The sequence below is a fragment of the Cervus elaphus genome, chromosome 5 (genome assembly GCF_910594005.1).
Source record: "Cervus elaphus chromosome 5, mCerEla1.1, whole genome shotgun sequence".
NCBI lineage: Eukaryota > Metazoa > Chordata > Mammalia > Artiodactyla > Cervidae > Cervus > Cervus elaphus.
Genome location: NC_057819.1, coordinates 109,349,229 through 109,410,176, shown reverse-complemented (window position 1 = coordinate 109,410,176; position 60,948 = coordinate 109,349,229). Strand labels below are relative to the sequence as shown.

The 60,948-nt window shown below is 48.0% G+C and overlaps 1 protein-coding gene and 2 non-coding genes across 4 annotated transcripts; 1 reads left to right on the top strand and 2 right to left on the bottom strand.

The window, feature by feature from the left end:
* Positions 1 to 4,412: 4,412 nt before the first annotated feature.
* On the bottom strand, positions 4,413 to 14,870 carry PHB (prohibitin). 2 transcript variants are annotated; one of them, XM_043904244.1, is made up of 7 exons: positions 14,791 to 14,870; positions 13,437 to 13,551; positions 11,821 to 11,982; positions 9,403 to 9,545; positions 9,151 to 9,267; positions 6,887 to 6,982; positions 4,413 to 5,550 (listed from the first exon to the last, which is right to left on the bottom strand). In XM_043904244.1, exons 2-7 carry the CDS (start codon positions 13,522 to 13,524, stop codon positions 5,338 to 5,340), a joined length of 819 nt encoding a protein of 272 aa, XP_043760179.1. In that variant the 5' UTR covers positions 13,525 to 13,551; positions 14,791 to 14,870; the 3' UTR covers positions 4,413 to 5,337. The 2 variants fall into 2 exon arrangements, with proteins under 2 accessions (XP_043760179.1, XP_043760180.1); XM_043904245.1 differs by lacking the exon at positions 14,791 to 14,870 and adding an exon at positions 13,984 to 14,067.
* Positions 14,871 to 19,671: 4,801 nt separating this feature from the next.
* Positions 19,672 to 19,778, bottom strand: LOC122695717. Its single transcript, XR_006341475.1, has one exon. It is a non-coding gene; the product is annotated as a U6 spliceosomal RNA (small nuclear RNA).
* Positions 19,779 to 24,473: 4,695 nt separating this feature from the next.
* LOC122695786 lies at positions 24,474 to 24,580 on the top strand. The gene has a single exon (XR_006341539.1). It is a non-coding gene; the product is annotated as a U6 spliceosomal RNA (small nuclear RNA).
* The last annotated feature ends 36,368 nt before the right edge of the window (positions 24,581 to 60,948 follow it).

Below are 60,948 nucleotides of genomic sequence, written 5' to 3'. Positions count from 1 at the left end.
CTCTTCACTCCTTTTTTTTGTTCAATCCTCAACCCCTCTGTTGCCAGAGTTCCAGAGCTAAAGTCTTTTGAATAAAAGGAGACCTTATGTGTAAAGAAAGGTGGGAAGAGGCAAATTCCTGGAGAAGAAGGATTTTAAGTTGGGCTTGAGACAAAAAGGGACTGGGATTGAAAGAGGGAGGTGAGAGAGGAGAGGTGCTCCAGAGAGAAGCAAGGGAGGGCAGAGGAGAGCGAGAGGAGAGTCCGCACACGCAGGCCGCAGGAAGTGAGAGGGTGGTGGGACCTTTGTGGATGGGTCGGTCTGCAGGACTGTGAGCCCTGCTTCAGAGCAGCCTGAGGCCACTTAACATAACGGCGAGGGGAAAAGCCCTCACCTCACCTCCAGCCTCAGTCCTGTATGTCTATTCTTCATCTCTTTATCTGACTAACATTCAGTAACTGCCACCAAGAGCCAGGCATGTTTGACTTGGGGGAAAAGGTCATGGGGGTTGGGGGGAAGAAGAGGAAGGGGAAATGTTGACTCGCATAAGGGTCCTGCCCTCCTTAAATGTAGGGCTGGAGGGAGAACACACACCTGCAACCCAAACGAGCACAAAGTGCTTCACAGGATGCGGATCAGAGAAGGTGTGTGCGTGTTAGAGAAAGAATCTGAGCTGGCATGCAGGGTGTGGAGGAGGAAACAGAACAGACTCCATCTTGGGCTGGACTCTGGGCTTTGAGCTCTGTGCCCGGTATCTATGGCAACGACATACCAACTGGAAAACCAGACCCCCGGATGGAAGAGCCCCAGGGCTCCTACCTAGACTCTCCACATCCTAAAAGAATACCCTAATTATCTGTGTAACCGAACAGAATCATAAATTCTATTATACTTATTGAGGTGTGACCATGGGCCTATTGATAATTGTCCACTGTTAACTACCTAGGCTTAAGTTAGGCATATGAATCACGGGTTAACGTTGATTGTATCTTTCTTTTCCTTTGTTCAGGCTAGTTTCAGGGAATTTGGGGAGGTGGGTTTGGGCACGTACACTTAGGGTATATAAGGTTTTCACAAAAACTGGTTGGGGTCCTTGGCTAAGAGGAGACTCTGCTTCGGGCCCCTAATAAACTGCACTCCACTATCTGCATTGTCCTTCTGGGTGAGTTTGTCTTCCGAACGCGTGGCTACAACAGATGGGGGACATCTGGACTCGTGAAATGTGGGGCAAGGGCTGACTGGAGAAGTGGCAGTGTGAGCAGAGGGGTGCAGCGAAAGGGGGGGGTATGCCGACAGGGGCAGTTTGGTGTGTGTTTTCAAAGGGGGGTTTCAGCATTCCATTTGGGACTCGTGCGTGTCGCGTGAGTCTGTCCCGAACGAAGTAGGCCTCGTGGTGCCCCTGCCACCTGCACGCCCCGTCACCTAGTGCTACTAGCAGCTGCCCCTTTCCACTTGCATTTTCCAATAGCACTCCCCACCCCCTGGGGCCATGAGGTAGGTAAGTGACAGTAGGCAGTCAAGAATGTTGGACTAGAAAGGAAGTGAGGGGAGGGCCGCGAATGCCCGAACAAGGTATTTGCACTTTATTAACCAAGGGAGGCTTCCCTGGTAGCTCAGCTGGTAAAAGAATCCACCTGCAATGCAGGAGATCCCGGTTCGATTCCTGGGTCAGGAAGGTCCACTGGAGAAGGGATGATAGGCTACCCTACCCACTCCAGTATTCTTGGGCTTCCCTTGTGGCTCAGCAGGTAAAGAATCCACCTGCAATGTGGGAGACCTGGGTTCGATCCCTGGGTTGGGAAGATCGCCTGGAGAAGGGAAAGGCTACCCATTTCAGTATTCTGGCCTGGAGAATTCCATGGACTGTGTAGTCCATGGGTCACAAAGAGTCGGACACGGCTGAGCAACTTTCATTTCACTTCAACCAAGGAAGGAGTGGCTGCTGAAGGTTTTTAAGGAGAAAGGGGAAGAGAGCTACTTAGAAAAATGAAGTTTGTTGACATATATTCATTACTATGTATAAAATAGAAAACTAACGAGAACCTACAGTATAGCACAGGGAACTCTATTCAATGCTCTGTGGTGACCTAAACGGGAAGGAAATCCAAAAAAGAGGGGATGTATATATATATGTATGTGTACTAAGTCACTTCAGTCATGTTCGACTGTTTGTGACCTTAAGGACTGTAGCCCGCCAGGCTCCTCTGTCCATAGGATTCTCCAAACAAGAATACTGGAGGGGGTTGCCAGGCCCCCCTCCAGAGATCTTCCCGACCCAGGGATTGAACCCATGTCTCATTATGTCTCCTGCATTGCAGGAGGGTTCTTTACCACTAGCGCCACCTGGGATATGTATACATATAGCTGATTCATTTTGCTATACAGCAGAAACTAATACAACATTGTAAAGCAACTATACTCCAATAAAAATAAAGAAAAATGAAGTTTGGAACAGTGTGCAGGATGCAGGAGGCCAAGGAAAGGCATCAATTACAGCTTCCTGTGACTGTCTCACCAAGGTTATTATCAGTCAGAATGGGCTGCTTTGCCCACAGTATTGGCAGATGGCAAAGGTCAAGGGAGGGCCTAAACACTTTCCTGCTGACGGCTGGACCACTGGCTCATTGGAAGAGCATTTGCTACACCACGCTTGGACAATGTTCCATTGTCTCTCTCTTTCAAACTGACCCACCTGGGGATGACAGCACAGCTCTGCCCACTTTGGTCCACACCAGCAGAACTTGCATAAAATGCAGCAACCTTCGAGGGTCTCCTTTCCCTGGTTCCCCCAGTTCAGGGCCCAAACAAGGGAGCTATTCAGCCTGACCAAAGGAGGCAGGGACGAAGACCCTCCCTGCTTGGCCCCCTCCCTGGCCAGGACAGGACAGGGCTTTTGATCCAAGGCCAAGAGAATCCTGAGCTGATAAAAGCCCATTGTGGCAGTGTCTGGAGAAACCCGGAGGCCTTCAGGGGACTCTGGGGCTGAGCAGTCAGTTAACAGCCCTTGAACATTTGTGAAAAGAATTACTTGGCGGAAGTCAAGGCAGAATGAGGCCCTGGGCTACCACTGGCACCATCCATGGCAGGGAGGCTACAGACAAAATCAGCAGGAACTGGCCTGCCTGCTGCTGAAGGGCTGACCTGGAGGCAGAAAGAACTCAGAAGCTAGGGAGGGCTCCCTCACACACCTGGGTGGGAAATCCAATCTCCTGCCAAATGCGGGAAACAAACTGCTCTTTTAAAAAGGGCCTGGGGCAGAGAGGCGCCTCCTGCACCACTTCTCCCCTCCTCCACCCCCAGGGTGTCCGGAGCAATAAACGGCAGGAAAGGAGGAAGGCCGCCGAGTGGAAGCAGGTCTGGAACCTATTTAGCAGTCAAGCTCTTTCTGCTCCAGTCTTCCACACGTTTTGAGTTCCGGAACCTCACCCCTTGCAGGCGTCGCTACTCTTACAGCAAAAAAACACAAGTAGGAAGAGTTATCCTGAGATGACCGATGCCAGGGAGGTGGTGAGGTGATGGGCTGAAAAAGGCTCGCTCAGCATCAGAATGAAGCTTTGGTGGGAAGTTCAGCTGAGGGTCCCGAGCCCGTCACACGCCTGTCGGCATGCTCACAGTGGTGGGAAGGGATGTGATCCCCGTGTAGGGGCCCTGAATGGGGAGCGGGGTGTGGTGCTGGGAGAACTCCGTCCCTGGCCCAGCCCCGCATCGGTGCATCTGTCCCCTTTCCCAGCTGACAGCTGGCCCTACCACTCTGGGAGAGGAAATGCAGAATCCAGGTCACAGACCAGCCTGCAGAGGCCTCTTAAGAGGCCGCTCTCCTTGGCCAGGTGGTGAGCCTGGGATTAAGCCGAGAGCAGAGGTGAAAGCACAATCAGTGTGGGTGCTGACTGCACACTTGTTTCCGTTTTGTTCCTGAAAGGATCTGAGGTGGGTGACCCGCACAGCTCATTTCTCAATCCTGCCCCCCCTCCCCCCGCCCTTCAAAGACCAAGGCCTTTCCACATCAAAGTAAAGCAGAATAAGCAATACAATCCCATGACAGGCAAGGCACCTGAAGCCATCTACTGTGTGTCAGTCCAACCAGAGCGCACTGAGGGCTTGGCACAGTGTATTTTATGTCAATCCCTCTTTCAGCAAATGTGCCTACAGCTCCCAACTCAAAGATAACAAAGGAAGTTAACAAACCTCCATCCGACCTTACCTTCTAAGTACCCATGTCATGATAAACCTCACTTGACACCACTGATTAATTTCAGGCTGGGGATGGATCTGGAACACGGCAACCCAGTGTTTTCTGAAACTAAAGCATTTCCTGCCCTGCTGGAGAGTCTGTCCTCTCTGGTGATACAAATGTGCACACGAAGACTGCTGGAATGTTCTGTCCTGAGCCCATGGTTCCCACAAACAAACAAAACAAACCCATAAGACTGAGCTAGGTCTGGGTGTCATTTATTGATAGTAGTTTACACACATTTGTCTTCTTCCCATGGTCATTTCCTTCAAGGCACAGGCACAGAGCCCTCTAGAAGGGCAGTCTCTGAACCAAGGAGCCAGGAACACTGGATGCACACGTCTTTGGCAGGCCCGTACAGCTCTGGCCGGATGCAATCCTTCAAGCTGGAAATCCGCCGGGTATTTGAGACACAAAGGTGGGAGGTGGAGAGGAAGGCCACAGGACTCTCATCTCAGTCCAGGCCTGCTCTCTCTATTCAAATCCATTCCAGGACTCTGGGGTGGGGGGAGAGCAAATCAAATCAGGCCCACCCACCTTCACGGAGGCAGATTCTTCGATCTGTGCCGTTTGTACACACCTGCTTCCGCTGGTCCCGCAGTTATAGAGCATCAGATTTATGGTAAGAGATGGATCACTTCCTCTCTGACCCTCCCCAGCACCTCTCTTCAGCTGGGTCTGTGCAGGAACTGAGGCCTGTGTTCACCATTCATCTGCGTGTGCCATCTTCCTCAAATCCTGAATGAAGGGTTGGTTGGAGGCTACAAGTTTACTCAGGCCTCCCACTGACTCCCAGCTCATTACACACAAGGCCCTGCCTTTCTTCTGCCAATTGTCAGTGCCTGGGCAGGAGTGCCAGCCGGCCCCAAAGACAGGGGCCAAGCTGGTCTGTGTAGGCACTTAGCAATTTTGGGTAAGAAGGTAAATTAAAAAAAAGGGGGATGGAAATGAGAAAAATCAGAGAGTTTCATCTGATTGAGTAATTAAGAGATCTGAAGTGATTTTACTTTTATTTCCTTCACTTTAAGCCAATCATGAAGTTTCACAGTGATTTCTGGGGCAGGAGAAGGAAGGTGGTGCTGAGCAACTTCGGGGCTGTGGTCCAGATGGCCCAGGAGGCGTGGGCCTCACTGGGGCAGCTGGAGGAGCACCGACTGCCCGGCGGGCAGGTAGGTGATGTTCCGCGAGCGTGACAGCTGGTACGCGATGTCTTCCGCGGCCTCCAGCTTGCGCAGCTCGATCAGGCCGTCGCCTGCAGTGGCGAGTGAGTTGGCGATCAACTCCGCCGCCTTGGAGTCGCCCTCCGCAGAGATGATGGCTGCCTTCTTCTGCTGCTCAGCCTGCAAGGGTGGAGGCAGAGACCAAAATGACACCCTGGGGCATGGATGGTGGGTTACACCCTCAAAAGGACTGCATTAGGCACCCTCTCTGGGTCCTGAATGAGCTCTGGGATTTTACCTCCCCCTTCAGAAGGGCTCAACAAACACTGTTCACCCAATCCTCTGTCCCCCATCATGCCCACTGCTCACTACTATAGGGACACATTTCACTTGGCTGTATAGAGAGCTGTCTGATTATTTCAAAGTCCTCAATAACATTAACAGCAACTGAAGCCAGCCACCTACTATGAGCCTAGAGGATCCCAGGCCACGGAAAGCAAGAAAGAAAGGTAGACTCAATCCTCATCTTTCCCTCCAGGCCCAAGTCAAAGTGACTTTCATCAAAACCAGTGCAGCCAAGTAGGAGCAGCAGGCACAGGATGCTCCTTAGAGTGTGGGCTCAAGGGTTTCCCGACCAGGAACTTGGGCACCCAGTACAAGACCTCCTGGCTTTCCCAGCTCTTATCAACAGGAAGATGTCTCTCTACAACGCATGACCTTCAGAAGGGTGGGAGGAGAGTTACCGTGCAGAGCCTTTCTGAGATTAACACACAGCTGCTTAACTGAGGCTCTGGGGCTGTTCACTCAACAAATGTTTATGGATACCTAGTGTCTACCTCAGGCATGGTTCTGGACATGTTCTAAAAGCTGGAGAGAGGCAGAAAAAAGAAAAAAAAAAAAAAAAAATCTCCACCCACATGGAGTCTATCTTCTCTGAAGTAAAACGTCTACCCATGTATCTCTCTTTGCTTGATTCTAAGGACTAAGGCATCTTAGATTAGGAATAAAAATCCAAGTGTATTAGTGGTGGGGAGAAGGAGATACATGAAATAAATACACCACCAGGCCCTGTGCAAATCCACTGCATCCCAGCACACTCTGACACATCTGGATGGATTTAGTGCTTGAAAAAAATCCAGCAACAATAGTATATCTGGTGCAACGTTTGATCCTTTAGGCTGTCAGCTTTCACTGTGTAACCAAGGTTAAAAACAACTTCTCAGTAAAGCTGAAAATATTCCAGAAGAAACATTTTTATTTGTGGGAGAGTGTTTTTGATCTTAGGGACGTGGAAAAGAAATTACTCTTCAATGATTTAGGAACATAACCTCACATATCCCTGACTAGACCCTAAAGACTCTGGAACCAATTGCAGGAGCACAGTCCTTTCAATCCCCTTCCGATGATCCCGGAAGAAGAGATGACAGATGATGAATTTCCAGGCCACCCAGCAAACGGGGCGGCTGAGCACAGGAGAAAGGGGAGAGAGGCTCCTGCCATCTGGTTGAGCACTCACCTTTTCCACCACAAATCTGGCCCTCTCTGCTTCCTGCTGAGCCACCTGTTTGGCTTCCACCGCTTCTGTGAACTCCTTCCCAAAGGTCAGATGCGTCTAGCGGGAGAGAGTGAGAGCAAGATGAGGCATTGTAATTGCTTCGACAGGGCTGCTGCAGAGCCCCCATGGCGGCTGGAGGAAGAGGCCAGGAATGGCTCTAGCAGCTGGAGATAACATGAGGCCAGAACACCCTTCCACCTCCACATCCGTGTCCAAACTGAGTTCACAGCCCAGAATCCTCAGCTGCCCAAAGTGCTCCTGTCCATCACTGTCCTCAGGTAGGAAACAGCCCATGGGCACCAGGTGTCTACTCAATGGACCACCTCCCTAGGGGAGGAGAACTGTGGGCTCCAGGACCCCCACCACCGACAAGCACTCTTCCAAGGCCCTTTGATGGTCTGTTCAAAGCCCTCAGAGACCAGACGGAAAACTGAGCCCCTGAGAGTGAGGCACGCAGCTGGTTCTCAGGGATTCAAGAGTGTGAGGCTCTCTGCTTATAGATTAACCAGTCCACTGCTTTCTCACAGCATCTCCACCACAAAACAGGAAGAGGATGAGTGAGACTTCCAAATCATGATTTTGCAAATCACAGTATTCCTTATGAGCAAGTGCTTCTGGTAAAGGGTTTAAAAGAAAGAGAAAACAGGTAAAGATTACTGTTAGAGTGAAGGTTTAAAATTCTGATTATAAAAAATAAATAAATAAATAAAATTCTGATTATGCATAGGCCTTCCCTAGTGACCAAGTGCAAACAATGGGAACAGAGCTCAGCACTCCTAAAGTCTAATTTATTTATTTATCTAACTTTTTATTAAATGGGAAGAATAAAGGGGAGAATAGTATGGGTTTTGCTATCAAATTCTACTTGTTTCATTCCACCCCCACACTCCCAACCTCTGCTTTAAAAAAAAAAATAAGCAGCTCAAAACCTCTTCTGGAGAGTAAATTACAGTCCATTGTCTTTCCAGAATTTTTAACACTTCTAACTCTTATACTGCAGCTGTTCTACCTTGCTTGCTCCATTTCTGGACTCCTGTTCAAAGTTTGGGGAAGAAAATACGACCCTGAGAAATGAAAATGAAATGCGCATATTAAGGAATAAAATTTTTTTCCAGAAGGGCCAGCTGAAGGCAGCAAATGCCCCATGAAACCTAATTTTCTCCTCACACCTCTTCGACACTGTTTCTTGTGGTCAACCCGCATTTCCCGAGAATGGACTATGTGGTTAAAATTTAGCAAAATGCCAAGGTTCTCCTTAGGTTTTTACTTACTATGTTCTCATGGCCGAGGTGTTTAGATTAGCACTAAGTGTGAGGGCCTGAGAAACTGCTCTGGTCACAAGGGCCAAGTGGCTGCAGTCTGGCGTCTTGCCAGTAGAGGGAACCCAAAAGCCTTCCACGGAGGCAGTGCCCTGGGGTGAGCAACGGGCGTGCGCAGGGTGACTGTTTAAACAGCTGCGCAGATGCTGAGTGGGAAACGCTGCCTTCCCCAGCGATGCACAGGAGAACGGAACAGGAAACACTCTACTCCACTAACCGAACAAATCACTCCAAGTGATTTTTCCCAGAGAATCAGAAACACGACCCCTTTCCCTCACCCTCCCTGATCTGAAACGCTATCTTGCCTGTATTGCTTTCTGTCTGCACTGCGGCATTCAATGTCGTATAAATACACAGACCACACAGTCTCAAGAGGGTAACTCATGCCTCAGAGATGCCCCCATACCAGGCTTTGGGGGACGGAACCATTCATTTACACTCTATCAGCTTTCGTGGGGAGTTCCCAGAGTTCCTGTCATGGCACTTCAAACCCTAGGTGTTAGGAAATTCCCAAGGGTCAGGCTGGGAGGTCTGGGCAAGGGAGAAAAGACTATCCAAGCTGCTCCCTGGTCTCTTCCAGGTAGTTTCTGTCTGTGTCAAACGAGGTAAACATGACAACACTTCCCGGGGAACTGTGAGGAACACTCAGTCTGGGGAAGGTAAAAAATCAAGTGGCTAGGGACCACCTGGGGAGGACCAATAGTCAAAATAGGAATGTCTGCGGCACAGGGGAGGCAGAAGAATCCTCATCTGAAAATAAACCCAAGGAGACTGTCTCATACCACTAAGAAGGTTCCACCTTTTCAAGTCTTCATCAAGGAAAGTGGAAGGTAGGACCTCACAGTATCTACCCAGAAATGGAGCCAGGCACCCCACCCCACCCCCCAGGCTCCCCAAGACCCTTACCAAGGATACGTCATCCAAGATGAGCCCAAAGGTCGCTGCTCGCTCTGTGAGGTCATCGCTCACCTGTCTGGAGACCAGCTCTCTCTGGGTGATCAGTTCTCCAGCATCAAAGCGAGCCTGGTTCCAAGGGAAGGCAGAGGAGCCAGTCATGATTGCAAAGAAGCAGAATCCCAATCAGCCATCACCAAGCTCTTCCTGCCAGTGAGTGCGCTCTTGGGGGCTGGGCTTGAGGCCGAGGCCCTGCTCACTCACCACCACGGACTTGAGGATCTCTGTAGTGATGGACGGCAGCACGCGCTCATCGTAGTCCTCGCCAATGCTGGTGAAGATGCGAGGAAGCTGACTAGCAACCGGCCGGAAGAGGATGCGCAGGGTGATGTTGACATTCTGTAAATCTGAGGGCAGGACACAAATGCTGGAGTTAAAATCTGGTGATGACAGCTTTTCCGTGTCCTGAATGCCCTCTGACACGAGCAAATTCTGATTATAGGTCTAGTAGGTGCCGTGGAATCTCTGGAATAATGAATATTTTAAGCAAAGAAATAGGCCAATGCCAAGAATTCTAGGATAAGGCCTCTCCAAGGCCGGGTTAAACGTGGCTCAAGGCAGGAGTATGCTTCGGAGAGGTGATTGTGGGTCCAGTGGACTAGCGGCCCAGGGCCTGGCTGTGCCTTAACTCTGATGTTTACTTATTACACGGACCCACTAAGCCTTAGCCTCTCTCAGCTTATTTCCTCATCTGTACGAATGGGGATGATATCATCTGCCTTCCAGGCATGTTGGGAGAAACTGAAGGAGGAAACAGGTACAAAAGCACTCCGTCAAATATGCAACAGAGGTGAGGGGTTATCAGACTCATCGAGAGGCTGCTTCTCATTACCAGTCAAAGGACCCAGGGAATTACAACTTCCCCTGACAATCCAGCTGTGCTTGGAGCTGAGGCACTGCTTGCAGTCATCAACAATATGGACCAAGTGCCCATGAGATGAGTTCTGAACCAGGCACCAGAGTGGGAAATGGTTACACACGTGCTCCTTAAGGCCTTTAAGTTAAGATAAGATGTTTCTTAATGAACCCCACCCCACTGTTGATCTCCTCTGAAGTAGCAGGCAGGCCAGACCCTTTACAGGAGGCTCGTCCTCTCCCTCGCTGGGAGAAACAGGATAGATTAGACAATACCCTGTCCCCTCCCCTGTCCAACACACTTCTCATTCTCAAGCATCAGCACAGACGCCTGTTCCTCACAGTTCCCCTCTGCTCTCCTATACGCTGCATTCACCATACCCCAATTCTCAACACCTGTCCACGTCTGTCTCCCTTGCTAGATCGATCTCCTAAAGGCTCCTGCTTTACTCATCAATGAACTACCGCACCCTCCGACCCAGCACAAAGCCTGACACGACTGTAGAAAGCAAACATCTGCCAAGGACCAGGAACATCCACGCGACCCTCTCCTCTCGCACAGAACAGTCACAGCCGAGCCAGCATCTGCCGCTCCATTTACTGCAGTGCACCTCTGTGTGTACGATGTGGGGGAAGAACAGTGATAGCAATTCATTTCAGGCTCCAACTAGGGAGTCAGTGGCCTGTCAGACACCAGATTGCTCTCAGGGACGTGTGCCTTGGCCCAGAAGGTAACAGTGTGAGAGCAGCACTGCTGGAAACATAGGCCTTGGAAAGCAAGGCAAAGGGTAAGTCAGCTGTGAAGGCAAACACAACGGCCGGAGATCAGTTTACAGTCACCGTGGGGGAACAAGAACTGATGGGAAGGGTCAACCAAGAGAGAGCGCAAAGGCACATTCAGATTTCTTTAAAACTGGATCGCTATGCAACTACTGAAATATATCTGTTCATTTCTCTAAATTCATACAGTTGTGTATGTATCTTGAACATACAGGCACACCTCATTTAATTGTGCTTCGCATACACCATATTTCCTACAAATTGAAGGTCTGGGGCAACACTGTATCAAGCAAGTTTATCACCACCCTTTTTCTAACAGCACCTGCTCACTTCATGTCTGTGTCACATTTTAAAAAATATTTATTTGGCTGATTTGGGTCTTAGTTGTGGCACACGGGATCTTTTGCTGCAATACGGGGACTCTCTAGTTGTGGCTCGTGTGCACCCCCTTAGTTGTGGGATCTTAGTTCACTGACTGGGGATCGAACCAGTATCCCCTGCATTACAAGGAAGATTCTTAACTACCAAGAAAGTCTCTGAGTCACATTTTGGTAACCCCCTCAATATTCCAAACTTTCCCAATATTATTACATTCATTATGGTAATCTGTGATGCTACTACTATAATTCACTGAAGGCTCAGATGATGGTTAGCAATTTTTAGCCATCAAGTATTTTTTAATCACGGTATGTACACTGTTTCTTTAGAGATAAAGCTATTGCACCTGTAATAGGATACAGTATGGGATAAACATCTATATGCACTGGGAAACGAAAATATTTGTGTGACTCGCTTTACTACAACATTTGCTTTGTTGCAGGTGTCTGGGACTGAACTTATATGTCTTGAGGCATGCTTGTATATTTCTTTCTCGGTAGCCACATAAAACTCTTGAGGAAAAGTATTTAGGGAAGTTCAACCCATTCTGGATCCCACAGCACCCGTTCCACACACTCTACTTCTACCTGACCCACAGATGAGACTCACCTTTGCTACCAGTGATTACTGGCACGTTACGTGGTCGAGAGCGGCAGTCAAATATGATTGGCTTCTGTACCCAAGGGATGAGGAAGTGAGTCCCTTCTCCTACGACAATGTCCTGCACTCCCCGGAACCGGTCAAAGATGACAGCTCTGTGCCCAGCATCCACTGGGAATGAAGGATAACAACAGGTCAGAAAAACCCCCTCACCCTTTAACCAAAAGGATCATGTCTGAAAGACCCCTGGTGTTTTCTGTTCATATAGTAGGTCTCTCGCTCTGTCTTCCCACACTTCAGGACTCCAGAGGCTTCTTAACAGCTACAAAACAAAGCAATCACTTTCTGTCCGGTGTCCTCTCAAGGACGTCAGTAACAGGATCTATTCTCAGCCTTCTTCCTCCTTGAAACTGGCTGCTGATTTTCTGATTAACCACTCCACCCGTGAACTCCCACCAACACATTCCTAGGAACCAGCTCCCAAAACTTCCTTCTAAAACTCACAGTCCATCCTGGTTCCAATTTAACCCAGTGTTCCCAGAAGTAGCACCCTTCCTATGGCAATCCTAAAATTTGGAAGTCCTCATTTTTTTCTTTCCAACAGCTTGGTTTCTCTAAAGTCTGAAGGGGTTATAGAACTGTCTTGCTAATTTCAGAGAGAAATTAATGATGGTGATTATAGTCTAGCCATGCAGGGTGGCCAAAGAGATCAGAGTATAAAGCTGGGCCACAGAAGCTGAGCAGGCTTTTCTATCAGCCACTTTCTGTCTCTGCCTTTTTGGACTTTACAGTTGGTCCAGTATCCTCACTCTGAAAGTAATCCTCCTGTTGTCAGAGTCTCAAGTGAGGTGGGTCAATCTACTGCTGCTTTCCAACAGTAAAAAGTTAAGAGAATATCAAAGCAGGAGGGGTCTTAGACACAAACTAGTTCAGTCCTGCTGCTTGACCAACGAGAAAGCTAAGTCCTATGGAGCGGAAGGTGACTTGCCTAAGGTCACCCAGAAAAGTAGAAGAAAACCTAGCTAGTTTTATTTTTTAAATTTTTGGCCACACCGCTCCACCTGCAGGATCTTAATTCGCCAACCAGGGACCAAACCTGCGCCCCCTGCAGAGTCTTAACCACTGGACTGACAGGGAAGTCCCCAAAAGATAGCTTCAAGTCTGGTTACACTGTTAAAAGCTGGGCAATGTATCTCAAAGATATTTTCTCGGGAACAACTCAACTAGAGCAGAGCAAAAGTTTCTGCTCAGATCAAGGTCACCAAAGGTCTAATGACCTTGCTGAGTTACTTCCCACACAAGCAGAAGAGAACGCACTCTCCATTTCAACTGGCCAGCAAAATTCCGACATATTGCTACAGCATCACTTTAACAAGAGAAGGTGGAAACACCCAACTAGCTTGGGAGGCTCTCTGTAAATAAAGGCTCTGAGAGAACCTATGGCTACAAGGACAGAGGTTCTGATGACAAGTCCATCATATGGTGCAGGATGGCAGCAGGTGAGCCTTCTTGGTCACAAATATATTCACAGCAAGCGCTTGCCAACAGGAGTGTCACACGGGCTAGGCAGACCAATGAAAATCCTCTGGCAAAGGTCAGTGACCCACCACCCCTCAGAGCCTCACCATTATACAAGGCAGAGTTCACCACGCCTCCTGCAACGGCTAAGGCAAGACCAAACTTGCCAATGGACTCAAACACTTTGGCAGCCATGTCTCCTTTGGCTGGACCCACTCACACCTAAGGGGGTAAAAACAAAACAAACAAAACAACTCAATCCCCAATCCTCAGAGGAAGCCCTCTCTGAGGCATCACATGCATTTCTCAAGCTAGCTATTTATTTCCCCACTCCTGAGAGCTCTAAATCTTCAACTGAAAGGCATTTCATGAATAACACTATGCAGCTTGTAAAAGTGTATAATCAATTCCTCTGATCTTCTTTTCCCGCTGCTTTCTTCTTTTTCTACTAAAGAAATGGCGACTCGGGTATTGGTTCAAAATGGGAAGGAGACATGGGCTGGATTACCCATAGAAAACTTAGCAACATACCAAAACTGCCTCTCATCTCCTGGACCTGCAGGCCCCAGAAGAGAGCCTCTAGAAGTGGGGTTGGTTCTGTGCGATTTTGATTCAGAAAAGAACGTGATTCCAACAACAACAGTAGCAGCTAACCTTTACAATAGGCAGTCTTCTAACAGCAATTTGTGTATTTAATCTTCACATCAACGCCTATGAAGTAGAGGACTACACAGATGAGGAAACTGAAGCACAAAGAGAGGTTTAAGTTACAAGAGAAGCCTAAGATCAGGCAGCTGTGAAGGAGGCAACCAGGATTGGAACTTGGAGGTCTAATTCTAGAAGACCGACCACGGTTAACTCCTCACCACGGTTTCTCAACATCAGGTATTAAGAATGAATGACCTGTTATTATGGAAGCAGGCCCTGGCTGACGTTCTGGGGCCAACAAATCACGAGAAATAACAGGGCCAAAAAGGTACTAAACAGCTGCACCGCGAGCAACAGCCCTGGAACAGGTCGGGGTGGGGGCAGAGGCGAGGTGGGCGGGAGCGCGCCTGACCGCTCTACAATCTGCTCTTGCACTTAAACTTTGTCTTTTCCCCGCCCCATCGTCGTCGGCCACTTCAGCCTCTCCCACTCCTTCTCAGGCCTCAACTTCTAAGTATCTTCATCTCTATCCGTGCACTTAACTATTCCATTTCCGTGATCAGGACGCCCAGTCCTGACCCCTCGGCCTTTCCATTCCTAATAGCTTCTGGATTATTCCTCGCCCTGCCCCCATACACACCTACCTCACTCTACGCAACTCCTGGCTCCTCCCAGGCTCACCCCCTTCCCCTCTGACACGAGGCGGACCCAGGCACACACCCTGCCCGCCCCAACTTGAGAAGAATGGGAACGCAGAGGGATAACTGCAGAGACGCCAGGACGCGGACCACAGCCGCTCCTCAACATTCTTACCTGCTTCCACTCTGACCTCCACATGAATTCCCCAGCCACAGACTGCGCGTGCGCCGGACAGCTCCTCCACGTCCCCGCCCTACTTCCAAGGTCCGCGCTTCGGATTGGTGAGCACGAGCGCTATGCATTCTGGGAACGGTGGCTTGCTGCCTTACTGTTGTTCCCAGGCTCTTCGCAGATGAACTACAATTCCCCAAAAGCCATGCAGGGGCTGACCTGCGCTGAAAAACCTTTTGTCTTTGGTGGTACTGAAGGCCCAGAGGTTGCCGCAAAGCATTTAGGGGGCTGTAGTTTCTTGGGGGCTAAATGCACGTGCCTGTTGTGAACTGAAGCTGGAGGCTACCAGAAGATGAGCCCTAAGGCCCTCAGAAAGAGTAGCTGGGCCTTCTGGCTGATGGACGAGATGGGCAAGGGCAAGTTTATGGCTGATGAAAGAGGGCGGGTGTGCACGCGGGATAAAGTTGTGAAGTAACTGGTGGACTGAGAGACAGAGGAGCTATCTTTACAAAGCCCTGTCTAGAAGCGACCTGAGTTGTGGAACATTGATTGCCAGAGTCAGAGAGAACCTTAGAAACCATCCGGACTAGAAAGTGAGGTCCAGAGAGAGGAAGGGAGTCATTCAGGGTCATGCAACAATTTAAAAAAGGGATTGGGCTTAAAGTCTGGGTTCGGTGGACACATTTTTTAAAAAGTCTTATTTGTCGGGAAGGGGAACACATGTAAATCCATGGCTGATTCATGTCAGTGTATGGCAAAAGCCACTACAATATTAAAAAAAAAAAGTCTTAATTGGAGAATTTGCAAAGATAGTACAGGGAAGATGTGTAATCTTTACTCAAATTCACCTACCGCTAACAATTTGCTCCATTTACTTTTTTGATCTAAAGCAATAAAATAGCCAGTTATTTTATCAGCAAATTGGTTTTACTTAAGAACAGCAAAGAATTGCAATTCTTGGTGAGCAATTTATGGCAACTCACAGGCAAGTCTGCAGAACAAGGAAGAGGACTTTTTTTTAGTGGAGAAGGGTGACTTGGAAGGGACTGTCATAAACAAAGAGTTAGAGGAAACTGGGAATTTGAAAGTGTGGCTTTTCGTTGTCTCAATTGTGACAGTCTCTTATTGGCTGGGCTGTTTCTGAGCAAGGAGAAAATTTTCTTTCCTTCTGCTGGAAACTAAAGTAGTAACCTTCTTATTGGGGATGCAAAGCTGTCTCTTCCTGTTGAGTCTCTACCTGTTGGTAGGTTGTGAGAGTTCCCCTTTCTGTACTCCTGACTCAATTTAAAATGAGGTTTCTGCTTATTAATTTTCACATCTTATCATTTGTTCCCTCCTTCTCTCCCTGCCTCCTTTCTTCTCTTTCTTTGTATCTTCGAAGAATAAGGGTATCCTCTTACATAACTTGAATAAATTTAATCTAACTTCTGCATTCCATTTTTTCCATTGACCCAATAATGAACTTTATAGCTGTCTTCTCCCCTCACCCTCCAATACAGGAGCCAGTCAAGATTAGGTACTATATTTATTTTTCATGTCGGTTTAGTCTTCTTAATTTGTCCTCAGGCTTCCTTGCCTTTTGTTATATTAAAATAGAAAAAAAGAATGTTCTGGTATTGGGTTTCTCTGATGTTTCCACATAATTAGATTTGTTGTTTTGCATTCTTAACTGAGGTAGCTAAGTGGTGTATGGACACTTAATTTGAATGAAACCAGGCCCATTTCTGGATTCTAGTATGATTGGATTCTTTCAGCTTCTTTTTCCTGCATTCCTCTCCTCTCTGTCTTTCTCCTTTGTCCCCACTTGGCACCCGTGGGGTAACAAAGGGCCAGAGATATGCATGGCAGCATTCTCCAGGTAGTATGTATTTACCCTCAGTGCCCACAGGCTTTTCCTCTGCCTACCGGAATGCACACTCTATGAGAGCTGAATATTTAGTCTACTACCTTCATTGTTCTGTTCCCAGAACGTACGACAGTGCTTGGCACACGGTGGGCACTCAGTAAGTATTTATTGAATGAATGAATAATGAAGAGCATTGAAGTGGCTGGTTAGGCAGACTGTGGCCAGGAAGCGCAAGGCAGTATGCTCCAGAATCCTGCAAGAACAGCCATAGTATTGTCCGCTTCCGTTCTCCTCTCACCAGCAGGATGCTGAAAATATGAAAAAAAAAAAAACAAAAAAAACCCAATTTTTGTATGTTTTATAACTTTCAAGTCTGTGTATCTACAACATCCCACATGAGCATCATCACAACCCCTTATGTTCTACAGATAAAGAAGTCAAAGTTCAGAGGTTAAATCACTTGTTTGGGGTCACTCATCTAGTCAGAGCCAGACTGGACCGGATCACATTTCTTCTAGGTCTAAGCCCTGTTTCCACTTCCCCTCTGTGTCCTGGGAAGCAAAGGCAACAGGAAAACTCATGTGACATGAGGGCACTGTGTGGACCTGGGCTAGTTGTAGGTGGAGAGATGGGAAGGATAAAGGATAATCATACTGAGGGGGGTATCTGGGAAGAATTTAATTGGGCTGAGGCAAAAATTAAGGAAGAGCAGCATTGGGGCAGTGTGGAGATTCCTTAAAAAGCTGGAAATAGAACTGCCATATGACCCAGCAATCTCACTGCTGGGCATACACACCGAGGAAACTAGAATTGAAAGAGACACATGTACACCAATTTTTATCGCAGCAATGTTTACAACAGCTAGGACATGGAAGCAACCTAGATGTCCACCAGCAGACGAATGGATAAGAAAGCTGTGGTACATACGCACAATGGAATATTGCTCAGCTATTAAAAAGAATGCATTTTAATCAGTTCTAATAAGGTGGATGAAACGAGCCTATTATACAGAGTGAAGTAAGTCAGAAAGAAAAACACCAATACAGTATATTAATGCATATATATGGAATTTAGAAAGATGGTAATGATGACCCTATACGCGAGACAGCAAAAGAGACACATATATAAAGAACAGACTTTTGGACTCTGTGGGAGAAGGTGAGGGTGGGACATGTATATTACCATATGTGAAATAGATGACCAGTCCAACTTCAGTACATGAAACAGGGCACTCAAAGCCAGAGCACTGGGACAACCCTGAGGAATGGGATGGGGAGGGAGGTGGGAAGAGGGCTTAGGTTGGGGGACACATGTACATCCATGGCTGATTCATGTCAATGTATGGCAAAAAAACACTACAATGTTGTGAAGTAATTAGCCTCTAATTAAAATAAATAAATTAGTATTTTAAAAAATTAGGGAAGAGCAGCTTTGGGGTAGCAGCTTCAGGGGTGGATCCAATTTATTGCTACACAAGTCATTTCCCCTTCAGCTCTTCTTCCAGCCAGGTGTGCACATTGGTGTTAAGAAGAAATACATCTTGAACACTGACTGTGAACCACTTGCTTCATAAATACAGTCTTATTTCAATTCAGTTCAGTTCAGTTGCTCAGTCGTGTCCAACTCTTTGCCACCCCATGGTCTGTAGCGCACCAGGCCTCCCTGCCCATCACCAGCTCCTGGAGTTTACTCAAACTCATGTCCATTGAGTCGGTGATGCCATCCAACCATCTCATCCTTTGTTGTCCCCTTCTCTTGCCGCCTTCAATCTTTCCCAGCATCAGGGTCTTTTCAAATGAATTGGTTCTTTGCATCAGGTGGCCAAAGGACTGGAGTTTCAGCATCAGTCCTTCCAATGAATATTCAGGACTGATTTCCTTTAGGATGGATTGGTTGGATCTCCTTGCTGTCCAAGGGACTCTCAAGAGTCTTCTCCAACACCACAGTTCAAAAGCATCAATTCTTTGGCACTCAGCTTTCTTTATAGTCCAACTCTCACATCCATACATGACTACTGGAAAAACCATAGCTTTGACTAGACGAGCCTTTGTTGGCAAAGTAATGTCTCTGCCTTTTAATATGCTGTCTAGGTTGGTCATAACTTTTCTTCCGAGGAACAAGCGTCTTTTAATTTCATGGCTGCAGTCACCATCTGCAGTGATTTTGGAGCCCAAATAATAAAATCTGTCACTGTTTCCACTGTTTCCCCATCTATTTGCCATGAAGTGATGAGACCAGATGCTGTGATCTTAGTTTTCTGAATGTTGACTTTTAAGCCAACATTTTCACTCTCCTATTTCACTTTCATCACGAGGCTCTTTAGTTCTTCTTCGCTTTCTGTCATAAGGGTGGTGTCATCTGCATATCTGAGGTTATTGATATTTCTCCCAGCAATCTTGATTCCAGCTTGTGCTTCCTCCAGCCCAGTGTTTCTCATGATGTACTCTGCATATAAGTTAAATAAGCATGGTGACAATATACAGCCTTGACGTAGTCCTTTCCCCATTTGGAACCAGTCTGTTATTTCACGTCCAGTTCTAACTGTTCCTTCCTGACCTGCATACAGGTTTCTCAAGAAGCAGGTCAGGTGGTCTCGTATTCCCGTCTCTTTCAGAATTTTTCACAGTTTGTTGGGATCCACACAGTCAAAGGCTTTGGCATAATCAATGAAACAGAAGTAGATGTTTTCTGGAACTCTCTTGATCCAGCAGATGTTGGCAGTTTGATCTCTGGTTCCTCTGCCTTTTCTAAATCCAGCTTGAACATCTGGAAGTTCACGGTTCACATACTGTTGAAGCCTGACTTGGAGAATTTTGAGCATTACTTTGCTAGTGTGTGAGATGAGTGCAATTGTGTGATAGTTTGAACATTCCTTGGCATTACCTTTCTTTGGGATTGGAATGAAAATTGACCTTTTCCAGTCCTGTGGCCACTGCTGAGTTTTCCAAATTTGCTGGCATATTGAGTGAAACACTTTTTTTTTTTTTGAAGTTCAATAACTTTATTGGACCATCAGCAATTAGTTCTCGTCCACATTGAAAAATATGGAACGCTTCTCGAATTTGCGTGTCATCCTTGCGCAGGGGCCATGCTAATCTTCTCTGTATCGTTCCAATTTTAGTATATGTGCTGCCGAAGCGAGCACTTGAGTGAAACACTTTTACAGCATCATCTTTTAGGATTTGAAATAGCTCAACTGGAGTTTCATCACCTTCACTAGCTTTGTTTGCAGTGATGCTTCCTAAGACCCACTTGACTTCATATTTCAGGATGTCTGGCTCTAGGTGAGTGATCACACCATCGTGATTATCTGGGTCATGAAGATCTTTTTTGTATAGTTCTGTGTATTCTTGCCACCTTTTCTTAATGTCTTCTGCTTCTGTTAGGTCCATACCATTTCTGTCCTTCATTGTGCCCATCATTGCATGAAATGTTCCCTTGGTATCTAAGTTTCTTGAAGAGATCTCTAGTCTTTCCTATTCTATTGTTTCCCTCTATTTCTTTGTATTGATCACTGAGGAAGGCTTTCTTATCTCTCCTTGCTATTCTTTGGAACTCTGCATTCAAATGGGTGTATCTTTCCTTTTCTCCTTTGCCTTTCACTTCTCTTCATTTCACAGCTATTTGTAAGGTCTCCTCAGACAACCATTTTGCCTTTTTGCATTTCTTTTTCTTGGGGACAGTCTTGATCCCTGCCTCCTGTACAATGTCACAAACCTCCATCCATAGTTCTTCAGGCACTCTGTCTATCAGATCTAATCCCTTGAATCTATTTCTCACTTCCACTGTATAATCATAAAGGATTTGACTTAGGTCATACCTGAATGATCTAGTGGTTTTCCCTACTTTCTTCAATTTAAGTCTGAATTTGGCAATAAGGAGTTCATGATCTGAGCCACAGTCAGCTTCCGGTCTTGTTTTTGCTGACTGTATACAGCTTCTCCATCTTTGGCTGCAAAGAATATAATCAATCTGATTTCAGTATTGACCATCTGGTGATGTCCGCGTGTAGAGTCTTGTCTTGTGTTGTTGAAAGAGGGTGTTTGCTATGACCAGTGCATTCTCTTGGAAAAACTCTATTAGCCTTTGTCTTGCTTCATTCCATACTCCAAGGCCAAATTTGCCTGTTACTCCAGGTATTTCTTGACTTCCTACTTTTGCATTCCATACCCTATAATGAAAAGGACATCTCTTTTGGTTGTTAGTTCTAGAAGGTCTTGTAGGTCTTCATAGAACTGTTCAACTTCAGCTTCTTCAGCATTACTGATCAGGGCATAGACTTGGATTACTGTGATATTGAATGGTTTGCCTTGGAAACAAACAGAGATCATTCCGTTGTTTTTGAGATTGCATCCAAGTGCTGCATTTCAGACTCATTTGTTGATCATGATGGCTACTCCATTTCTTCTAAGGGATTCTTGCCCACAGTAGTAGATATAATGGTCATCTGAGTGAAATTCACCCATTCTAGTCTGTTTTAGTTTGCTGATTCCTAAGATGCTGTTCTTGGAACCGTGTTCACTCTTGCCATCTCCTGTTTGACCACTTCCAATTTGCCTTGATTCATGCACCTAACATTCCAGGTTCCTATGCAGTATTGCTCTTTATAGCATCAGACTTTACCTCCATCACCAGTCACATCCACAACTGGGTGTTGTTATTGCTTTGGCTCCATCACTTCATTCTTTCTGGAGTTATTTCTCCACTGATCTCCAGTAGCATATTGGGTACCTACTGACCTGGGAAGTTCATCTTTCAGTGTCCTATCTTTCTGCCTTTTCATACTGGTCATGGGGTTCTCAAGGCAAGAATACTGAAGTGGTTTGCCATTCCCTTCTCCAGTGGACCACGTTTTGTCAGAACTCTCCACCATGACCCATCTATTTTGGGTGGCCCCACACGGCATGACTCATAGTTTCATTGAGTTAGACAAGGCTGAAGAAGTGGAGATTCAGAGAAGCAAGGTAACTTGGTTACTGTCACATGGCTGGCAAGTGACAGATATATCTTAAACCATAGCCTGTGCTATTCCAAGCTGTGGGACTGCGCAATCTGTAATTAATATCCAAACAGAGGTTGATTCTACTTCCAGGATCAGTGCCATAACTGGAAGGATGGTAACTAAAGCAAGTAATTATAGAAAAACAACTCTTTCTTTATTCATTTGACACATGTTATTGGAGGCCTCTTGCATCATGCTAGACACTGGAGATAAGTGATGAAGAAGACAGAGAAGGCTCCTGTCCTCATGGAATTTACATTATGGGATGAAGGGAGAGTGGTGTATTCAGACAAAAGAGAAGTACACAAAGGAATAAATGATATGGAATTTTGACTAGCTTCGTGAAGGAAATAGTAAGACAATGATGCATCAGTAACGAAGTACTGCAAGTAACAGAAGAGTGGACTCGGTTGACTTAAACAGTAAAGAAATATATCAACTAGCAAGTCTCAGGGGAGAGCTGGTGTGGTGTTGGTTAATTCAGTGGCTCACCAAGCCCTCAGTGACTCAGAATGTTTCCATCTTTCAGCTTTGCCATCTTCAGGTGTTGACTTTCATCCTTGTGCTTGTCCCCACAAGGACACAAGATGACTGTAGAAGGTTCAAGTTTAATGTTCTCACACAATAATAACCAAAGGCCAGAAGGCAGGAAAAGGGCATGTCATGTTTTTGGCCCCCTTTGATGAGTGAGGTAAAGTTTCTCAGAAGCACACAAACAGACTTCCACCCATGTGCTACTGGGCAGAACTGTGTCATCTGCCCCTTTCAGAACAGTCACTGGCAAAGGAATGGCATTACAGTGTTGGAATTTGATGAGCCAGAAAGTCAGCCTCTGGGACTGGGGAGGGCTGGCCTCTCTTCAACCACATGAGAGCCTAATATGCTAAGAAATCAAAATGAGGCTGTTTGTTAGCAAGGAACAGGATGCAAGGGAGAATGGATGTTGGAATTGCGACCAACGGTGTCTGATACAGTGCATCTGTTTTGAGCGAGCTAGTCAAGGAGGGCTCCATGAGGAAATAACATTCACAACAAGAAATAAAGAAGTTAGATGTGAAAGGTTGGGTGGGATGGGAAGAGAGAATAACATTGACATGCCCAGCCCAAGGAAAGGCATGGCAGAGAGATTTGGCTGGTAAAGTGACAAGGAGCCCTGTTTACATTCAGACAGTTTATTACTTATACAGACACCAAAAGGAAGAGTAGCCAAAGATGCTAACTCCTAATGACCTTTGAGTAAGGCATCACAGAAACAAATGGGGCGGGAGGTTAGGACGCCCTGTTGCTGAAGAGCCCGCTCCCTAAGGGGGTAGTGGGGTGGGTGAGACAGAAAGTCTCAGATCTCACCAGAACCAAGAGGCTAGGAGAAACTATTTCCTGACAGCTTTCCTGGTAGATAAGGAAATGAGTAAAAAATAGCCTTGTAGCAGCTCCTCACTGGCCTCTCTTTTGTCATAGGAGGATCACATGGTATTCTGCAAGACAAATTTCGCTGAAGTTCCAGCATTGCCGATGTGGACTCTGTTGAGCCATGTAAGGTTGCCAGGGTTGCCTCAGTGAAGCCGTTTCCCTAGAGTGCAGAGACCTCCAGGCAGGCTGGACCTTGGTGCCCTGAAGGAACCCAGTGTGGTCCAACTATAATGAGTGAATGGGACTGGGACAGTTACCCACCATGTTCTAAGTGCAGTGAGAGGTCTCTGAAAGTTTCTAAGCAGGAGAAAACCCCACAGATCCTGACAGTTGGAAATCCCCACTGAAAGGACCCTGGCAGGTCATCCTTGTGCAATGGTTCTTAAACTTTTTGATCTTAGGAACTTCTGTGTTCTTCAAAATTATTAAGTATTCCAAAGAGCTTTTAAAAATGGATGATGGGGGGTGCAGAAATTAGGAGTTTGGGGATTAACATATACATATTACTATATATAAAATAGGTAACCAACAAGCACCTACTATGTAGCACAGGGAACTAAACTCAATATTTTGTAATAACCTACAAGGGAAAAGCATCTGGAAAAAATATATATTACTTATTTATATGCATATACTTTTTCAGGTATATGTTAATCCCTGGGCTATACACCTGAAACTAACACAACATTGTAAAGCAACTATACTTCAATTTAAAAAAAGATACATATTCAAGATTGAAATGAAAAAAATAGAGAATATTTACTTACTCATTTAAAAATAACTAACAATAAACTATGTGTTAATGTATTTTTATGAAAAATAACTATAGTTTTCAAGTAAAAATATTTAGTGAGAAGAGTGGCATTGTTTTACATTTTTGCAAATCTGAGGTTCTTCATTTATTCTGTTATGCTATCACAGGTCATGTAGCCTCTGGAAAACTCTGCTGACACTCAGGAGAGAACGAGAGTGAAAAAGGTAAATAATAATTTAGTATTGTCATGAAAATAATTTTGATTTTAAGTACCCCCTGAAAGGGCCTCAAGGACCCCCAGGTTATCTGAACCACATCTGGAGAGCCACTGTCTTGGAGTGAAACTCACCCCTGGACATTCACACCAGTGAAGCTTCCAGCCAGCTTTTCAGTGCTTGTATTAGCTGGAATATCAGTTAGGGCAGAGTTTGACTTGCTATAAGGAGACCCCAAAATACAGTGGACTAAAGAAGATAGAATTTAGTTTCTCTTTGTTCCACAGGTCATTCACAGACCCAGTTTCCTTTCGTTGGTTTGTCATCCCCTAAAAGATTGTCTTCATTTGATCATGGGCCATCTGTGTTCCAGCTTGCAGGAAGGAAAACAGGAAAATCAGGGCAGCAATTTTGTTGTAAGCATACGAGGCAGAAGCAGCACATAGAAATTCCACTTCAGTGCTCGCTTTGGCAGCATATATACTAAAATTGGAACGATACAGAGAAGATTAGCATGGCCCCTGTGCAAGGATGACATGCAAATTCATGAAGCATTCCATATTTAAAAAAAAAAGAAATTCCATTTCAGTTTATTGGTGAAACTTGGCTGCGTGACCTCATCTAGTCACGGAAGAGGCTAGAAAATGTATCCTTTAGCTGGGCAGCCAAGTATCCAGGAAGAAAGGATTGGGGACTAACCAGCAGTCTGAGTACCTCAGATGTAAGTCCATTTGAGAAAGTCATAAAATGAAAAAGAAAAGCAAAACAAACAGAACAACTAAACAAAAGAAAAACAAAAGAACACAAACAAAAAACTTGGCAGAATAAAAAACAAGGCAAAGAGCATCGAAAATCTAAACCAAGTAACCAAACAACACTGTAACGGATATCCTCAAGTAAAGGCAAAGAACCTTGAAAGATGCATGAAATGAGAACAGATGCTATTAAGAAAAATGGGTAGAGATGAAAGGTGTTTTCCCTTAAAATCAAGATCAAGGTAAACATGCCCACTTCCATTACTTCTATTCAATATTAGGAGGTCTTTGCCAGTACAAAGCTATAACAGGCACAGAAAAATAAACAGGAGGCATACAGACAGGAAAAGATACAGTATAACTGCTTTTGTTTATTGTATATGAAGAAAATCCTAAACATTTTAGAAAGAAGCAATTAGAACCAATAAGTGAGTGTAGCAAGGATGCAAGATGTAAGGCTGATAAACAAACTGAAAGATGGAAATTGAAAATTAAAAATACCCTTTACAATAGCATAGCATAAAAAAATGAAATACTTAGGGATAAATTCAATACCACATGTCTGATAAAAACCACAAACATTGCTAAGAAAAAATTTAAAAGACCCCTAAAGAAATGGAGAGATCCACTATATTCATTGAATAAAAATTCAATGTTATTGAAATATCAATTCTCCTCACATTAATCTATAGATTCAAAGCAGTCCCAAACAAAATTTCAGCAAGTTTCTTTTGGATAAAAATTGACAGGCTAATTCTAAAATTTAAATACAATTGCAAAGGACCTAGAATTGGCAAAACTATTTTGAAAAAGAAAACAAAGAAGATTTAGTGTATATGGAGGGTATAGTGTCCATTTATCCATAAAGCTACAGTAATCTAGAAGATGTGGTATTGATTCTCAACAGAAAATAGAGAATCCAGAAATAAACCCACACATCTGTAATCAGTTGTTTTTTTGTTTTGTTTTGTTTTAAAAGATGACAATGTAATTCAATGATCAATGGATTGTCTTTTCAAAAAATGACACTGGAGTGAGTGAATATCCATATGGAGAAATTAAAGGACTTCACCCTAATCCTTCTCCACACACAAAAGTTAACCTGAAGTGAACCATGGACGCAAACATAAAAGCTAAATTCATAGAACTTCTAGAAGAAAAGCAGGACAAAATCTTCAAGACTATGGTAAGAATTTCTTACATAGGACACAAAAGACACAAATCATAGAAGAAAAAAAATGGATAAATTAGACTCCATTAAGATTTAAACTTTTGTTTTTTGAAACAGACTGTTAAGAAAAAAAATTTAAGCTGCAAACTGGGAGAAAGTATCTGAAATATATTTATATGAGAAAGGACTTGTATCCAATACATGTAAAGAACTCTTACAACTCAAGAACAAGAATATAAACTCAGTTTAAAAAATTTTTAAGTAGACAAAAGATTTGAATGAATCCTTCATCAAAGTTCCTTAGCGTCAAAAAGCTAACAAACACATGAGATTAGTCACCAAGGAAATGCAAATTAAAATACAACAAGTTACTACTATACATCCTCTAAAATGATTAAAATGAAAAAGCCTAAAAATATCAACTCCTGGAAAGAATGTAGAATAATTGGAACTCTGGTGGTGGAACTGTAAAATAGTACAACCACTTTGGAAAACTGTTTGGCATTTTCTTATAAACTTCAACATATAACTATGCAATTCAGCAATTTCATTCCTAGATATTTATTCCAAAGAAACGAAAACCTGTGTCCATGCAGAAACTTGTGTACAAATGTTTATTTCAACTTTCTTCCTAATCTCAAACTGGGAGAAACCCCAGTGTCGATCACAAAGTGAATAGATAGAAATCTGTGGGGTGCAGTGGAATACTATCCAGCAGTGAGACGAAATGACTGATACACAGCAATATAAAAGTCTGAAACCATTTTCTTCATGAGAGAAGCCAGGTGCAAAAGAGTGAAATTTAAAATTCCATTTATATGAAACTCAAGAAGAGGTAAGTCTAATCTGTATTGTCATAAAGAAGATTGGTGGATGCTTGAGACCAGGATAAGGGGATGACCAAGTGCAAAGGGACTCAAGGGAACTTTCTGGTGTGGTGAGAATTTTCTGTATCCTGATTGTGGTGGTTACATGGGTGTATTAATTTGACAAATTTTACCACACGTAAATAGGTTCCTTTTACTTCATGTAAACTACACCTCAATAGGGTGGTTGTTGTTTTTCAAAGAAGTAGAGTATAAATAGACTCTTAAGAACGTCAGTTTTTGTCTTTCTTCACTGTTAGATCCCTGTCACCTAGAAGAATGCCTGGCATATGCTAGATTCTCCGTAAATATTTGTTGAATGAGTTATTGAAAACATTAATAAGCTCTTGGAGATTAAAATTTTGAGATAAAATTTAACACAAAAAATTCAATAGAGGAACTGGGAGATAAATTACTCCCAGAAAACAGAACAAAAGATAGAGATGGTAGTAGGAGAGAAGAGATTGGAGAATCAGTTCAGGTCTGACATCTACTAATAAGATTTGCAGAAAATAATAAGAGCAGAGAAAGCAAAGGAGGAGGATATGATGAAATAGACAACATAGTGAACTGAAGGATATGAATTTCAGATTAAAAGATCACAACAAGTAGGGCATAGCAAATGAAAAAGAGTGCTTGACTCCAGCACTCATCATCATGAACTTTCAGAACGATGAGGACAAAAAGCGGATTCTCAGTGCTCCCAGAGAGAAAAGAACTGGAATGGATGGCATGAACATTTCACCAGTCCCACTGGAACTTAGGATATAACAGAGCAATGCTTTCAAATTCTAAGGGAAACTGATTTGCTACCTAGTATTCTATATGCAGCCTTCCGAACGTGTGAGAAATCAAGACATTCTCAGAATACAAAATCTTAAAATTTTTACCTTCCATGCACCATTTCTCAGGAAGCTACTTAGGGATGAGCTGCATTGCAGCAAAAGAAGGAGAAAAAAATTTTAAAGGATTTAGGAAATAGGAGATCTAACCACAAGAGAGGCAAAAGGGATCTCTAGAATGATGGTTAAAGGAGCAGGAGGAAGCAGGGCTTCAGGGAAAATATTGTGAGTAAAAATATTTTGTTTGGGGCTTCCCCAGTGGCTCAGATGATAAAGAATCCACCTGCAATACAGGAGGCTCAAGTTTGATTCCTGGGACGGGAAGATCCCCTGGAGAAGGGACTGGCTACCCACTCCAGTATTCTTGCCTGGAGAATTCCATGGACGAAGGAGCCTTGAGGGCTGTAGAATGGAACGGCTACCCACTTCAGTATTCTTGCCTGGAGAATTCCATGGACAAAGGAGCCTGGCGGGCTGTAGAATGGAATGGCTACCCACTTCAGTATTCTTGCCTGGAGAATTCCATGGACAAAGGAGCCTGGCGGGCTGCAGTCCGTGGGGTCGCAAAGAGTCGGACATGACTGAACAACTAAACACTTTCACTTTCCCTCAGTGGTAAAGCATCTGCCTGCAGAGGATACAGCTTTGATCCCTGGGCTGAAGGGATCCCACATGCCATAGAGCAGGTAAGTCCAGGTGCTACAACCACTAAGCCAGTGCTCTAGAGCCCAGGAGACACAACTACCGAAGCCTGTGCGTCCTAGAGCCCCTGCTCTGCAACAAGAGAAGCAGCCACAATGAGAAGCCCTTGCACCGCAACTAGAGAGTAGTCCACACAGCAACTAAGATCCAGCACAGCCAAAAATAAATAAACAAATAAAATTTTAAAAGTCTGTTTGAAAATACTGATTTTCATTTCTGTCAAAGAGTGTGGGGATTAGCAATAAGCACATAGAAAATAAGCAAAATTTCTAAAAAGACAAGTTTAATTCCAGAGAAAATGAAGTTTTTCAAGGTAGGAAATAGTATCATAGTACACTAACTGGCTCAATGTGAATAACATCCTCATAGTCATAATAATACAAGCACTTAACAATCTCACAAAAGGTGAGACAGCAGCTCCATTGGGAAGATGAGGAATGAAGATGACGTGTACGTGTATGAGCTAAATCTCCAACTTCCATAAGTAATACTGACAACTAAACATTCAGCAAATAGTTCCACAAGCATGTGGTTTAGAAACGTGAAGGAAAATACCAAAAAAAAAAGATACAAGGACTTCTGTTTGTAAGGCTTCTGAAACTCTTTGAATTATTTAACTATGTACATATGTATCTTTGAGTAAAATGAAAACTAAAAGAATAAGGAAGATGGTAAAAAGGAGAAAGCATACACAAGAAGATATGACAAAAATTGTCTCCCTAAACTTCTAACAAATAATTACAGAAGAAAAAAAGCTGTGACGATTTGGCAGTACAAGAAGATGTATATTCTACTTAGGCAGAGACACAACAGACTTTTAGTTCAAGAGAGGCTTCTATTCTCTCATATATATTTTACTTTTTTGGATTATAAAAAGGTAAAATGTGTTCACTGAAGAAAATAGGAAAAAAGAAAAGCATCCAAAGCAAACAAAAATCACCTCTAATCCCAACATTCACAAATGACCACCGTTAGAATTTTGCTCTTTCCTTCATTTTTAATGTATAAATAATTGGAATCAGACAGAATATGCAGCTTTATATCTGGCCTATATTCACTTTACATTCTCTTATGAGAATTTTCCTGTCATTAACGATTCTTTGTAAGCATGGGGGAAGAAAAACAGAATAGGAAGCAGGGAAGTGGAAACTGAGTGTGTCAACAATTCTTTGGGGAAGCAGAGAAGAGAAATGAGGTAGAAGCTGGAGAATGACATGGGAAAAGGGGGGGGTCCCCCGCCCCTGGGAGTTACTCAGTCCTGTTTGTAGACTGATAGGAATTATCAGGTGGTGAGAAACGAGGATTCCAGAGGCTAGTTCACTGAAGGAGCAATCTTCGGAAAGGCAAGGAGTATAAGCGGAGGCATCGCAATCTCAAGCTGAGAGGAGGAGGAAGGATGGTGTGATGCAGGATGCAGGGAGTTGAGGGTTTGGTGGTGGGAAATGGCAGTCAGGTCAGATGGTTTCTCAGTTAAGTACGTGTAGGATCATTAGTTGAGAGGCGGGAGGAGGAAAAAGCAATGAGATGTCTTGGGGAGTGAAAGCAAAGCTACCAGAGAAACAGCAGGATGGCTGGGCAGAGTCAAGCCCACCGAGGTCTGTGAGCCTCAGTACCCAGTGACCTGCTCAGCCTCGAGCTTCTCTGCAGCCACGGCCAGCTACTCACGCCAGGCTTGAGGGATGTGCATGGCTGACAGTTTTGGGATTTTGCCCCGTGGGTTATGACAACAGAAAGAGGAGAAGGGTGGGTAGAGGGACGGCTAGGGGTGGACCTCAGAATCCAGGCTGGGCTGAAATGGGGGTGGGGGAGTCAGGAAGGGCTTAATCGCTAGTGAGAAAGTGGTACCCGACAAGGAGGTCTCTGAGCTTGAAGTGTGGCCTCAACAGGACCCGAGAAGCAAGTTGGAAGGACAGGAGGTGGCGTTTGGAGTTAGAGATTTCAGAGGAGGTGTAGTTTCTGGTGAGGATGAGGTTCAGGGAGGTGGATTAAGGAACGGATAGTGACAAGCTGGGGAGAAGGTAGATGGATCGCAGGAGTTTCAATAAAGAAGAAAAGAAGGAAAAAAGAAATTGGAAGCAAGGACTCTTGTCTCCCCTTCAAGCTGCAAGGTGTTCAGGGTGTGAGAGAAGAAAAGCTTTCAACTGAATAGGCTTCAGGAGGGGCTGCCACGTGGGACCAGTTGCTCCCGACAGAGGGGAAGACAGAAGGCAGTCTGCCCGCCACAGGCTGGGAGCCCCAGGGGGCCCTGTGGGAGGACTGGGGGCCAGGGTGGGATTTGGGTCCACTGGAGGGATGAAGTGGGATGAAAAACCTGGGGTGACTTCTGGTGGAGATGGAGGTGAAAGGGGAGTGAGGCTGGGGACTGGTCTGGGGCTTTGGGGATGGGAGTAGGTCGAGCTCTCTTCCCTCCCTCCCGTCTGTCCCGATGCTCGCTTCCCTCCGTGGCTGGCCTTCCTCGGCAACAGCTCTCAGATCCTGCTGCTGGACCGCGCTGCCCAGTCGAGGTCCCCTGCTCCTCTTCCTCTCACGGGTCTTCTGTGCTGCAGCAGAACCTGGAGGTGCCCTGTCTTCCCTGCAGAAGGGAACCGCCTCAGCCCTGGATCATTCATGTATTGGCTTGTTGGTCCCCCTTGCCCTGAAACCTCTGGAGGCCACGCTGATTTCCCTTTGAGCGCGCTGTGCTTAGACCACGCCGTGCTCCAGGTGGTGCTCCCCAGGCTCCTGCTTGATTAAACTGAACTCATTCAGGAGGGGAGAGGGGAGGGGAGGCATGCTTAATGAGCGCCTTCTGCATCCAGGCGTTTGTTAGACCATTTTTAAATCATGTTTGTGGTTTCTCTAGTGGAGCACTGGCACTCAGCAAATGTTAAGGGTTATTATTTAATCTTCCCAACACCTCACCAGATAGGTATTATTAACTATTCTATTCTATGTATTCACGTGTTTCTTGAGTGCCAGCCGGATATCAGGCACTACGTTAGACTCCTGTAGTACTAAGTGTATATGAGTGTGCTGGTCCATCTTAGTTTAATCCCAGATCCACGAAAATAATTGGGAAAAAAATTAAAACAAACAAACAAACAAAAATCCCAGATCCACTTCTGTCCTGCCTGTAGGTAGGCAGGCCAGTCATTTCATCTGCATCCAGCCAGCTTGCCCACTACTTCCTGGTGAGTTAGGCCTGTGGGAGGCTCTGGTAGAAGATGGGGTGAGATGGAAATTGAAGTAGTTCTTCCTCGCGCCTCCCTTGCTTTGGGCTGGGTTTCTGGCAGTAGCACAACCACCACACAGGGCCACCCGCTCCTTGCAGTTCTAGCTCTTACGGGACTTTGGTAACAACATTCCCCTCCCTTTCTCAGTCTCTGGAAGGTCACAGATTGTGTAAAGGGGGCACCTCTGTTGGAGAGAAAAGACAGTGAACTTGAGAATCAGGAGACATAGGTCCCAGCTTTGGCACTCTTGCCAGTTCTGTGACCTTGAGCAACATATTTGCCTCAGTTTCCTCCTCTGCTAAATGGACATGGGAGACCATACCTTTCATGTTCAAAAGTCTTGCACAGAATCACCTCAGGACTTGTGCAGATGTTAGTTACTGTTATAATCACATCCAACCCTGTCCCCAGGGCAGGACACCCCCCTCACACAGGACATTTTCTTGCTTCCTCAGAAACGCAGGCATAGCCAGGAGTAATGAAAATGTTGCACTCTGGTTGGATGCCACACACAACTGACTCTTCACATAAAAAAGGAGGGAAAAACCCATGAAAATTACACCACCTCCCTCCCCTCCCCCAGATTTTTTTCCCATTTTTATTCTTTTTCCTTTTTTCCCCCTGCCCCAGGATTGTTGAATAAGCAAAAATCTTCAATTTTTAAAAGACCATGTGGAAAAAAAGAGAAGGATGGGGTCTGGGAAGTGCTGACAAAGCCTTGATAAGGTCTCTGATTCACCTTCACTCTCTGAGGTGGAGTCGGGGAGGGGGGGCAGGGAAGGCTGGAGCCTGGAGGGCTGGGGGCTCGGTACAGACCCTTACAGACAGCTGGATGCCGTTCTGGGAGGTGCTTCTCCATTTCCCCTGAAGCCTGGAGGGACTGGCACCAGCCATGCAGAGTCATCTGGGTTTTTTAAAAGGGGGAGCTTCATGATGAGCTGAAACTGAGAGGAGGATGCTGGTCTGGGGAGTGTGTGCAAAGAGGCCGCGCTCTGAGCCTGGTGGGCGTCCGTTGAGCACACAGTATGTGTGAGTCCTTGTGTCAGACTCTGAAGATATAGAGGTGAAGTAAGCATGGTTCGTGCCCCGAGGAGCTTTCCATCTGGCGAAAGTATCTAGGTATAACAGGGTGGGATGTGGATTATAAGCCATGGAAACACATCAGTCATGGCCCAGGAGTCTGTCCTGGAAGAGAGAGGGTCTTGCTGGGGTCAGGCCTCAGCTCTGGGGAGAGTGAACGTCCTACAGTTGCAGTCCTCTGTTGGGGAACGAGGAGCAGGGAGTGGGCCCATTCTGGAGACTGGTCAGAGGGGACTGAGGTCCTATGCTCCAGGGACTTGGACGCCACGCTGACCGGGGACCAAGAGCAGTGCTCCGTGTGACCACTAGGAGGCGCCAGTGTCCTCGAGTGGACTGCAGGGTGGCGCTCTCTAGGGAGAGGGAGCATTCAGCAGGAGGGAAGGAAGAGCCCCAGAGGCCTGACAGAAACACCTCCCCTTTGACCTGGGCTCTGGCTGCCTCCTCTGTCACACTCAGGGTGGTGGGGGGAGTGGGGTACCAGGTTCTGTGGAAATGGGCAGCTTGAGCGTAAATCAAAAGCAAATCTAATCATTCCCCCCAACCCAGAGGAGGAGCAACTTGGGGGGCAGTTTTAGCCAGGCCATTCTACTCACCTGAGCCTGAGTTTCCCCATCTGTAAGATGTGAGGATTCGATCAGCTGGATGATTTTTGAGGCCCTCTGCTACGGTTGAAGAAAGGATTCCATAACCACGGGGTCCTGCCATCCGCGGTTCCCAGCACCGCCCCTTCCCCTGGACCCCTGGCCTTCCCTGATCTCTGCAGGTGCACAATGCAGAGCGTCCTGCCCCTACTTCCCCCTCCGCAGCCCCCAGTTCAGGGGCAGTTCTCTGCGGAGGGGACTGTTGTGACAAGCAGCATCCCTGGGAGACTGGGGAACCTACGCTGAGATCCTCCCTACTCTCTCAGTATCTCATTTGCAAGCACAGCCTGCTTCCCAGCTGACAGCCAGACCCCCCTGCCTGCATCTGAACGCACCCAGGCTGAACCCTCCACACCGATTCTAAGCTGTTCTTGTTCCCTGCTGTTCCTCCCAGGGGCGGCCCTGCCACCCTGCCAATCACCCTGACCTGAGGTGTGGGTATCAGCATCAACCTGTCTCTTCTCACGCTTCACTTTCTCATATTCACCAAAAGTCCAGACAGTCTTACCTGGAATGTGCCCTTCTCTCACCCCCTTGCCACCCCTGCCCTGGTTCAGCCTATGTTATTTCTTTCCGGAACTGGTCTGTCTCTCTGACTCCAGCCTGTCCTCTCTCTAATCTATCATCCATCTGTGTTGCTGCCAGAGAGCTCTTTCTAAAACACAAATCTGATTATGCGCATCTCTGCTTTAAAATCTTGGCTGTAGCCTTGTGGCCTAAAGATAAATCCAAAGTCCTAACGAGCTTCCAAGTCCATTCATGGTCTGACCCTTGCTTCTGCAGCCAAGTGCATTTCCCAGCATGCTCCTCGATCTATCCACACCACACTTTGCCCCACGAAGCAGCCCATGTTCTTTCAGGGTTATTGCCTTGGCAGACATCACCCCCTCAACCGAAAATTCTGACCCTGATTTTTGCTTGGTGAACTTGGGCTCCTCCTTGAAGTCTGATCTCAAAGCTGTGAAGCCTTTCCCAGTTTCCCAGGCATATCTCTACTATCTGTCTGCCTCCCCCACTAGACTGTAAGCCCCTGTTTAGCTCTGTATCTCCATATCTAATCAATGCTTGATGTGTGGCAGCGATTCAATACCGGAGTCTGAATGAATGCATAAATATATGAATGGCCTGGGAAATTGCACGCTGGGTTGAAATCTTCTTTTTTCTCTGCTAGAGCCCATTGAGAAAAGGAAAGGCAAGAGTGGTAGGAAACGAGGTGGGGAAAGTTGGGGAAGCCCTTCCAGCTGGGTCCTCTGGATCAAAATAAGAGTTTGGATTTCTTTTTCCCTTACTGGATCTCAGGTCCACAAATTTAATCATTCAGCTCACATTCTTAGGGTGATGTAGTAGCATCATCCTCAGCCTTCTAATTTGACTATTTTCTTGATGTCTTCCCTCACACTCAGTGAGAACCCACCATCATTTATCTCATGTGAATCTTCCATTCTCCCTGCTCCTATTGGATTGACAAAAAAGCTCATTTGGGTTTTTCCGTAACAACTTATGGAAAAATCCCAAAGAACTTTTTGGCCAACCCAATAAAGAAGAATTTGAGTTTCATTCTCAAAGCAGTAAGTCTTCAGAGATTTTTAAGCAAGGGTGTGACATGATCTAATTTTCACCTCATAAAGATTGCTCTGTCTCCTCTGTGGAAAATGCATCACAGGGGACAGCGTGGAGCTGAAACACCAGACAGAGGCCACCGAAGTGGCCCAGATGCCCAATGGTGTTAGCTGGAGAGTAACAGTGAAGGCAGAGGAAGTGGGCAGGTCAGCGCAGGTTTGGGAGGGAGAGCAGATCAGATGGGTGGGTTGGTGCATGAGCTGTGGGGATTAAGAAAGAAAAAGAGGAGGAGGAGCGTAAATTAGGAGTTTTGAATTAACATATACACACTACTATATGTAAAAAAGATAATCAACAAGGACCTACTGTATAGTACTGGGAACTCTATAGTCAATATTCCATAATAACCTATATGGGAAACAAATCTGAGAAAATGATATATTATAACTGAATAATTTTGCTGTACACCGGAAACTAGCACAACATTGCAAATCATCTATATTCCAATAAACAAAAAGACCTCAGTAGTGAAGGTTCCAGAATTTCAATATAGAAGGCTTTTGGGAGCAGCCGTGTTTTTGGAAGGGGAGCCAAGGACCATCTAGCAACTGTGTGCATAGCCAGCACTGTTCTTATTTATACTGTGTTTATTTGGGGCAGGTGAAGAAGGATGCTTAGGGGTATAATGGAGGGGGCAGTTTGGGCCCTCCAAAGTACTTAATACCATCACCGGCCACAGGGCCTTTGCATGGAAGGCTCTCACTCCAGCCTCACTGGAGAGAGGACCTCTGCCCTCCTGCCCTACGATCACTCTGTCATGCTCTTTTGCTTTCTTTGTAGCATTTATCAACGTGTTGGCACTGTTCTCGGGTACAGCCCCTTTCTGGAGCTTTTGGTGCATTTTCAAGGCTCCTCTCTGTTAACTGCAAACTGGCACTTGCCATGGGCACTTGCCATCTACCTCTGCAAGGATTAAGTCGCATGCTGATGTAGTTGCTAACCTTCAAGCCCGGAAAGGAGCTGAGGGTAGAGAGCAGAAATGAGGCACGCTATGCTGGGAGTTAGATACTTTCAGGAGCCGACTTCAAGAGCCCAATTCTTGTATCTTCTCACATCTAGAAAAGTACTAAAATCTTTCATGGTGACAACGGCTCCTCATGACCAGCAGAAACTTTCTGGAAAAATATGTGCTTGATCGCAGGTATTCCCGCTTCACCAACATGGCATATATACTGACCTTTCACCCCCAGCCTCTTTGGAACAGTTTCTCAGAACTGTCTGAGATGCTGTCTCCTGGGCTGCAGTCCTCATTTTGCCCCAAATAAAACTTAACTCGTGACTCTCACGTTGTGCATTTTTTATAAGTTGACCCTCTCCCTGCTGGGGGACCTGGGCAGGTTGGATGGCAGCTGAGAACTGAGCAAAACTGGGCTTTGTGAGGAACTGGTGCCAGGGCCGCATCCAGGGCAGGAGGAGAGTGGCCGGCTTGGCAGTCAGGCTGGAGTAAGTCTAACCCCAGAAGGTGGTGGCTGTCCCCCTATCCCTACTGTCTCCCCCTCCCCCAGCTCAGCCAGCTGCTGGTGAGGGAAGCTGGGGAGGAAGGAGCCCTAGTGATTAAGAGCTCCGGTTTTCAGGGCTGGGGCCAGGGGGCACGCCCCCTGGGTGACATTTTCTCGCATTGTGTCCTCAGAACAAAAACGAGTCTTATTTGAGGAGTTGGAGGGGGGCGGGGGCAAGGGGCCGAGTGGAATCGTGGCTCCAGGGAACGACGATTACTCATCAAAGGCCAGGGCAGCGTCTTTGTGTGCCCTCCGCAGCCCGCCCGTGCCTGGCCACAGGCCCTCAGCCATAGACTCCCCCGCGTCCGACCTCCCAAGAGCCTGGCTGGGGATCGTGTGTGGGCAAAGAGCCGCTGCAGGCACGGTGGGGGGAGGGGGTGTCCAGGCAGACTTCCTGGAGGAGGGGAGACGGCTAAGAAGAGAAAAATGGAGTGGGTCTCCCGAGACCAGAGGGTGAATGCAGCGGGAGGGCGGGGCAGAACCTCTAAGGTGTCAATTCAGCCCCCGGATGGAGAGCCCTGGAGGGGTCAGGGGAGGGGGCTGCTTCCTGCTACGAGGGCTATTTTGGGGCCTGAAACAAATCAAATCCGCCGCAGCCCCCAGAGCCCCCAGCAGCTGCGCAGAACAGCTGTCCCGCGGAGGGCGCCGAGGGGTGGAACCTCGCTTCCTGCCCCCCACAGATCTCTCCCGCCGCCGCCCGGGGGTGTGGGCTGCGGGGAAGGGGGAAGAGGATGTAAAAGGGCTTTAGGCTCGAGTCAGAAACCTGGGCACAACCTGGGTCTTTCCTCCTCCTGTGCTGGGCTGCCACGGGGCTGAGACTGGCTACTCCATCAGTCTTTGAGATGCTCCTGATCATGGGAGGAGAGTCACCCCAGAAGCTCTTCCCTGCACCCCCCACCCTTCTTTGAGCCCTAACCGGGTGTCTCCCCAGGCCCAGACATTCCCTGCCCACAGTCCCTGCCCAGAAGCTCTCCTAGTGTCCTCTGGGAGAGGTAGGTGGGATGGGCAGGGTCCTTATCTAATCCCTCCCACCACAAAGGCCAGTCACCATGCTCATTTCCCTGGGTCTTGTTGCTCTCCATAGGGTGAAGTGTGGGTGCAAACTGCCCCAACAGACTGACCCTTCCTCCAGTGAGGGCTGGGGGCTCTGAGAGGGCGAGGGGTCTTATCAAGGAGAGGGCAGGAGCCAAGTCCTTCATTGGAGTAGAAACTCCCTGGAGGCTCGGGACACATCTCCTTTCCCCAAAGCAGTGCCCAGCTGGGTGGTGTCACTCCACCAAACTAGCTTTGATTGCTTCCTCTTGACCCACAGGGACTGGCATGTGGGTGCTCTGGGACATTGTCAGCTCCAGGGCAGGTGCTATTCAGGCTCCCCATTCCACTGAGCGGGGAGCCCCATGTATGAACACCCACCAGGCCCATCCACCAGAACCTAAGATGTGGGCGTGTCAAGGAGCTGGAGGGGAGTATTGACCCCTCCTCCAGGGAGCCTTCTGGGACAGGCAGACAGGAGAAGCTCTCTTTCTCTTTGGTCCACCCTGGCTCAAGGCCAGTCAGTGTCCACAAGTGTGACCAAGGCTGGGATATGCCCTGGGGCAGCCCTGTCCCTCAGGTCACAAGTCCATGCCAGAGTCCCTCGTGCCCATCTTGTGCAGAAAGAGCCCCGTTGTCCTGGGGGCATAGCTGAGGGGTGAGTTCAGAGCCCAGAGATGTGGACCACTTGACTGGTCACAGGCTTTCTGACCGCAGTAGGAGGGAGTCAGGGAGAATCGCTGGGCTGCTTGTTGGGGAAAGGGGCTGGTACACACAGCTGCACACGGAGGGGCTGGCGCACACAACATGCACAGGAGCTGTAGCCCAGACACTGCCATCTTCACTCACAGGCCCACTTGCTCACAAGGTTCCCAAACACACACACACACACACAATCTCCCTTCAGGGCAGCCTCTCCTCGCCTCTTTCCACATTCCTGCCAGCAGATGCTCTATTCTTTCCTTCCGGGAGCTATTGAAGCAGAATCTCCCCACCTTCCGGGGGTGAGGGGTGGGCTCCGGACATGGCAACAACAAGGGGATTGTGGCACCTGTCCGTGGGGGCAGGGTCGTCCCCTGGAGCCCCACCCACACTGGGCCGAGACTCCAGGTGCTTTGATGTCCTGTCTGGGTGCACTTGTGATGGGTGCTGCCAAGGTTAACAGAGATACCCTCTTTCGGTCAGTTCTGCATTCCTAAGCTAGAGTCCACATCTAAGCCCGCATCTTCCTCCAGAGCCCTCTCCTCTGATGAAATCCTCTCCCTCTCACTGAGCACCTCACCGTATGGAAACCTCTGTCCCCTCACTGAATTCTCTTAACTCACTGAATTCGTCTCCTTTCCCACCCCCATCTGCGTTCCCCCTTTCCGAGAGAGCAGCATCCTTTCCTTCTAATGTCTGTGGACCCCAGAGGGTCTGGTCTACAGCACAGATTCCATAGATGGTGCTGAGACAGTTGCACTGGCCCATCACCACCACACCACACCACCATCACCACCACACAGGCTGGGCCTGTGAAGGCTCATCGGGGCCTGGATGGTGGGCAGGTTTGGTACCAGGCATTTCAGCAGGTTGTTCCTCCTGGCCCAGCAGGGCCCACCAGGCTTCAAGCAGACCAGGGCTGAAGAGAAATGAATGGCTGAGGGATAGGTTGAACTTGATTCAGCTCTGAATCCTGGCCTCCTTGAAGGATCATTCCCAGAAATCACTATTCCCCCTCCCGCCCCCGCACCCCGCTGCCCTGCCAAACTTCCAAAAGCGAGGAAGGTCCATTCCCCATTCCCACCCTTTCTCATCCCAGACAGCTCAGCCAACTGGCCTGGTCTTGGTGGCCAAGAAGTCACCATATCTGCCTGGTCCCAATCCTTCCTGCAGTGGTGGAGGCCCCACCCCAAGAGAAGCAGGGCCTGTGGGATGTGGGGCTCAGGGAGGGGGGAGGGTGAGACCCAGGGAGCCAGAGACAAGGACAGAGTCAGCGAGCCAGAGAGGAAACGATGGAGACACAGGGGGCAAGAGGGAGGAGGAAAGAAAGGGAAAGAGAAATGAGCAGACCAGCAGGGAGGGGGGCAGAGGAGACTGAGAGGGTAGCCAAGTGCTGAGCCAAGAGATAGGAGGAAGGAAGCTATTGGCCTCCCTCCCTCGCACTCTGCTCCTTCCTCCAGCCTGGCCAAGCCAGGCAGGCTCCAGATACAAATGTAGCCTACTGGGCACAGGCTCCAAAGTGCTGCAAGGTCCTCTTGGGCTCACCTGGCCAAGGGGGTCGAATCACGCATCACCCGTCACCCCACACCCCCTAGAAACACAGGCCATGAGTTCCACTGGGAAGATGATTCTGGGAATCAAAAAGAAGAAGGCAAATCAGCTCAAGCCCCCCTAGAAAGCTCAGCTCCTGCATGGCTGGAAATTCTCTCCTCCCCTATAACAGGGCTGCACTGACCACCAGGCGGCCAGGCCTGCTTGCAAGAACAGACACCACCCCCAACCTTCCGCTGTGCCTTGCCAGTGACTATTTGCTGACTGTCTCTTTCATGTCGCTAATCGCCCGGCCCCATCTAATTGGTAATTAGCCTTGAGAGCCCAGCCTGTGCTTGGCTAATTGCTGTTTGTCTCACCCTCATCTCCGGCAGCGGAGCCGTGCCAAGGCTGCTGCCTGGGCTCTATCTGGGCTGCTGGCATCCATGCCAAGGCTCCGTGGAGGTTTCTGCAGCCCCACCCTGCTGTATTCCGAGGGGGCTGCAGGGTGGAGCATCTCTCAGCAGGGGTCTCTGCCCTGAGAGGAGTGGGCCCCAACAGGTCTTCTGGGATGCTGTGAAGAGTGGCCCCAGCCTTCAACCATGTTCCACACCCAGCTGCAGAAGGAGACGGCCCTGAGTGAGCCATCCTGCTGGGGAATAGAGTCTGGGAGGGCTCCAGGGAGGGGGAGCTGTCTGAGATAGTTCCTTGAAACTTGTCTAGGATTCAGCCATCAGAGAAGGGAGAAAGGTCATTCCAGGCAGAGGGTAAGGCAAGCAAGGGCTGCTTGTAACGAGGGTTCAGGCTGTCCACTACCTGGAGCTGGTTGGCCCAGTGTGACTGGAGGGTCTGGCATGTGGGTGGTAGGAGAGGAGGCTGGAAAGGCAGGCAGGGGCTGGATTGTGGAGGAGGGGCTTTGGGTGCCAGGCTAAGGAGTTGGGTTTCATTTTTCCCGGCAGTGGGAGCCATGGATGTTTTTTCAGCAGGTGAGAGGCCAGATCTGCTCTGCTCTGGAGGCCATGAGGAAGATGAGGTTTGGTGAGGAGAGACCAAGACAGAGCACTTGGACCAGGCTGCTGCTTTCTGGTTGGAGGTAGAGGAGGGAAGAGTGGAAAAATCACTTTAGAGGAATCCCCGGGATTTGTTGACTGATTAGAAGCAGGAGTCATCCATGAGGACCATATGCTAAGGGTAGAACCCACCAAGAGTCATCTCCTCCCTTGATAACCCTGTTGAGGGGCAGGGCAAAGGGCACCTCACATGTTTTCTGTGGCTCAGAGTAGCTTGGGGATCCATTTTGAGAACTAACCCTTCTGGTCTCTTTAGGAGCCTCTAAGGAGTTGCTGCCATTGTCACAAGAACTGACACTGGCTGGACCCTTACCATGGGCCCATGACTGCCCACTTGTTTTGTGTTCAAAGAATCCTAGCTGGAAGCCCCTATTATTAACTTCATTTTTCAAATGACAAAACCAAAGCTGGAAGAGATTAAGTCACTTGCCCAAGGACACACAGCTAGTAAATGACTGAGGCTGGATGTAAACTCAGGTCTAAGTCCTCAGCCAGAACTGTAAATGTGCCTGCCACTCTCCTATAACAACTGTTTATTTTAGGGTTAGGGTTTATTTTATCTACTGATTTAGTTTAGCCAAAATGGCACTAACCAGCTTTTTCCCTCTACCTGGAATCCCCTTCCTGTTTAACTCCGTGTTGTGTTTAGTCGATCAGTCATGTCTGACTCTTTGCGACAGGCTCCTCTGTCCATGGGGATTCTCCAGGAAAGAACACTGGAGTGGGTGGCCATGCCCTCCTCCAGGGAATCTTCCTAACCCAGGATTGAACCCAGGTGTCCCGCATTCCAAGCGGATTCTTTACTGTCGGAGCCACCAGGGAAACCCAAGAATACTGGAGTGAGTAACCTATCCCTTCAGCAGGGAATCTTCCCAACCCAGGAATTGCACCGGGGTCTTCTGCATTGCAGGCAGATTCTTTACCAGCTGAGCTACCAGGGAAGCCCTCTATCCAAATCCTATTTAACTCTATCCAAATCCTATTGACCCATTTAAGCTCAGGACAAAGCCTGCCCCTCCAGGAAGTCATCCTGGATTCTGTAAACCCTTCTCCACATGCTGGAGATAATCTCTCAGGTGTGCTTGATTTTGAACCTCATGGCAGCCCTTCTCCCACCTTCCCCCTTGTTCTGGAGCACCCCCGCGCCCGTGCATGGAAGGCCTGACCTGCAGGAGGCCCCACACGTGTTGTCCACATCACCCTGGACTGCTGGGGGTCTTCTTCCGCACTGGACAGCGAGTGTTCTGGACCCCTTAGTCTTCTTTGGTCCCCCACCCCCACCCCAGCCTGGCACTGCGCCCCTGGTCTGTGCCTGCTCACCGGCTGTGTGCTGAGTGATGCTTGCCTGCCCGGATGGAAGCAGCGCCTCTCACACACCATGTTGGACTCTAGGGGCTCTTGGCTGCCCCCACACTCAAGTTGAGTCCTCACGACTAAAATCTTTGACTTTGTGCTAAAGAGCCAGAAGGCTGAGCTGCTAGGTCTAAGACTTGCCCACAACCTGGGGCGGGGGAGGGGTTCCTAGAAAGAGGACTTTGAAAGGGACCACACGTGGTCTGATGAGTGACTCCTGTTGCTTTTATCAAAACCATCAGTGACATCTTGTACTTCCCTTTCAGGGCCCCTGTTTCCTCCAGCAGTGCTGGCCTCAAGCCCCTGGAAGACAGGCACTCGTACTTTCCACCCAGCCTGAAGGGCCTTCGGTAAAAGCTGGTGGAGCTGCACTAAAGGTGGGCTGGTGGGCAGATGTGCCCATCGTCTTCTGCCCTCAAGTGGGTCCCAGACTAAAGCAATCTAAGACTCATCTAAGAGCCATGGTTTGGAGACCCCACTGAGGACAGGATCCTGGGGGAAGATTTAGAACAGTGTTTTCAGTTGTGATCGAGAGGCCTGCGCGACCCTTTGAGGTGCCTCGGGGACCACCTTGGGGTATGAAAGGGCATCATCTGGCCCTGGTTCCCATAGCCATTGCAGATGTGTGTTCTGTGACTGAGCTGCCTGGGTTCCACCCGCTCTTCCTGCCCTGCCTATGTAACCTCAGGCAGTCGCCTGACATCTCCAGGCGGCATTCCTCATCTGCAATACAAGGACATTGATAATCACATCCACTTCAGGGTGGGCTGTGATGGTTGGAAAACCCATAGCAGGATGCCTGGTCCTCAGGAGGACTTTATAAACTTAGCTTGTATTACTTTAACCATCTGCTTGTTTTGGTTTTCTAATCCCCTCTAGTCTGTCTGCCAGACTTAGGGAACAGCTTGGCACAAGGCTGACAAAGACTGATGAGGCTCCCACCACTGTCTTACTTCTGGGCACCCTTCTTCCTGGCCAGCCAGGGCTTGAAGCCGAGGCGAGAAGAGCCAGGTGTCCCACAGCCTGGTCCTTCCGGGAGGCCCCTCGGCCTTCCCACCTCTGAGAACATTAGGCCTTTGAGATGTGCCCCCGGCCTGCCCCCAACCCCCCTGGCCTGACAATGGGGGCTTCAGAGGGGATGGGTGGCAGGACACAGCCCCCTCTGTGAACTGGAGCCGCCCGCCAAGTTGGTGAGGCTCTGAGGACACATTCCTCGCGGGGCAGGGAAGGACGAGGGGAGGGGGCTGGGCATCGGCCCCTCGGCCTGGCCCTGACCCGAAGAGCTGTCGTCTCTGGGGGATTGGACAAAGGTCCCCTCTTCCTGCTCTATGCCTCTTGGTGCCCACCCCGGAAATGGTGCCAATCGGGCCAAGAAGGAAGGCATGAGGCTGGGATAGGTAGTGGTCACCTCCAGGTTTGAATATAGCAACCATAGCACTGTGGGGGGAGGAAGAGGGGAAGCACTATGGGGGGAGGAAGAGGGGAAGCCCTGTAGGCAGCCACCCAGCAGAGAGTCTGCTGGTGTGTGGTGGCCCTGAGGGCATCCTTGCTGCCTTCTCTGCATCCCCATCCCCATCTCCAGCCCTCTGGACCACCTCTTGGACAACATCTCCATCATTCTCAAAATTCCCCTCTTCCGCTCGGGTCCTCTTGGATTAATGGGGGAGTGGGGATGGCTTCACTCAACCCCGCTCAGTGTGAGGAAAGGAATCTCAACACCGTGTGACAACCCTCTTCCCTCATCAAGATCAGTGTCCAGATGGCCACGTCCCTTACCCCTGGCAGGAGGAAGATGTCTGAACCAGGAAACCCACCTTTCCCCAGCAGCCCCACCTCCCCTTGGGACTTAGCTCAACACTAAAGTGAACTGAGCCATCCCCACAGGCCGGACCTCTATGACATCACCTCACTTAGTCCTCTCACAGCTGAGGACCATCACTGTCCCCAAGACATGACCCAGGGTCATGCAGGTAGGAAGTAGAAGAGCCAGGATTTGGACCCAAGCTATGTGACCCCTGCGAGTCATTCACTTGAAGCAGAAGCTCAGGAATGATACCCTAATCCCTGTGCCAGGCCAGTGGTTCCAGGACCAATGGTTGCTTGACGTCTACAGGGGAGTCTTGCTGGTGAAGGTAACAAGGAGGATAGAAAGATGAGATTGGTACTAATGAAGAAGAACGTGTTGATGAAGAGGTTGGATTCCTAGAAATTCCTACATGGGAGTCATTAAGTTGTTCATTCATACATTCCATCATCCATCTAAGGAGCTCTGTAAGTGCAGTGGTGAAGAAGGCGAGCCCTGGAGGCTGACAGACAGGGTCCAAACCCCATCTCTGCCGTGATTCACTGTGTGACTTTGGCAAGGTGCTTCACCTCTCTGAGCCTCAGATTCCACATCAATAAAACGCAGACGATAAAAGTACTTGTTTTGTAAGGTGGTTGTGAATAATACATGATATAATATATAGGAAGTGGTTTGTATGGTACCTAGTACAGAATGAACACTCAATAAATGGTAGCTATTACTTTTACTCCTTGCCAGGCACTGGGCTAAGATGCCAGAGTTACAAAGATGAATGAGACTGCTTCTTCCCTGGAAGAGACTAGTGGAAGAGATAGAGGTGGACAGACAGTATAATAGGTGCTGGGAGAAGGGCCTATACAAACAGCTACTAACTGTGCCTGGAACATTGAGGAAGGCTTCCCGGGGGAGGTGACTTTATCTGGGACTTGAAGGATAAATAGGAACCTGTCAGGGAGACAGGCAAAGAAATGATAAAAGCCAGTCCAGCAAGGGAACAGCAAATGCAAAATGCTCTTGTACAAAAGGAGCATCATCAAGGGAGCAGGAGCAGTGTGTACTTGGCAGGCAGCAGGCGCTGGGTCTGGCTCTAGTGCTGGGTGTAGGGTAGGTTCGCAGCAGGAGGAAAGTCTCTTACATGACTAGGCCCATGATGCTTCTCCCAGACTTGGCTTCCTTAGTGGCTCAGTGGTAAAGACTCACCAGCCATCAGGAGATGCAGGAGAACCAGGTTCAATCCTTGGGTTGGGAAGATCCCCTGGAGAAGGCAATGGTAACCCACTCCAGTATTTTTGCGTGGGAAATCCCATGGACAGAGGAGCCTGGCAGGCTGCAGTTCATGGGGTTGCAGGGTCAAACACCACTTAACAACAGACTTTCTTACAGACAGGGATAACCAGTGAAGGGTTTTAGGTAAGGCAAGACATAACACAGTCTTAGTAAAGCAGATCCTGAGAAGATAGGTTGGACATGAGACAGACTTTCTGGTGATCGGGGACCCTTGGGATTTCTTATGCAGGAAATATGGAGCCCTTTGCTGATGCTGAAGGAGAAGGTGGACAGCTCTTTTGTGGAAATGAGTCAAGACACATTTCTGGGGCTCTCCAAGCACAGACTGTGGAGATCCTACCTGCCTTAGGGGTGTGGACTGAGATCTGAAATGTGTGTGTGTGTGTATGTGTGTGCACATGTGCACATGTATGAGTGTAAGGACACATGGGAGAGTGAAGGAAAGACCTAGAAACCATTCTGAATCATGGTTTGGAACTAGGAGAGGTGGACCCTCCCAAGAAGTCACAACCCTCTCCTAAGAATAGAGCAGAGACATGAAGAGTGAGCATCATAACCTCTTCCTGCTCAGCCTAACTGAAACCCTTGTCTACCTAAACAACTTAGAAGCACAGACCTGGAGTCTTGCCCACTTACAGTGGAAGATTCTAGAACAGTGATTCTCAAACTTCAGCCTGCTTTAGAACCCCTTGGGAATCTTGTTAAAATACTGATTCTGATTCAGCAGGCTGGGGTGAGAATAATGTGCATTTTTAATAAGCCTCCCCTCCCCCTTGGTGCTGATGTTGCCAATCCAGGAACCACACTTGAAGTGGCCAGGATGGTTTTTCTTTTGGTTGCCCATTTACAGTCATCTAGGGTCCCAGGTGGTGCTAGTGGTAAAGAACCTGCCTGCCAATGCAGGAGACATAAAGAGAGGTGGATTCAATCTCTGGGTCAGGAAGATCCCCTGGAAGAGGGCATGGCAACCCACTCTAGTATTCTTGCCTGGAGAATCCCTTGGACAGTTAAAATCCATAGAGTTGCAAAGAATCAAACATGACTGGAGTGATTTAGTACACACAGGGAGGTTTTTAAAAGGAAAAAAAAAGGATGCCAGGGACTCATCCCAGACCAATTCTGATATATCAGAATTTTTAGGAGCAGCGACCTGGGCATCCATCCACTCCTGAAATGATTCTGATGCACTGTGAGGACATGAAAGGAAAATTGCTCCAGAACGTGCCCATTCAGACTGGAGCAAGGGGTTCAGAACTCCCTTTCCAGGGTGGAAACTAGAAATAGAAGGCAAGTCACACAAAGTCCCAGGCCCTGATTCTGTGAACAGCATTCCTGGTAACTCCAGAAGGGCAACGGAGGGGTATCCATATCAGGAAGGGGAAGGGGCAGGAAGGGCAGCCCCCTCTCAACTCTGTCCCCACCAGCTCCTCGGAAAGTGGCTTTGTCCAGTGTTTGAGGCACGAGTCTAAATATAGCCTGGGCTGGGGGCTGAATTCAGTCTATTGAGGGAACAGGCCTGTTGCTGCCCTGCCCCAGGCCCAGGCCACAGAGAGCTGGTGCAGAAGAGGCTGGGAAAGAAGGGAGTAGGGGTGGGATCGGGAGTGTGGGCCTCCCAGAAGGTGGGGCGGGGTGGGAGAGAGTTGGAAGGGGAGATCCGAGCTAGATCATCCCCCAAAATGGGGATACAGTGTGGGGGGAAAGGAAGAGAGATGCTTCACCATGTGCTGTGGGCTGATTCATGTCTTGCCTAGAAATTGGTATGTTGAAGCCCTAACCCTAAAGTCATCATATTTGGAGATTACATATATATGGCCTGGAATGAGATAATTGAGGTTAAATGAGGTCACAGGGTGGGCCCCTGATTTGATAGGATTAGTGTCCTTATAAAAAGAGAAACACCAGAGAATCTGTCACTTCCTGGGCCACCTGCATGTATGCACCAAAAAAAAAAGTCATCTGCAAGCCAGAAGAGAGGTCTCAGCAGAAATCAAAATGGCTAGAATCTCGATCTTGAACTTCAAGCCCTCAGAACTGTGAGAAAATAAATTTCTGTTGTTTAAGCCTCCCAGTCTGTGGTATTTTGTTATGGTGGCTGGAGCTAGAACAAGAGTCAAGTTCCCTTCCAGAAATTTAAGGATGGTTACTCTAGTCTCCCATCCAACACACAGGAGGAAGTTCCTCTTGCAATCTAGCCACAATCTTTACAGCTGCAACTAGACATGTAGGAGAGAAGAATGATGCTCAAATCCTAACCTGCAAAAAACCCACATTTCTTTGTTGGAGTGCCTACCAGAGGCTTACGGGAGGCACAGAGGTGTGGGTTGCGAGTACAGCAGAGACAGTCAAACCCACTCCTGGCCTCTGGCACACCCACTCCTCTCATACGAAGCCACTGTAGCAGACAGGCACCTCCGTAACACACACAGCATCCCTGAGACTCAGCTTGCCGCGGTACCAAGCCCCACCCTGAGGAGTGTGAGCTCTGTGGCTCATCCCCATCAGCCTGGAGTGTTTAAGTGGTGAATTTGCACAGCAGTGAGGCCAGAGGCACATTAAGGATTAACTTCCTGGCTGCAGCCAGCCTGGCTCAGTCTTCCTGTTAGAGGATTCTGTGGGCAGCCTCTGCCCAGAGACACAATTCTGCAAAACCACAGCCCCTCCCTGGCCTGGGCCCCCACACACCCACCACAGCCCCCTCTGGCGCCCAGGCAGGAGATGTTCCTGTGCCTCTTGCCAAGGCCTTCCAGATGTCTTTGAGCAGCCAGTCAGAGACTTGAGGGGGTCTCAGGTTGGGGGGAGGTGTGCAAAGTTGTCTTGGCTTTGCTGTTTCAGCTCTTAGCAATTATGCTTAACAAAGTCCAAAGGTCTAATTGGCCTGACTACCTTATGGAGGGCACACCCCACTGTCTGCAGTTCCCAGTCTGGATTTCGGGGTTTGGGGAGACAGCTCCAGACTTCCAGAGCGCCCTCCCATAGAGAAGAATGTCTTGACTGCTCAGGGGGCCCCAGACCAAGGGGAGAGACACAGCCTGTGTGCTCAGGGCTCCTAATCTGACAAGGGAGTATGGACACATCTGGAGATGGGTGAAATGAAGTTGGGAGGATCAGAATGGGGAAGACAGAGAGGGGCATGCTGGGCTAGGCTGGGACAGTTATGGTGGGGGGAGGCGGGTGGTGGTGGTGGCAGATGTCAGGGAGAAGAGGATGTAGTGACAGGGTGTAAGTTGGTCTCACTGCATACCTCTTTTAACAGTCACCAGGAAAGCCCCATCTCAGGAGAGCTGCGCCAGCCACCCCATTGAGGGCAGAGCCCTCAGCCTTCTACACTGTGCCCTGTGTGCTGGACAGGGTCATTCTCCCTTCGCTCCCCAATGACAAGAGGCTCCCGGCGACTTGCTCAGACTGGTCCAGCCTGTCTCCAGATAGCAATACCTCTGACTGGGCTCTGGGTGTTGCCTCCATCACCTCGCTCTTGAGCACCGGCTGCTTCACAGTCCCAAGTAAGCAAGGAACTGCTTGGGGTGGGGGTGGGGTGGGTAGTCAGTGTGTGAGGGGAGGGGAGCCATTAGAGAGCCGAGTTGCTGCAGGACTAGAGGATTCTAATCGATGAGCTCATGTTATATTTATCAGCCACAGTACTTAGGCGCTGCTCTGAGCAGGACTAATGGCCTCCCCATTGGAGACGCCATTACAGGAAGTGTAGGGGGAGGGCCGGGGTGCTGAGAGATGAACGCCTGGCAAGGTCTACTTCCCCTGGCAACGACCCTCCATCTCACCCCCCACCCCTACCTCTGGGGCAACTGATCTGCAGGCTGTTGCCAGAGTGTACTCCAGACTTCCTCTCATCCCCACTGACGGGGGAAGAATCACCCAGAATCCTCTGTCAGAGGTCACTCCAGCCATCCCTCTGCCTCCCTTTCACCTTTCCTTGACTGAAGCCACACCCCCTCCACCTTGTCTGAATGACAGCCATGTGAGCCAATCAAGGGTTCACACTTTTCCGGGGTGGAGCCAGCAGTGGTTGCCATGGTGATCTTTCAGGGTGGTGGCTGGAGGGGCCCGGATTCTTCCTGTAACACAGCCTTAATTGCTCATTTATTTAGGGCAATTAGTCCCTGGTGACCCTCCCTTCCTTGACCCTGGCAGTGACTATTCTCAGCTCACACAACATTCCACCAAGATGGGGTGGGGCCTGGACGGGAATGCCTGGAGTGAGGAGGGGCCAGGAGGCAGGGTGCTCCCAAAGTCTGAGAATCCTTCCCTTGTCCTGTCACTGGCCCCTGCACCCAGCGTGCTCTTGGCCCTCTCTGGGCTGTCCTTTCAGCCCCACGGGTGGATTCACCCCTCCACACTGCCAACGTTGGTGGTCTTTGGACAGCCACACTGTCCACTGATGGCACGAGGGTCTTCCCTGGCAGAATCAGTCGTGGTTGGCTCCTGCAGAGCTTTGCCCCTCCATCCCCGTGGCAGCCTCTCCCATGCTGAGGCTCTGGAGGGCACCTCGCTGCCCGGCCAGGTTGCACCACGTCTCGTCGGGTGACCACAAGGAGCCCCTTTGCCTGGGCCCCAGATCTGTACCCGCGCACCCTGCTTCCTAGGACATCTTAGTTGGGACTGCTAGAACTTTGGTTCGGGAAGGGTCTCGTTGAAGAGATGGGGGAAACTGACCCAGAGGAGTGAGGCAGCCTGGAGCTCTTGGGTGAGTTAGAGGCAGAGCCAGGACTAGAACCCAACACCTTTGATTCCCATCCTGGTGTCCAATGACACCATGAGGATGTGTCCTCCAAATTCCTCATAGAAGCCCTCTTGTCCCTCTCATCCTGCTTAACCCCCTCCGACAGTAGAGCCCCAGGAAGGCCTCCCATCTCAGCTTCTCCCATCTCAGTGCTTCAGACTCTGGCTGTGTTGCCCTTCCAGGCTGTGGACAAGCTCGCCTACCTTCCGCAGCCCCAGCGTTTCCGGTGCTCTGGGCCCCCGACACCCTCCGCTTCACCCAAAGCCTCCCCTGACCGTGCCTGTGCGCCTTCCGGGTAGAAGGTTGAGGCAAGCTACTGGGGCCTTTTGGATCAGACCGCTCAGGTTTTCCTTTCGAGTTGGGAACTGTCTTTATGGATGAAGCCACTCTAGAGTCTGGAGATCCTTGTGAGGAAGTGTCACCCTGTAAGTCTGGGACTGTTCCTCAGCCCCATGCCCTGAGCGTATCCGTGTCGAACCTTCTGCGCCTCTACCAGTGCCTCCTGCCTCCCTCCTTGTTAGTGCTCCTTCCTGTGCCCCTGGAAAGCCTTTCTTGGGGATGGGGGGTTTTCCAGGGTTTGGGGGACAGGGGAAGGATGCCTGGATTTAGCCTTGGTGTCTCCTTGGCTCTAGGACAAAGAGAGCCATGTTAGGGGTGACCTCACCCTTTGGGCATCCTCCTGTCGGACAAAGGGCCCGATTGTTCCCTGGTTTGGAAGCAGGAGGCGGGAGGATGACACTCCAATCCTTGGACCCTTTTTAAAGACTGCACTTTTAGCTGATGCGACTTCAGCAGTGTAGTGAGGCAGGTCCTGTGGAGGGAGGCTGACCCAATTTGGAGTCAAGAGCAAAGCCTGGAATATCTGTGAAGTCCTTCCTAGGGTCTAACTGCAATCTTGGGACACTGGAGTCACTGCTCTGAAGTGAGAAGCAGACACTCTCAGCTTTCTTTAATTCCAGCAGTGACCTCTGTCTGGACTTGGCGGGGGCAGGAATCTTGTCTTCTATTCCCTGAGAGAGCAGTGGTTTTCAATATTTCTTCTCTAATAATATTGGGAGCCTTCAAATGAAATCTTCCTAGAAGTCTGATTAAAATGAAAGTGGAAGCTATTTTGATTGAAGTGGTAGGATTGGTGAGGTGGGAAGCAGAGACTTCCTCAAGCCCCTTTTCCCATCCCCCATGGCAGCATCTTTGGGGTAGGGGCGGCCGCAAAGCTCTGTTTGAAAACAACTGCTTTAGACTTCTTTGCTCCATGCTGTTCCGTGTGTATCCAGGAGCCAGGTCTTTGTAGATGCTTAAAACCTAGTGGTTAAGTAAGTAAATGGATGTCTCCATCCCCTTGCTTATGGGCTATAAGATTTTGTACTCTGTTCTCTTAAGGGCCTGGCCTGGGGCCTCTCCCACTTACCCCTGCTCTAGGCATAATTGGGATCCTGGCATGTCCATCCCCAGTTAGGGGCTCCCTCTTGATTATGCAGAACTATCCAATGTCCAGGCACTAAGAACCACAGCAAGGGACATCAGCGGTGTCTGCTGAAGTAGTAAGCAGAGTGGGGGCAAGAATGCAGGCGCCCTGGACACTGGTTATCACAGAGAATCTGCCAATAGCCCAGACACAGATTGAGTCCCCAAGACAGAGCCTGAAGTGGGACAAGCAATGAGGACCACCCTAACCCCATCCTCCTACATGAGCCAGAGGCCCTCGATTCTAGCCCCACTTCCACCACTTACTGCCACAGACCCATTGGCAGGTCATCTTCCTTCCCTGGGCCTCTGTTTCCTCCCCTATGAAACTGATGGAGTATGACTCATCAGACACTCTAGGCTCCCGGGTTCTGAATTGTGCTCCTTCCCCTGTGGCTCAATGGTAAAGAATCTGCCTGCAGTGCAGGAGACGCTGGAGATGTGGGTTCAGTCCCTGGGTTGGGAAGATCTCTTGGAGAAAAGAATGGCAACCCACTTCAGTATTCTTGCCTGAAAAAAATCCCATGGATGGAGCAGCCTAGCAGGCTACAGTTCATGGGATTGCAAAGGAGTCAGACATGATTTAGTGACTAAACGATAACAAACCTAGGGTTGAGCAGGAGTGGGGACAAAGCCTGGGGTTGGTTGCCACGGGAGGCTACAGTAAAAGGGAGAGACATAATCCCTGCCCAGGAAAAGGTTCATCTGAAAGTTATGGAAGAGAAGGAAGGTGAGCAGAGCCTGGCCCCTTTCATGCCCTTGGATGCACAATTATGTCCTTGGTTTGGATTTCCTCCTGGGGCTGGGCCAAATTTCTTTGCCCTCTGCACCATTGTTCTTTGCCACTTTGCCCATGAAGAAGAAGTGAAATGAAGTAGCTCAGTCGTGTCTGACTCTTCGCGACCCCGTGGACTGTAGCCCACCAGGCTCCTCTGTCCATGGGATTCTCAAGGCAAGAATACTGGAGTGGGTTGCCATTTCCTTCTCCAGGGAATCTTCCCGACCCAGGGATCGAACCCAGGTCTCCTGCATTGCGGGTAGACGCTTTAACCTCTGAGCCACCAGGGAAGCCCCGCCACTTTGCCCATAGATGTTCCATATTCCTACCTCTCCCTGAATATAAGCTTCCCCTCCTACACATTCTTTCTCACCCATGTCTCTTTGTATTTTTATAATCCCCCTCCTCCAGGAAGCCCTCTCTGATCTCCATGTCACTGTGCCCTGGGCTGAATTCATAGCCCCTAAGCTGACTTCTGTCAAGGCCCTCCTTGTGTGTTGTCATCATCTTTTTGCTTAGAAGTTCTTGAAGATAGGGACACTACCTTTCTTTTTTTTTGACTAGGACTGAACCTCTGCCCCCTCCAGTGGAGTCTTAATCACGGGACTGTGAGGGAAGGCCCCAGGACACTCCATCTCTTCATCCCAGAATGCCCATCGCATGGTTCACAGCAGGGACTTGTGGAAGGCGAGACAGGAGTGACCCAGAGGGAAGCACTCATGTGGGGATTTACGAGTCTGGGCTTGTGTGCAAGGCAAACACTCCAGACCATCAAACTCACCCCCATGTATACACAAATCCAGACAGTCAGGCACAGACATACACACCCATGTATATGTCTGCGCCTGGTGTGAGCACCTCTCACACTGTGGCCCCCATGTGGGGCGGGATGTGCTGTGGAGGAGGATGTGAAGGGGACCACCCTCCAGATGTTGTTGGAAATCCAACACATCCCCTCCACCCCTCCCTCTCCCGCTTCCCATTCCATTTCCCCTAAATATTTACTGATTTTTATTTATATTCTTTGCCCGAGGTGCCCAGCCCCTGTCAGGTCCCATTTGCTTGCTCTTGTTCCCTCTTGCCAGTTCCCCTCCTCCTCCCTTGAATCTGGAGCCAGGAGTTGTGTGTGGCTGGCAAAAATCTCCTCCAGGCCTATGGGATCTTGGGGGCAGTGAAGCCAGTGGACCAGCAGCTCTGGGCAGGGCTGGGACAGACAGGGGTGGCTTGCCTCCACACTATGGCCTGTCCCCAATCTGGGATCGCTTTGGCGAAACCCTTTGTTTAACAGAGGCTTCTGGAAGGGACTGATGGATACCAGATGCCAGGAGCACAATCACCCAGAAAAGACCCTGAAGGGCGGGGGGGAGGGAGAGCGGGACAGACTCGGTGACAGTGAGAAGGACAGGTCTGTCCCTGGCATGCCAGGTGACTACTCTGAGCTGTCTGCCACTCTGGGCCTCCTCAGCCCTGGCTGACCGAGGAACCTGGAAAATTGAGTTTCCACCCCACTTGCAGCCTCTCAGCGGCACTTATACCCTCTCCGTAAGTTATTTAATCAATAGGTATCGAGTACCTACTATGTGCCAGGCGCTGTCCCAGGTGCTGATAACATATCAGCAAATCAACAGATAATTTTTTCCTACTTCATGGAGCTTACTTTCTCTTGAGAGAGAATAAGTAAATTGTGGAGCAGTTAAAAGGTTGTAAGTGCATGGGGGAGGACGAGAGAGCAAGGTAAAGGGGTGGGGTTGGGGAATGAGTGCAAATTTCAATAACACTAGCAGAGGAGGGTCCACTGAGAAGATGACACTTGAGCAGAGTCTTGCAGGTGAAGAAGTGAGCCATGGGGCTGAGGCAATGGTTTCGGGAAGAGAGAACAGCCTAAGGAGACTGGCCATGTGTTTGAGAAGCCCTCACAGAGGCTGCAGTCTAGTGGGAAGTAGATATTCAAATAGCTACACAAAGGTGGTCAGAATAACAAACATGGCCAGTGCAAAGAAAAGGTAGGACATGATGCCCTGAGAATAGATATGGAGTGTTTGATTAGCCAGGAAAACTAAGGGGCTTCTTCAAGGAGGTGATGCCCAAGCTGAGGGAATGGAAAAATAGTCCAGGTAGAGAAAACAGTACATGCAAAGGCCCTGTGGTGGAAGGGAGTATGTAAAAGGGGCTTTGAGAAGGTGGTTGTGGCTGGATTTCAAAGAGCAAAGGGTACAGATAGAGGGAGAAGTGGGCTGAAACTGACCATGCAAGGTCTTCTGGGTCATGTTTCAAACCTTGGTTGGAGAGCAGGAGCAGTTCTCCAGCCAAGTGTTGGAGAGTGTTTTGGGGTTGTGTTGGCGAGGTAACACAGCATCACAGGTTGGCTGCAGATTGGGGGTAATGAGGATGGAGATGAGAAGACTTGTTAGAATGTGCTGGCAGTAGTTCAGGTAAGAACTGATGCCAGCTTGAACTAGGAGTTGGCAGGGAATTAGTAAGGCGAGGAGGGTGGTGACAAAGAAGACTCCTGGATTTTTGTCTGCAGAGTTTTCCACCTGTGAAGAAGAGAGAAGCAGCTCTGCTTTCTCCTGGCATTAAGTGGACTAGTGGAGACCAAAATTCTCCTTCTTGGGAAGGCATGAGAGTGAACTCTGAGAATACCATGGCTTCCCCCCTGGAGTCCATGTTTAATGGAGACAGAGCACCCCCAGGAAATCGAGAGATGAAGGGTGTAGGTACAGGAGCTGGGCAGACATGCAGAGAACACTCTGGTGGGGCAGAGATGATTTGAGAAGACTTCCTGTAGGAGGTAGAGGAGGAGGGACACTCAGAAGGGGCTTTGGGACAGCTGGATTTGTCAGCTCTCTCTGGTGCAGCTGGGATATACTCATTTAAGTTGACAGCAAATTGGGTGTTAGGTGATCCCCCGCGCCCCACTGCATGCAGTACTTCCCTCCAGGATCCCATCTTCCTGTCAGTTTCCAAACTAAAAGGATGGTGGGCTCATTCCTCTGGGTCCTGGCCTCCACTAATCTTTCCTCCTCTCTCACTCTGATCGCCAGCATCAGTGGCTTTGGATGATCTGTACGCTTGGCTCCCTGCTCCCACCCTGCTCCTCCCAGGACCCTGGGTAGGTGGTGCTCCCAGAGTGAGCACCGCTTTGATGGTGTAGGGTGTGCTGTGCCTTAGGCTCACATGCTGGCATTTGGGAAGAAAGTAAGATCCTGATCTTCCCGGAGCATTGTTGCACTCAAATAAGGCCCCCGGGAGGAACCAGTCTTAACCTATAGGATGTGGAAGTTCAAGGGCAGGAAGGATTTCCTAGGCTGCAGTTTGAGGAACCAGCTCAAGTGCACCCTGCTGTGTGGAAAGTCCATAGCTGAGGGCTTGGCTGGGGGAGGGTCAGAATCTTGAGAGGATCAGGAACTACAATGCCACATAGGCAAACAGAGGCAGCCAGACTGGACATCAGAATCACCCCGTGACACAGAGCAGGCCTTCCCTGAAGGCCTTTGGAGAGAAGAGGTTTTGGTTCCCAGCGAGGTTTCCAATAGGTCTTCCTGAATCTCTAGCTTTTTATCTGCAAAATGGGTCATAATCCATGTCATCCATCTCATTAAGCTGAAGTTCATGGGGAACATACAAAAGGATGATGGTGAGGGTCTTCTGTAAACACAGTCAACACAGCACAGTACCTGACATATGGTGATGGATAAATGTGTGAAAGATTGGGTCCCCAGCAGACTGAGCTCCATGAAGGCAGAGACCTGGCTTGTTCTTCCTGGTGTTGTTTCTCGAGTGCCAGCCACATAGGAAGAACCTGATAAATATTTGGATTGAATGAATGCTGATGAATGAATGACAAAACTTAACCCTACCCTTGAAAATGTCTAGAACTTTGGAGGTGATGAGCCTTAAACCACAGGGCAATGAACCAAACAGGCTTTGGAGACATCACAATCTCCATTTGAATCATGACTCCCTGAAAGCAACTATTTCCCATTTTACAGGTGAGGAAAAAGGCTCAGAGAAATTAGGTGATTTATGTATGGCCTCACTGCTCCTAGTACATGATGGGATCAGGATGGGAAGCCAGGATTCTTTCTCCAAAGTTTGTGCTTTTCTTTTCATAGAAGGTTCCTGCTATAGCTGGTGCATTGGCATATGGTCTCCATTATGATTTACTTGACAAGCTGGTATATTCTTTTGGGTGGAGATCTCATAATTACATATCATCTCAGTGATTCCCTGGTCAGGGGCTTCTGGGTCTAATGAGAGGCCATGATTCTTTTGGGATGTGCCAGGTCACACACTTGCTCTTACATCTGTGTTCAGATGAGGAAACAACCTAGAAAAGAGAACTGTTCATGGATTCTCCTGAGCCACGGTCTTGGTCACATCCACCCACAGCCACACCTCCCCTTGTCATCCTGGGCCAGCACTGCTCCCCCACTGCTCCTACAGACCCAGGTCTGTCAGGCATGTCACATGTCGCATGTCAGGCATGACTTGCCATGTCACAGCTGCCCTTTCCCTCCCTGAATGGATTTACCATTCAGTTCACTGCTTCCCAAAGTATGGGACAGTTTCTTGGGCTGTTTAGAGGTATTTCTTGCAAAAAAAGATTGTGTGTGGGGATGAGGAATATTGTAAATCCATGGCTGATTCATGTCAGTGTATGGCAAAAACCACTACAATATTGTAAAGTAATTAGCCTCCAACTAATAAAAATAAATGGAAAAAAAAAAGATTGTGTGTGATAAAGTTTGGGAAAACTGTGTAAAACATGCTAACCTTGCAGGACTTCTCAGAGCCTTAATTATGCTCATGTGGACTGTGAGCCTAGAAGGGGTAAGAAGCTCCAGTGAAGAACATTTTCCAAATCTATTTGACCCCCAAGCCACTTCTTCAGGAGTATCACTTGGGACTGATATGCCCCATCATTTTTGGAATTATTGCTGTAGTTGTGGCGAGTCCCTGCAGGCATTTAAGCAGAGTCAGAGAATCTGACTCTTGTCATGAGAACCTCATGAACAGTATGAAAAGGCAAAAAGATATGACACCAAAACAAGAGCCACCCCCCCTCTCCAGGTCAGAAGCAGGGATTGGACAATATGCTACTTTGAAAGAGCAGAAGGCAATTACTAATAGCTCCAGAAAGAATGAAGAGCAGAAACAATGCTCAATTATGGATGTATCTGGTGGTGAAAGTAAAGTCTGATGCTGTAAAGAACAACACTGCCTAGGAACCTGGAATGTTAGGTCCATGAATCAAGATAAATTGGACATGGTCAAGCAGGAGATGACAAGAGTGAATGAACATTGACATCTTAGGAATCAGTGAACTAAAATGGACCGGAATATATGAATTTCATTCAGATGATCATTATATCTACTACTGTGAGCAAGAATCCCTTAGAAGAAATGGAGTAGCCATCATAGTCAACAAGGGCCCAAAATACAGTACTTGGGTGCAATCTCAAAAGTGATAGAATGATCTCAGTTCATTTCCAAGGCAAACCATTCAACCTCACAGCAATCCAAGTCTATGCCCCAACCACTAAGGCCAAAGAAGGTGAAGCTGAACAGTGCTATGAAGATCTATAAGACCTTCTAGAACTAACACCAAAAAAGATGTCCTTTTCACCATAGGGGATTGGAATGCAAAAGTAGGAAGTCAAGAGATACCTGGAGTAACAGGCAAGTTTGGTCTTGGAGTACAAAATGAAGCAGGGCCAAGGCTAACAAGAGTTTTGTCAGGAGAACACATCGGTCTTAGCAAACACCTTCTTGCAACAACAAGAGACAACGCTACACGTGGACATCACCAGATGGTCAATAATGAAATCAGACTGATTATATGCTTTGCAGCTGAAGATGGAGAAACTCTATATAGTCAGAAAAAACAAAACTTGGAACTGACTGTGGCTCAGATCATGAGCTCCTTATTGCAAAATTCAGGCTTAAATTGAAGAAAGTAGGAAAAGCCACTTGACCATTCAGGTATGACCTAAATCAAATCCCTTATGATTATACTGTGGAGGTGACAAATAGATTTGAGGGATTAGATCTGGTAGACAGAGTGCTTTAAGAACTCTGGACCAAAGTTTATAACATTGTACAGGAGGCAATGACCAAAACCATCCCAAAGAAAAAGAAATGCAAGAAGGCAAAGTGGTCATCTGAGGAGGCTTTAAAACTAGCTGAGAAAAGAAGAGAAGTGAAAGGCAAGGGAGAAAGGGAAAGATACACCCAACTGAATGCAGAGTTCCAGAGAATAGCAAAGAGAGATAAGAAAGTCTTCTTAAGTGAATAACACAAGTAGAGAAAAACAATAGAATGAAGAAGACTGGATATCTCTTTAAGAAATTCATGCAAGAATGGGCATGATAAATGACAGAAATTGTAAGGACCTAGTAGAAGTATAAGAGATTATGAAGAGGTGACAATAATACACAGAAGAACTATATTTAAAAAAAGTCTTAATGACCCAGATAACCACGATGGTGTGATCACTCACCTAGAGCCAGACATCCTGGAGTGTGAAGTCAAGTGGGCCTTGACCATGATCAAAGCTAGTGGAGGTGATGGAATTGCAGCTGAGTTATTTAAAACCCTAGAAGATGTGATGCTGTTAAAGTGCTGCACTCACTATGCCAGCAAATTTGGAAAACTCAGCAATGACCACAGGACTGGAAAACGTCAGTTTTCATTCCAATCCCAAAGAAGGGCAATGTCAAATAATGTTCAAATTACTGCATAATTGCACTATTTCACATGCTAGCAAAGTAATGCTCAAAATCCTTCAAGTTAGGCTTCAGTAGTATGTGAACTGAGAACTTCCAGATGTACGGGCTGGGTTTAGAAAAGGCAGAGGAACCAGAAACAAATTGCCAACATCCATTGGATCATGGAGAAAGCAAAGAAAGTCCACAAAAACATCTCTTTCTGCTTCATTGGCTAAGCAAATGCCTTTGACTGTGTGGATCACAACAAATTGTGGAAAATTCTTAAGGAGATAGGAATACCAGACCACCTTACCTGTCTCCTGAGAAACCTGTGTGCAGGTCAAGAAGCAACAGTTAGAACCGGACATGGAACAATGGACTGGTTCAAAATTGGGAAAGGAGTGCGACAAGGCTGTATATCGTCACCCTGCTTATTTAACTTACATGCCGAGTACATCATGCAAAATGCTGGACTGAATGAAGCGCAAGCTGGACTCAAGATTGCTGGGAGAAGTATCAACAACCTCAGATATGCAGATGATACTCTCTAATGACAGAAATTGAAAAGGAACTAAAGAGCCTCTTGATGAGGGTAAAAGAGGACAGTGAAAAAGCTGGCTTGAAACTCAACATTCAAAAAAAAAAAAAAAATCATGGCATCCGGTACCATCACTTCATGACAAATAGATGGGGGAAAAGTGGAAGCAGTGACAGATTTTATTTTCTTGGGCTCCGAAATCACTGACGATAGTGACTGCAGCCATGAAATTAAAAGACAATTGCTACCTGGAAGAAAAGCCATGACAAACCTAGACAGTGTATTAAAAAGCTGAGACTTCACTTTGCTGACAAAAGTCCATCTCGTCAAAACTATGGTTTTTCCAGTAGTCATGTATGGATGTGAGCTTTGGACCATAAAGAAGGCTGAGTGCTGAAGAATTGATGCTTTCAAACTGTGGTGCTGGAGAAGACTCTTGAGAGTCCCTTGGACCGCAAGGAGATCAAAACAGTTAATCTTAAAGGAAATCAGTCATGAATATTCATCGGAAGGACTGATGCTGAAGCTGAAGCTCTAGTACTTTGGCCACCTGATGCAAAGAGCCGACTCATTGGAAAGACCCTGATGCTGGGAAAGATTGAGGGCAGGAGGGGGAGCAGGCAGCAGTGGATGAGATGGTTAGATAGCATCATCGACTCAATGGACGTGAGTTTAAGCAAACTCCAGGAGATGATGAAGGACAGGGGAGCCTGGGGTGCTGTAGTCCATGGGGTCACAAAGAGCTGGACACAACTGAGTGACTGAACAACAGAGGATCTGAGCTGTGTTTGGGAATACTGTCTTCCAACAACACATGAGAAGACTCTACACATGGACATCACCAGATAGTCAACACCGATATCAGATTGATTATATTCTTTGCAGCCAAAGATGGAGAAGCTCTATACAGTCAGCAAAAACAAGACCGGGAGCTGACTATGGCTCAGATCATGAACTCCTTATTGCCAAATTCAGACTTAAGCTGAAGAGAGTAGGGAAAACCACTAGACCATTCAGGTATGACCTAAATCAAATCCCTTATGACTATACAGTGGAAGTGAGAAATAGATTTAAGGGATTAGATCTGATAGACAGAGAGCCTGATGAACTATGGACAGAGGTTCGTGACATTGTACAGGAGACAGGGATCAAGACCATCCCCATGGAAAAGAAATGCAAAAAGGCAAAATGGTTGTCTGAGGAGGCCTTACAAATAGCTGTGAAATGAAGAGAAACGAAAAGCAAAGGAGAAAAGGAAAGATATTCCCATTTGAATGCAGAGTTCCAAAGAATAGCAAGGAGAGATAAGAAAGCCTTCCTCAGCGATCAATGCAAAGAAATAGAGGAAAGCAACAGAATGGGAAAGACTAGAGATCTCTTTAAGAAAATTAGAGATACCAAAGGAACATTTCATGCAAAAATGGGTTCAATAAAGGACAGAAATGGTATGGACCTAACAGAAGCAGAAGATATTAAGAAGAGGTGGCAAGAATACACAGAAGAACTGTACAAAAAAGATCTTCACAACCCAGATAATCACAAT

Excerpts from the sequence above, each read along its gene's own strand:
- PHB (XM_043904244.1), bottom strand. The coding sequence starts at position 13,524 with ATGGCTGCCAAAGTGTTTGAGTCCATTGGCAAGTTTGGTCTTGCCTTA. Across the intron at positions 11,983-13,436 it reads GAACTCTGCCTTGTATAATG|TGGATGCTGGGCACAGAGCT; the intron begins GTGAGGCTCTGA and ends CTTCATTCCCAG. Across the intron at positions 9,546-11,820 it reads AGTAATCACTGGTAGCAAAG|ATTTACAGAATGTCAACATC; the intron begins GTGAGTCTCATC and ends TCCTGCCCTCAG.